General features: G+C 40.5%; 4 protein-coding genes across 4 annotated transcripts in view; all 4 read right to left on the bottom strand.

Annotated features, from left to right (window-relative positions):
• The window catches only part of ro60 (Ro60, Y RNA binding protein), a 6398-nt gene extending 987 nt beyond the window's left edge, over positions 1-5411 (bottom strand). Inside the window, exons 1-8 of the mRNA XM_018753283.2 lie at positions 4993-5411; positions 2637-3235; positions 1861-2081; positions 1551-1697; positions 1304-1441; positions 887-1003; positions 212-328; positions 1-30 (exon numbers count right to left, since the gene is read on the bottom strand). The exon at positions 1-30 is cut by the window's left edge and continues 117 nt beyond it. Of these exons, the coding sequence (XP_018608799.1) occupies positions 1-30; positions 212-328; positions 887-1003; positions 1304-1441; positions 1551-1697; positions 1861-2081; positions 2637-3228 (1362 nt within the window). The 5' untranslated portion in view covers positions 3229-3235; positions 4993-5411. The remainder of the gene's footprint in view (positions 31-211; positions 329-886; positions 1004-1303; positions 1442-1550; positions 1698-1860; positions 2082-2636; positions 3236-4992) is intronic.
• A 12947-nt stretch (positions 5412-18358) lies between these two features.
• Positions 18359-20801, bottom strand: LOC108935043 (regulator of G-protein signaling 2-like). The gene is made up of 5 exons (XM_018753298.2): positions 20667-20801; positions 20146-20232; positions 19944-20005; positions 19630-19796; positions 18359-19380 (listed from the first exon to the last, which is right to left on the bottom strand). Exons 1-5 carry the CDS (start codon positions 20768-20770, stop codon positions 19204-19206), a joined length of 597 nt encoding a protein of 198 aa, XP_018608814.1. The 5' UTR covers positions 20771-20801; the 3' UTR covers positions 18359-19203.
• A 10816-nt stretch (positions 20802-31617) lies between these two features.
• LOC108935027 (regulator of G-protein signaling 21-like) lies at positions 31618-33854 on the bottom strand. Its single transcript, XM_018753276.2, has 5 exons — positions 33680-33854; positions 33362-33421; positions 33201-33262; positions 32890-33056; positions 31618-32743 (listed from the first exon to the last, which is right to left on the bottom strand). The coding sequence occupies exons 1-5, from the start codon at positions 33760-33762 to the stop codon at positions 32558-32560; spliced, it is 558 nt and encodes a 185-aa protein (XP_018608792.1). The 5' UTR covers positions 33763-33854; the 3' UTR covers positions 31618-32557.
• Positions 33855-52174: 18320 nt separating this feature from the next.
• rgs1 (regulator of G protein signaling 1) lies at positions 52175-54049 on the bottom strand. Its single transcript, XM_029250641.1, has 4 exons — positions 54039-54049; positions 53636-53715; positions 52757-52923; positions 52175-52351 (listed from the first exon to the last, which is right to left on the bottom strand). The coding sequence occupies exons 1-4, from the start codon at positions 54047-54049 to the stop codon at positions 52175-52177; spliced, it is 435 nt and encodes a 144-aa protein (XP_029106474.1).
• Positions 54050-64796: the final 10747 nt, after the last annotated feature.

Raw genomic sequence — 64796 nt, 5'->3', positions numbered from 1 at the left:
AAGGGCACAGTCAGTCTCCCCACCAGGCGTCTATGGATTTAAAAAATAGAAAAAAGCACAACACAATTGTGTAGGTACCGCCTCAACACATATGTATGTGTATGACATATCATATGTTCAACACAGTCAAATAAATCCTTATTTGAAATACCTCTTTGTAGGACCTTCAATGCAATCATCAAAACTATTAAAACTTATTTGCAAACCTTACCTTTATTAGTTCCGCTGTTACTTGAGCAAGAGACATATCAGCTGTAATCGCACAAGGAACCACAGCTCCTTCAGAGAAGGCTAAAATTTGAAAATCCATCTCTGTCCGTGCAATAACCTACAAACAATGTACACTGACACTGTAAATGCAGATATATATACAGTGGATATAGATATAACATGTTCTCACAAGATAACAACATGGAACAAAAAAGAAATCAGCAGTTACTAATGTTACATTTACATGTATTCATTTAGCTGACGCACTTCTCTAAAGCAGCTTAGAATGTTAAGCTATTTTACAACTATTTGCCAATTTATTCAGCTGGGTAATTTTACTGGAGCAATTTTAGGGTAAGTACTTTGCTCAAGGGTACTACAGCAGGAGCTGGAACTCAAACATGTGACCTTTGAATCCAAAGGCAGCAGCTCTAACCACTATGCAACCAGTGGTCACCAGATCTTTAAGAACTTTTAGAAGTTGCACAATAAGACCTCTTTACAGAAAACGTTACCAACATTCAAAGGTAATACAGAATGCATGTATATTTTATATATCATTTGGAGAACACCACCTTTTCACAAATTTTCAGTGTCAGCTCAGCAGCAAAGGTGTCACATTTGCTACCGTTTGCAGTTAATGCATTAACTCTACTGACAAAATATGTTCTCTTACCATACTCATTACTGCTGCTGTAGCAGTGGTGCTAACATAACTTCCCAGAACTGTGCTGCTCACGGCTGTGCTGACATCCACACCTAACACAAATCGCTTTCCTGTTGGCTCAACATTCTGGAGATGGAGAAAAGAGAAAAAAAAACACTTTCAAGACTGAAAAAGGGTTATATTTGCTTTCTATACGACAAAATATAACAAGATTGCTGAAAAATGTTCCTGTGGCTTCAAGATGCATGATAACAGCAAGACCCTGTAGTTACCAAGATTATTAAGACCTGTTGGATCCAGGCCATTGTCATAGATCACTAGGCAAAGATACCATCATACAGACTTGCTGGATCATTGTAAAAAAAATAAATAAAAGATAAATAACACAACCTGTCACAGGAAATGCTGGCTAATCCTCATACATACCACAAAACATTTGCTGAAAGCAATATCCAGTGCCTGGAGAATTGCATCATCTGTTTCCCATTTCACTTTGCCTCTGTTCCCTTGGCCTTTCTGATAGGTTTGAAGTGCCACCAAGATATGGAAGGGATGGACTTTAGCCTGAAGATGAAAACAGGCAACTTGAGGAAACCTTAATAGCAATGAGATATATCGCTGTTAAGGTCTGAGGATGACTAACACAACCTGAAAAATTGGAACACTCCCTCACCTTCTTCAGAGCAGATTCATTCTGGAGTGTCTCACAAACCAGCACACTATCTGAAGTCCCCGGCTGTAAAACTTTATCAGATGTCATCTTACCCAGGTTCCTCAATAACAAAGAGACTGGCATTTCTTTCAATAAAGTCTTGCGCACCTAAATGTGTAAAAGCATGAGTAAAGACTGCTCAAACTTGTATGATAACATAACTCCAGTAAAAATATTAAAAATGCTGACATATGAATTATTAAAAGGGCACTGCTAGAAGATAACAAAAAAAAAAAAAAAAAAAAAACTATCACAAGGAAGTCTTGCAAACCTCTTTGGACTTCAGGTGGTTGGTCAGCAACTGCTCTGGTTCCAATCCATGTTCTTCTATCAGATGGATCACCTCCATCTCATCAGGAGAATGCTTTGCTTTCTCTACAGCTTCCAAGTACTGTAGAACTTTGGCAATTTCATCTGAGTTTTCTTTGTTACTGTACATTGCCTGGACCTCCTTCCATCCCTTAGTGATATATTTATTTATCACTGCTATAGCTAAAAACACAGCAAATGGTTAAATAGCAAAAAGTGCTCACATTTCTTTATACAGTGACATTATGAACAAAATTAAAGTGCATCAGGTCCATGTTATATCTTGCTGTTATGAACTTGTTGCTTTTATCCAAAACAGTTTACATTAATTACTATTAATTCATTGAACTGATACTTTTCTCCTAAGCAAGTGACAGCAAATTACCAACTTATATAGCTGGGTCATTTTCACTATATCAGTTTAGGGTCAGTACCTGGCTCATTGGTATTACAAGAGGTGGGATTCAAATCTGGGCCCTTTGGGTCCAAGCTCTATCACTATGTTGCCCATATGCACCACATTTGACCGCTGGGTATTTTACTGGAGCAATTCAGGATAAGTACCTTGCTTGAAGGTTCTACAGCATTAGCAGGGAATATAAATCAAACCAACCACCTTCAGGTTACAAGGCCAGGCCTAACTGCTAGGTTACCTGCTGTCCCCAAGAATTTCCAGTTATGTAATACCTTTAAAACAAACCATAACAAAACCTGTTAAGAAGCAGTATGTAATCTCACCTTCATTTGCTGGTTTCATGTGTGAAAGTCGTAGCAGGTCCTTGTGAGACCAGCCAATCCTTTGTTTGTACTTGGTCACCGCAAGAGCGAGTGTCATCGCATCTTTTTCATTGTACCAGTCTGACACTGCTTTCCGCAATGCCCGGCCCCACATCCCACACTTCATGCCTTCCTTCAGGTCTTTTCTGAACTGCACAAAGGAGAACAGGTGTGTGGCCAGGTGGCACACCTCCTTCACAGCCTCGAAGGCAGCTTGCTTGGTTTTTGCATCTTTGTGCTGCGAGCAAACTGCCAGGGCAAAAATAGCTGGGTTCGTTTTGGCAGCCCTGCCTTCCTGGCTGAACTTCTTTATTTCCTCGACCACTTCACACCCTTGTCCATCCTCGATTAATCGTATCAGCACCAAGGCGTTGGCCATGCCCAGCTGCTGCTCCTTGACGCTATACGTGTTCCCTTCAGATCCAAAACATAGGAAGCGCCGCAATCGGGTCATGTCGGTCACCTCCAATGGATCCCCAACCTGGGGACACTGCACCTGTCCTTGGCTGCTTGAAGGAGATGTCTTAGTCACAGAGCAGTCTGTTGTCTCCATTGTTTTCCTGCAGGGACACACACAAAAAAAAAAAAAAAAAAAAAAAAAAAAAACCCATAGCAAGAAATGCATCTCCTCACTTTATCTTCAGAAAACAAACACTGTAGCATCCAAATAATAGTATATTACTTTAATTAACTGAGAAAATACATGTTTCTATTATTCAATATTTAAGAATACCATACAAAATACATAATTACAAATGTTGTGATGAGTTATACCTTAGTGTTATTTAATGCAAATTAATAAAAGAACTGAAGTGAAGGCTACAGAATCCAGACTTTCCCACACCCCCCCCCCCATTCGACTTTCTTCCTTTTTTGAGCATATGACAGAAACATTTACACATACCTTCAGATTTTTTCTGTCATTTTATATATTAAATATAGCAGTGTAATTTCATGCGAAACAATGAATGGCTAAAACTAAGACTGCAACATCAATATTATTATCCTACAACACTACTTCCTCACTGTGACATGCCAAAACAGATTTATCCCTCATAGTCGCTATTTTTAAGGGAAATGTTTCGTTTATGTCCTGATTTATCTTGTAAATGTGAATCCTAAATGAAACCGCGAAGGACTACAAACCATGTATGGTAGTACTGTCCTACAGTAAACTCCTTCCTCCTGAGGTAACCCAAATACAGCGTTCTGAAATGTTTGCGACCGAAATGTGCATATTAGTACAGTGTCTGAGTACACCGTGTGGAATTTCGTCCGTGTATTCTTGTGTACATGAGTGTTTTTTTTATTTATTTATTTATTTATTTCGCGTGAGTGGCAGGGGAAGAAGCGAGTGGCAGTCCAGCCTCGTGCTTTTCCATCATTCACTAACTGACTGTCGAGGTTCGCCATGACAGGGACCCTCCCAGCAATTTGGAGAGGCACACAAACTGTCTGTCCTCAGCCGGCTTCTTCCCGCCGCTGGCCGCCAACTACCGTCCAGCATCTCCCTTCCTTAGACAGCAGCAAAAGCGGCCCACCGCATCGGCTTCGAGCCGAGACGAGGCAAGGCGGTAAAAAGTAGCGGTTGTTGTTGTGCGCGCCCGTCCCCACAGCGCCGCGTCCGAAAAGTTGGACGTCTCGCACACACACCGTACAGCCTGGCATTTCCACCCCCCCCCCGACACGGTATAAACGCACAAAAAGTCTCCACGACCCGCACGTTTTCCACTTTTACGACTCGAAGAATTTGATGCAATGATCCCCGTGTAACTTAACCATAATACGGGGAAAGTGATTTTTTGAATGTATTAATTTAATGATTCCGTCCGATGATGTACGTTTAACGAAGGCAAGCTGGATATTTTAATTCATTGTTCGCCTGTATTTCGTTAAGGATTAATATATAACGACAGCGGCTATTCGACAGCTACGTTCTACGTTGCTTCAGACTTGGTCGGTGGAAGAATAGAACGGATGCTCGTTTATCTCTGTAAGTAAATGCTTTTATCTTCACACTGTGATTTTCTAGTTATCTCCGATAGATACGCAGGCACACGGATGGTGGTGGTGCAGCAGCAGGTATTGAGAACAGTGGTGACAGTATAGTTTTTAGTGGTTTTAACTAACAACGGCGACTGCAAATGGACATTGCATAGCGATGATGCTTTTCTTGGCGAAGGATGATTATTACATCAGGGAGCGCGCGCCCGCATCCACGTCCGCGCCGCCGCCGCCGCCGGCCGACACGACAGTACAAGACAGACACCGATCGCTCTCCACCGCCTGTTCCAGCGGCAGAAGCGCGTCGTCTCACCTGCGCCGCGTGCGCCAATCCGTCGTGACTGGACCGAGACCCGCGGGACACCGGTCGGACCTCCAGCGCCCCTCTCCTTCGCAGCCCTCGAAGGCCTCCGTGCGCGAGCGACGGACGGGACCTTGACAACGGGCGGCCGCGGTGGCTCATGGGAATGGGCGGCCATGAAGCGCTCAGCGCTCACTCGCTGTGCGCAGGGTGCGGTGATAAAGCAGCAGTTCTTATTTCTTCCCTTCCTGCATAATCATCATCATCATCATCATCATCATCACCACCACCACACTTTATTTAGCCGATTCCTCGTTGTCGATGACATTTTGGGTTAGCCAACTTTACAGTGATTTACTTAGATTATTATGCTACAGTTCTAAGCACATTGAAATGGCTAAAGAAATCCCTTTTCCAAATAGTTCTTTCTGTTTCCTCCACTGATAACTACTGGGTGGCATCTGCGTGTTTTTCATGTGTAGTGTGTAAGTAATGTCTTACAGTCGTACTGTGTTTTACAATTAATATCCTGTAAGAGCACATTATACCCAGTGGTATCCAAGGTTATTTGGACATATTTCATACATAATACTATTTAGTACTTGAACTTGCAACCTACCGGTAAGAGCTCAATCCTTTCCTCATACCTACATAAAGATATGAGCAGTTATATCCTTCATTTATCTGTTCAGCTGGTAACTTTGCTCAAGACAGCTTAAAAAACTAGATAATCAGTTTTACAGTGATTTGCCCATCTGTACCCAGGGTATTCTTATTATATACAGTCAGGTTAAGTACCCTCTAATTAAGGAGACGGCTTTAACCAAGTACGACACACACTTTCTTACAAATGACAGCTGCGAAATAAACATAAAAGTATTCATAATTTTTTTTTCTCAAATAAATGTTAAACAATTGTCGGATGCTCAAATACAGGTCATTTAAGTGGCCCGTTTGGCTGTAGGAAGGAGCAGATGGCGTACCCAACACAGATTTACAGATTTGTCTGTGCTGGATTATAAGTGACGGGTTTAGTCAACAGCAAAATCGGTTCAGGTGAAAGAGATAAAGTGTGGGCAAAGGCACCGGTATTCTTATGAAGACATTTCTCAGGATAATAACATAAAATAGCTCAACCTGTGCGCTGTGCCATCTTGAAGTGGATAAAAATAATGTCTTAACAGTATTTATTTCTTAGCATATAAATGGATTTTACAAGGGTCTTTTTCTATATTAGATTCCTTCTTCCCAGCCTGTGAAACAACGCTGTAAGTGAGCACTCAGTCCCAAACCACATGTGCTTCTTGTTCACAAGGCAGCCTTTAGGAACTCTCATAGATGGCTGCAAACAAATAGGTATGTCTTGTAGCTGCAGTGCAGAGCATGTATCCAAAGACAACTGGGAAAGTGAAATAACAGATTTTTTTGTCCAGTCATCCATTGTCAGTAGCTGTTTATCCAGTGGGGATCCAGATTTGTTTATAAAACATATAAGGTGTAAGGTAGGCAACTAGGCAGGTGGGAGACAGTTTGCTGCAGGACATTTGCATCGTGCACATGTGCATTCCCTCGATGAGCAGGCGGTTTATAGTCCGCAGTGCTCTTGATCAGCACATCTTTCTAAAGTGGGAAGTTAAAGCTGGTTTAGTAACCATGGTGGCCCAGCAGGTAGCACTGGTGCCTCACAGCTCCTGGGCTGTAGATTTGGACATTTTTTCAAATGTGGCTCGGGTCTGTTTGGAATTTTCATATTCTCGCGTTCACTCAGGTTTCTTCTCACAGTCCGAAGACCTGTGTTTCAGGCGAATCGGTGACTTTAAATTGCCCAAAGTGTGAGTGTGAATATGCTAAGATTATTGCTGTGTTTTGTGGATGGATAGGTACTTCCAAGCAGCTTAGTGTAGTCTGTCTGGCTATGATAATTATGATTCAGTAATAATATTATTACACCACCCAGTTTCACTAGTCTAATGAGACTGTCATGTGCCGTGTGTAAATGTACGGTATTGTTTGCTAAAGATTAGCTTGCCATATTTTCGTGGTAATCTTATGCTTTGCTGGGAAGGTTCTCTTGATTTCGAATGTCAGACTGTAACATTAATTTCCAAACTTTGATTAAAAAAGCTAACTAACCTGGTTTACATCATATTGGTTAATTTATGTATTTTGCTTTTCATTTGGTGGCCAGAAGAAAAGTCTCGGGGTCAGATCATTAAAGACTCATTACTGCATATTTTCTTTTTCATTCATTTGGTGGTCATGAAACGGTTGTTGAAACTTAAATTGCAGTGCAGCAAAATAGATTTGGTGAAAGGAAAAGAATAAAGGCAATACACAGAAATTCTCTGAACTCTTACCATTGTTCTATCTATGTACACAACTCATGAAATCATCAGGATGTTGCTGAACTTCTCAAACCCTATTGAGCAGTCCGGAGAGACACTGACAGAGTTCACTGCATTGTCAGTTTTACTGCAGATCAAAGTATTCTGGGTTTTTTATGTGCACAAACAGGTCTTTTAGATATTTACATTTATTTAGCAGACACTTTTCTCCAAAGCGACTTACAACGGATACTATGTAGTGTTACTAGCCCACACACCTTATTCATCAAGGTGACTACACTGCTAGATACACTACTTACAAGGGGTTACTCATCCATGCATCAGTGAAACACTCTCACTCCATGACACTCACACACACTATGGGGGAACCTGAAGATGTCTTTGGACTGTGGGAGGAAACCAGAGCACCCAGAAGAAACCCACATAGACACATGGAGAACATGCAAACTCCACACAGACCGAGCAGGGATCGAACCCACGTTCTCTCGCACCACCCAGGTGCTGTGAGAGAGTAGCACTACGCACTGTGCCACCAGTTTGTTATCTGATCAGATATCTCTGGTTCGACAAAGAATCCATTGCGTAATTTCCACATGGAGCTTATTACGTTAACTATTGTTTCCATAGCCTGCTGAGGTGTTTGTACAGGTCTCATGCTTTCTTTTTAGGGTAATCATTTGTTTGTGCAACTGATAAAATTGTGTACTTAATGGCAGTTCATATGTTGGTAAGATAGGTGTGAGGGTTACTAGAGACCATCTGAAGTATTTGTTTTAAGGGAGGTTCATCTATAAAGTGAATTAGAGTGAAGCAAATAATTTCAGCTGCCCTTTTTCCATAGTGTTTTTAGGATACTGCAGTCAATCTCTGAGACTTTATATGCGTTCAAGATCTTGACACCAAAATCATACTTAAACAGGGGATGGGCAGTTAAAAAACTGGATATTGACTGCACATTATTGACAGTGAAATAAGTGGACCATGCATTTGTAGCTGTTTTGAGTCTTAAATTAAATGTATCAGTTTTTGTTAATGTGAAAGCTGTACAAAATTAACATATCTTTCTATTTTTCATCATGTTGTAATTTCATATATACAGAACATACTGTTGGAACTTCAGGAATTAATTACTATGACACATTCACAGTGACTTTGACAGGTGCAGCGTAGGATATATCATCTTTTTTTAAAGTATATCGCAAAAAGTACAGAGAAAGAGACACACTTCTCAATATGATGGCAATGGTTTCAAAAAATGACGATTCAGAACTCCCAGACACACAAACTACTGTGCACATCCAACATGAGCGGCACTTAGGAAATACAAGATGTGCACATATTCGGAAAAACTGTCACACGTGAAGCGAGGGGTGTGGTGGTGCGTTGAGTTTGGCCAGGTCCTGCTCTCTCGCAGGTCTGGGGTTCGAGTCCTGCTTGGGGTGCCTTGCGGCAGACTAGCGTCCTGTCCATAGGCTCTGGCTTGCTGTGACCCCACTAGGGACAAGCAGTTATTGACACTGGTTGGTTATTACACACAAGAGATATTAGAATGTCCATCATTTACTGCTCTGTTATGTGTATCATTTGCTTATCAGGAGAAGCAAAGAAAGGTGGCTCAATATAGCAACTGCCAAGCTCCATTCACTTGGAAAGTCATAGGCTGAACAAATAAAATAGGAAAGAAACACAACTGCCCAGTGGTCACCATGGCATTGATCAGAAAAGGTACTAGCAGAGTATCAGCACTGAATGGCAGTTATACGGAATTTGTTACTTCGGTTTACGATTATGGACAGGCAGTGGTAATAATAAATGAGAAGCATGCATGTCTTGAAAATCGTGGAAAACAAATTTTAAGACATTTTCACGACAGTTGCATAAAGCATTTCTGTAACTTAAGACCCTTAATTATAGCTTGTGTATTCACTCCTGTCTCTTGTGTTAGTGGTCAGAGCTGCTCCCTTGGAATGCCATGGTTGCCAGGTCAAATCCCCCCTCCTGCTGTAGTACCCTTGAGCAAGGTACTTACCCTGAGTTGCTTCAGTAAAATTACCCAGCTGTATAAATGGGCAAGTGGCTGAACATTGCTAGTTGCTTTAGAGAAAAGCTTGAGCTGATACATTTAGATGGTTGTGCCGCCCATTATGTAATAGCACTATCCACCACTAGATGGTAGTGCAGCTCATTAAGTAATAATATAAACAACCACTAGATGGTAGTGCAGCTCATACGCAATAACACAATCGACCACTAGATGGTAGTGCAGTTCACACACACACACACACACACATTTTCAGAACCGCTTGTCCCTTACGGGGTCACGGGGAACCAGAGCCTACCCGGCAACACAGGGCGTAAGGCCAGAGGGGGAAAGGGACACACCCAGGATGGGACGCCAGTCCATCACAAGGCACCCCAAGCGGGACTCGAACCCCAGACCCACCGGAGAGTAGGACTGCAGTCCAACCCACTGCGCCACTGCGCCACCGCACCCCCCTAGTGCAGTTCATTATTATTGAAAACAGAATGGCCCCTTAGATAGTTGATTATGTAATAATACTATATGTACTCTTTGTACCTACAGTATTACAGTAGGCCAAATGTGTATCACAGCCTTGTCCACAGTAATATGAAAAAGTTATGACAAGTTATGCCAGTATATGTGGCTCTTATGTCCCCCACACACACACACATACTAGTGTGTGCCAATGCACTGGGAGAAGGGAGGGCTGTTTTACTAGCTAAATAATTCTTATATAGACTTAGGCGTGGCATCAACTCCAAATAAAACTAGTCTTTCCATAACACAGAGCAAAGTTATCTTTTATGACTCAGATTACTATTTCTTGAGTTTGGCATCCTGAGTACCGTGAGCATCTATTAAAGGGACAGAACACATTTTTAGTTTGACGTCACAGGTAAAATAGTAGGAGGTGCAGCGGGTTTGGCTGGGGCCTGCTGTGTGGTGGGTGTGGGGTTCAAGTCCTGCTTGGAGTGGCCTGCAGTGGACTAGCGTCCCATTCTAGGTGTGTCCCCTCCCTCTCCAACCTTGCACCCTGTGTTGGCGGGTTAGGTCCTGGTTTGCCCCAACCCTGCTCCGCACAAGCAGTTGTAGACACTGTGTGGGTGGTTAAATAGTTGTGTGAAATGAAAAGTGATTTTCAGTTTGCTGGAATGATATCATTTTGTAATTTTTTTTTTTTGTAGATGAAGCACCTAGAGATTATTACTGAACTTTTGATTAAACAAGATTTTTATTTCTGCTTAAAAGTATTTATTTATTACAGGGGGGTGTGGTAGCGCAGTGGGTTGAACCAGGTCCTGCTCTCCCATGGGTTTGGGGTTCGAGCCCCGCTTGGGTTGCCTTCTGGCGGACTGGCGTCCTGTCTTGAGTGTGTCCCCTCCCTCTCCAGCCTTATGCCCTGGGACAAGCAGTTCAGAAAATGTATGTGAAATGTTTCTTATTATTATTATTATTAGTGGTGGTACTACTAGTAGAATTTATTTATTTATTTAGCTATTTTTAACTGGTCCGGATCACAGGTAGCATAGTGATTGCAGCTGTTGAAGCTTTAAATCCCACCTCCCTCCAGTAATACTTTTAAGGAAAGTGCTCCAATAATAATTACTCTGTTATGTAAATGGGTAAAACGTTGTTAAGTTAGTTTGGAGAAAGCACCAGTTAAATGTAATAAGAAGAAATGATGAAGTTTTAAGAAGTGGGATTTGCAAACTTGAGGTAGTAGTTTGTAGCTGCTACAGGAAAATGTGCTTCACTCATGCTTATGTCATCGACGACTGTGCTGTTTCACATCAGTGACGCAGGACCACATGAATCAGCGAACAGTGGTTAGCTGACATATCACAGATAATCTGTACTGAATGCAAAGTATCTCCTGTCACATGCAGGTTGATGTCGATGCAGTTTTCTCTTTACATGTTGCAAACTGATTAGCATTACAGTGATGCAAACAGGAAAACACTCAGTTAAGACCATTTTTTTACATCAGCTGATTCTGCAGTTTAAGAAAAGCTCTGCGTTTCCTTTGTAATTTCCTTTAATTTGTTTGATGTTCATTTTTGCCCTTTTGGAAAGTACATCACTAAGCCGTTAAAGTCTGGAGTGAAGACCAGTTGGGCAACAGCATTTACTCGGCGGACTTATGGTCTATTGTGGGAATCTGCTAGATCTGAGACATGCAGTTGATGGGATAAAATATTTTTCTTCTTTTTACTTGAGGAACAAATAAAAGTAAGGCTTCTGCTATGTTTGAAAAAAATCCGGGGCTGTCCCACTGTCAGGTGACGATACTGTCTTGAGATTGGGGAGGAGGGCAATGTTGAGGGACAGTCCCTCAGGTTCCACCCTGAGACCCCAGCTGTGAACAGGGGCTTCCTCTCCCCCAGTAGGTTGGGTTGGGTTTCCTCTGTGAACTCACGAGACCATAACAAACAAACGATACTGTCCACCTGCACTGGAACAGATGCCTCATGTTGCCTCAAAATAGAGGCAAAACAATGGGAGGGTCACCCCAGGAAACACCAGAAGAAATGGGGCCTCCCCAGGAAACCCTTCATTACAAGGCAACCCCTGACTCACTAGTGGGAAAATGGACTTAAATTCACTGTGTGGACCTTTCTCCCACACTTCCTCTTCTTTTTGTAGCATGCTGTGCATTCTCCCTGATGCCATGTCTGTGTTACACACAGTAAGAACTGTCTAAACTGTCTCCAGCTGGCAAATGGGACAGTCCTCCTGCCCATAGTCCACCTCCTCACAAATCTCACATTTCAAACAACACCCATTCCAAAGCAGTGGTGCTGCTGCTCTGGTCACCAGAAGGAATCCCAATCCCACATACTGCAGAAGGTGGTGAAGTGCTTAGAGTCATCACTTTGCACTGACAGGACCCAGGTTCTATCCCACTTGCTCCAGTAGCACCTCTGATCATTTGTGTATCTTATAATATTTAATTAAAAAAAGTAAATAAAAAAAAAATGGAGTGGGTATCGGGATTTGTCTATCCTGTGTCTTATGCAGCTACTTGAACGATGAACCTCAGTGCAGCAAGTGGTAGGGAACAAACTAGGTTTGCTTGAGACTTTCGTGTCTGCAGCTATATCTCCTTCTCTCAATGTAATGCATAAATTGTACTTTTGCTGAGATGTATGTCACTTTGGACAAAAGCGTCTGCTAAATGAATAAATGTAAATGTAAATGATCAAGGTACTTACCCTAAGTTGCTCCAGTAAAAATTTTCAAGCTGTATAAATGAGTACCCTAGGGAAATCCCTGTAAGTTGTCACGTTCACGCCCACAACTCAGCTGACAACACCTGACTCTGACCAGCACCTGATTAACCGCTCACCCTTTAAAAGACCCTCCTCCCATACCTTTGCGGAATCTCATCAGGGACAACTGCCCTTCGTTATGACTCCTCGCTCATACGCATCTCCAGTTCTCAGTTCACGTTCTCCGGTTTTGACCCCTAGCTTTGTTTCTCGACCACATCCACGGATCTTCGTTTCAACTTTGATCTTCGTTTGACCGACTCTTCACTTCGTCTCCTGACCTCGCCCATGGATTCCCACTCTGACCCCGACCGCCGATCAACCGACCCTCCTCATGTTCCCGATAGCGAGAACTTGCCTGATCCTCTGACTCCAGACGAACGACTCTGCACTTGGGTCTTTCCGTCCCAGTTCTCTTGGCCTGACCTGACATAAGTAACTTAACATTGTTCCCAAGCCAAGCTGCTTGGGAGATAAGTGTCAGCTAAACACACACACACACACACACACACACACACACACACACATTTTCAGAACCGCTTGTCCCATACAGGGTCACGGGGAACCGGAGCCTATCCGGTAACACAGGGCGTAAGGCTGGAGGGGGAGGGGACACACCCAGGACAGGACGCCAGTCTGTCGCAAGGCACCCCAAGCGGGACTCAAACCCCAGACCCACCGGAGAGCGAGACTGTGGTCCAACCCACTGCGCCACCGCACCCCCGTCAGCTAAACATGTACATGTAAATGTTGAGTATTGTCGATCCCAATTTTTAACACCAGATGCAAAACACTGCATAAAATATCTTGTTTAGGAAATGGTATGAGACCAAACTTGGTGGACTTAAGAGGTTTATTCAAAATGTATCACAAAAATTATCCAAGGCCACATATCAAAAAAATCAAAGAAAGGAAAAGTGGAAGCCTGTAAAGGGTGGCTGGAAGTACAACACAATCTACACATAATCAAGCACACAGAAACCAAAAACCTCAAATGAAGGAAACACAATCACCAAACTCTCAATAAGCCAACTTTTTTCTGTTTCCCAAAGGTTTTTCTTCAAGAGTCTCTTAAGGGTTAAATGCCTGCATGATATATTCATTTCCTCTTCTAGAGCCTTCCCTGGGTGCAGTTATCAGTTCAGGTGTGGCCTAAGTCTGTCATTGTCATAGTTTGTAAATTGAGAAGCATATGCAGTTTCAGAATATATTGTACATGTATATGTATGTATATATATAATATATTATATATATATATATATTAAATATACATTTATTCATTTAGCTGATGCTTTTCTCCACAGCAACTTACAATAATTTACCCATTTTTACAGATGGGTAATCTTACTAGAGCAAGTACTTTGCTCAAGGGTACTACAGCTGGAGTGATAGTCAAACCTGCAAGCTATGGGTCCAAAGGCAGCAGTTCTAACTACTATGCCACAGCCTGTCCCAACCCAATTTGTCAACCAGGATATCTGCATAGAAGTTATGTATACATAGATGCTTCCCTATATACTGTCATGGAGTTCTCATCTCTTTTCTCCTGTCTTTTGTTCACTTCTAGAGGTTCTAACATTTACATTTACATTACTTTATTTAGCAGATGCTTTTCTCTAAAGCAACTTCCAATGAACTCTGTGTAAGATATACTGTATGGTTCTTCCCACGTACATGTTGAGAGAAGCCCACACAACTGATTCACAGTCTAAAGAAAGACAGAAATAAAACATGAAATATACATTTATAACTATTCATCATTAGTGGTAATTGAGAAAACTTCCCTACATACTATTGAAATAAACCGCTCTCATTTTACCTCCGTTAAAGAAACCCTCCCTGGATTCCAACTCGGTTCAAAACTACAGATCAGTGTCCCTCCTCTCCTTCCTCTCTAAAACTCTAGAGCGAGTGACCTGTGATCAACTGATTTCTTCACCCAGAACTATCTCCTCGATGGATATCAGTCTGGTTTCAAAGTTGGTCACTCCACGAAGACGGCGCTTCTGGCAGTGTCCGATGCTCCCCAGTCGACTAGAGCTGCCTCCCTCTTCTCGGTCCTCATCTTTCTTGATCCGTCTGCAGCATTCGACACTGTCAACCACCGGAATCTACTCTCCTCTATTAGTCAACTTGGGATCAAGGGAACAGTACTAAGATGGTTTGAGTCCCACCTATCTGACAAATTCTGTCAAGTGGTCTGGCGGAGCTCCTGTTCTTCTCCTCTGCCTCTCTCAAGCGGTGTCCCACACGCTCAGTACTGGGTCCTCTTCTCTTCTCGATCTACACCTCCTCCCTCAGCCCAGTCATAGCCTCCCATGGATTCAGATACTACTGCTATGCTGATGATACCCAGCTGTTCCTCTCCTTTCCACCGGGAGCATCAGACATTTCCGCTCACATCGCTGCCTGCCTATGGGACACCTCTGCATGGATGTTTGATCATCACCTACAACTCAACCTCTCAAAAACAGAGATTCTACACTTTCCAGCTGGCTTGTCCTCCTGTCACGATCTATTAATCAAACTGGACAAATCCAAATCATTCATTTTGCCTACCTCGTTGGCTAAGAGTCTCGGGGTGATGATTGACTCAAGTCTATCTTTCCTTTAACACATCGAAGCCACAACCCGGACCTGCAGATACATCCTGCATAATATCCGCAGGATCCGTCCTTACCTCACAACCAACTCTGCACAACTACTTGTCCACGCTATGGTGACATCCCATCTGGACTACTGTAACTCTCTCTTGTGTAGCCTTCCCGCTATTGCCATCAAACCTCTACAGATGATACAGAACGCTGCTACACGAGTTGTGTTTGATTTGCCAAAGCGTTCCCTTGTATCTCCTTTACTGGTTTCTCTGCACTGGCTTCCTATAGCTGCCTGAATCAAATTTAGACCCTGCTTATTACCTACAAATGCATCAATAGAACTGCTCCCAGCTATTTACAAGACTTGATTTACTGCTACACCCCAGCCAAACCGCTTCGCTCGTCTACTTCTGCTTGCTTGGTGGTCCCAGGCACAAAAGGTAAAGCGTGGGGGTTCTCAGTTCTGGCTCCATTGTGGTGGAATGACCTTCCCCTCTCACTCAGAACTACTGAAACTCTGTCTACATTCAAGAAAGGTCTGAAAACGCACCTTTTCCAGATTCAGTAAATGTTCATGCACCATGACTTTATGATCATGCCCAGATAAGCCTTTACACAGCTGCTACTCCTCTATTGTATGTAAATGTATGTGTACCTTTAAAAAAATGTAGGAAGGTGATCAGAATTCGTCTATCCTGAGTTTTATGCACCTACTTGAGCGATGGACATCAGTGCATAAAGTAGAAAGAAACAAACTAGGTTTACTTAAGAATCACATGTGTGCAACTATGTCTCTTTCTCCTAATGTAGTGCACAAATTGTATTTTCACTGAGATGTACATCACTTTGGAGGAAAGCGTCTGCTAAATGAATAAATGTAAATGTATGTAAATATATACACACACAGATACACATATATAGATATATATATATATTTTTAAATTATTCTGTCAGTTATACCTTTTGTATCCATGTATTTGTAAAAATGGACACTTGACATATAGACCCTAACAGGATGATGGTGATAGCTACTCCACTGATAGCCAGTGTTATGGCTGTTAGACAAAATAATAATTGAAAACCCTTATCTTGAGTAAAAGTCTCTCATCTAAGTAGAATCCAAAATGGGAGTATTTCTGGTTAAATTTTTTCTGTTCTTAGACTTTTTGGAATAGGGTGAGCTATGTTTGGGGTGGAAAAAATTGACAATAACAGAAAAAAAACGAGACCAGTAATATGTATTTCTTTAAAAACAATGATTTCTTTAAAGACAAAAAAAAAAAAATAATAATATTGCATAGTTTGTAGTAGTTACTACCCAAAAATAGCATTGTTGTGCATGCTATAGCATTGTGCATTGCTTCTGATCGCAACTTTCAGAAAATAGTTTTGTTTCTAATTGTTTCCAACAGATATCCAATAGAAAATACCATTGTTTGTAACTGTGTCTAACTGAAATCCAACAGAAGGTAATATCGTTTCCAGTAGTTTCTAACAAAAAAGTTAGAAAATAGACTTTCACAGTTATAGAAAATAACACTATTCCTAACACAAGTCGTTGTCAAGTCAGCTAAACTTGAGCAGTGTGTTGGGATATATGACGCATACCCACTTTTCAATGGAAGGTGAGGTCTGTTGAGGAACAGAAACTTGATACTCTATTCAGGTCACTGCACAGCGTCATTGCTCTCACTGGCCGCATCCTAGGAAACAAATGGGCGCATGATACAGGGACAGCATTAAAACAGCCTCTCTTGCTACAGCACAGGTCCCGTCTTCCCTGCTTGCCCCCTCCCTTACTTGATGTAGTCATAAAACACCTAGCTATAGAATTTCCATAGTCTTATCCTTTTCCTCTTTCTGTAACAAAGCACACTTTATGGGAACAATATGAATCTTTCAGCATAAGAGAAGCTTAATTCTTGGGATTCTGGAAGTGAGCTAAAACTGGTCTGTATAGAAACACAATCTTCTCTGAGATGAATGTGAAAAATTCAATGAATCCAGTGACCATTCTGACATCATACAGAGAAGAAACTTGAATCTCCTGTTAGAGAAATTGTAATATGCAAATGAAAATGATAGTTGTTGCAAAAGACCTTACTGTGAGCTTTAACAAAGGCTAAGCACATAACTTGTTCAAACTGGTGTGCTGCGTGATGTTAGCTTAAAATTTAGGAACAAAAATGCAGTCTGTGGAACAGACAGGACCTAAAAAAATTTAAGCAGCATGCCACAAATTGACAAAAAAATTAAGGAAGAACAAATGATATCTTATTGAAAGAGTGTGTGTGCAAATTGGTGTTGATTTGTTATCAGTATAGATTTCACAGTGTGGGGGAGCATGGATGGAAATATAAATAAATGGAACATCTGCAATGTTCCTGTGCAGCCTGAACACACAGGCGGCAGTCATAAACGTCACACATTAGCCCAGCTTATCCTGCAAATGTACATGGAAGCAGTGGAATACCTACCTTCTGCCTGCACAGCAAGAAACACAAGCAGAACAAGAATGTTTTTTTTTTTTTTTTTTTTTTTCTGGCATGTTTCCTCAACTCAGACAGTAGCTTGACAGAGTGTGGAAAGATATTTTTTTCCTGAAAAGTTGTGATAAGTCAGACTTAGAGTTTAAGGGACACCTTCCTTTTCATGTTTCAAACTGCTTCTGACCAGTTAGAATTGGTTTGTTGGTTTAGCGTGATGCACACTATAAATGTATTCGTTTCTGTCAGGGCTGCTGTGCTATTTGTCACCCATCACATATATATTGTTGCCTATCTTTGCGATAGAGCTGCATGTACTTCTGTCAATGAAAGAATGCTTTGACACCACACTGTGTGGTTGGTAACATTGTGAACATTAGAAGCTATAGTCATATAGGAAGTGCAAAGATGACTATGAAATATAGTGTAATGCAAATTTACATACAGTATAGATTTTTCCAGTACCAGTCTTTTTTTTTTTACCTTTCATGTAATTTTTCTAATTTTTCAGTAAAAAATTTGAGCCAAAGGTTGGTAATTCAGAAGAACTCTGTGCAATGTCTGTTTCATGTGAAATGTAAACAAACAGCAATAAATGGAAGTTATTACCGGGTGATAAAGAGCGAAAATAGCAGAAACAAGTTTCCAAAACAATGTATTGTGCTTAAATATTTCCCATTTATTCACATATTTACATTTTTATTGATCTAGGTTCAAGTATTTTCAGGTACATTGTCAACAAATCGTGTATTTAGTCCCCAGACGTGACATAAAATAATGTGGTTAATAAAAATAAGCACGTACACAGTTTCACAATGTAAAAATGATTTTTAAACATAGACACAAGGTTCCTCTTTCTTCCTCATACTTGTGCAGCTGCAGTCACCTTCAATGAAGTGTGCTTGTCTTAGTTGGTGACTGTTACTCACAACACGATTTAGTCAGGAGGGCTAAACTGGACTGCCAGCCGAAATGGGGTTTAACGTTGGTGTCCCCTTGTCCAGCACCTGGGTCTGGAACTCAGTGTCACATGCACCACCTATGAGCCTTATTATAAAATAAATACAAATAAACTGCAGTCCAGCTGCAGATCATTCACACACAATTAAGTAAATTGGATTATTTTTAAAAAAAAAAAATGTTAAGAAAAGGTTTCACATTCATTATAGGCATACTACCTCTGGTAAGATTCACTCTTGTATTTACTACAAGTAGTTTTACACCACTGAATTTTTGCAGTTTTTTTTTCATTGCCTAACTTCTGATTTTTTATCCACTTGCAAAACCACTCGTTTTCTTTAAAAGAAAGCATCACATGTGGTTTATTCTAACCGTTGTGTTCCTTTTAACTTAATTTACTATTCATTTATAGTTTGTAGGAATTTGATGGCTAAATACATTACATTTCTGTCATTGCCTGTAGTAAACCCTTGAGAAATTACACTATTTGTAGGTGAAGCCTTGTTGGATGCAATGTAAAGTGCTTTGGCCAGAGCTTGGTGTTCAGCTACTTCTTGCTCTTGCACACAACTCCTTGTAGAGGTCTGATTCAATAAACCGGGGATAGGAGCTGTTTTCCATCAGTAAGTATATTATTTTCTGTGCTTTGGCAAAACAAGACACAGCTGGCCACTGGAGACTCTGTGCAATAGTTTCTTTGGTATGAGAATCCAAGTTCACCTGCAATTACAGAGAAAAATCTATGATTATCCAAAGTAATATCTGTTATTATAGTAATATTCAATTTAGTGATGTATCAAGAGTGATGATTTCTTTGCATTTATTCCTTTAATGAGATAGCATTTTGCTTTCTGTTTTTCTTATGGTACATCTGATGGTGCATTTAATCAGATTTTAAGATGACATACGTACATTTAAGCAAAGTTTGCATACTTTAAAAGCTGTCAATAGCTAATAAAGCAAATGTACCTCTTTTGGGGATTTGCTCTTGATAAATTCCTTATAAATGCTCCTGGCTCTGGTACGGAGCTGTGATTGAGACTTTATCTTTGTGAACTTCTCACAAGCCAGCCAGAACTCCATGTTTTCCTCACAGAACTCTGACTTCAAGAAAATTCGGAATGCCACTCGTCCGTCTGTAAAAATGATATAAATACTCTTTATTAATACTGAACACTGCACCTATCTTACTATAAATTATAAAAGTAAATTTTAGCACAACTTTTTGGAGCTGTTTGTACAGAGACATGTGTACGCAAAATATTAAATACACCCAAACTTACATTTGTGGGAAAGCAGGTACTCAAAAGATTTTGCCCACTGATTCAGTTCATCAATAGTCGGTCTGTCATGAAGCAAACAAAAAAAATACAGTATTTACACAGTTTCACACAAAGTAACAATGCCCAACATTGAAATGACATGCAGTAAACTTTTGTTTATTTTGGGTCTATTTTTTTTAAGAATATGTAATATTTTATATACCTCTGGGATATTTTTCTTGATGACGAGTCCTGTGGCGAGGAGGGATTTTGCAAGAAGTAGCGTAATCTGGAAGTCCATGTTTTCTGTCTGTGTAATTCAAAGGGTGAGGGGTCAGAATAGGGTAGCCATGTTTGCTTTCCAGTTATAATGATACACACGATAACACACACACACACACACACACACATTTTCAGAACCGCTTGTCCCATACGGGGTCACGGGGAACCGGAGCCTACCCGGCAACACAGGGCGTAAGGCCGGAGGGGGAAGGGGACGCACCCAGGACGGGACGCCAGTCCGTCACAAGGCACCCCAAGCAGGACTCGAACCCCAGACCCACCGGGGAGCAGGACTGTGGTCCAACCCACTGCGCCACCGCACCCCCACACACGATAACATTTCGATTTATTTCACGTGCTGCTCACACATGTCTAAAGCACAGTATCATGCTGTGGGAAAAAAAAAAAAAATCAGCTCTCACAATCAGTTATTTGTCACCTACATACAACATATGAACTTACTTGTTCTCGCTGGGATGTCCTGACTCAAATGGTTCACTGTCTGAACGCAGTGTATCCATTTCTGCTGATCTTTGTGACTGAGCCAAATAAAGAACGCTATTCATATTTATGCCAGCCTCTTGATTCGTGCCCGGATTTCTGTTCTCAGCTGTCAGCTGGTTTATGTACTGTGTTGTGGCTGTAAACCGTGGGGGCGGAGCAAGCCACGTTTCTGCGATTTGATTGGTTCAAGGTGTGACAGCATTTCTAGTGATCAATAAGAGTATGTGTGACTCAGGACTGAGCAAGGTCCTGCCTGGAGGCAGGGCAGGGTCAGAACGGCTGCTTACGCCGTGGAGAGAGAAAATAGCACAAAGGACTTCCTTTACGAGCTAAATATAGCAGCAATTCTTGAACCAGTGTTTGCTTTGTTTGCTCCCTTTATTGGCTTAAGCTCCAGTCCCCTCAGAGATACAATTAGAAGACATGAGCACTTTCTGCGTCAGAGCTCACATTCTGCAAATCAAGCCACTATTGCAAAAGACAAGCTGAAACAGTGAATTTGTACATATATGTCCTCTGATGCTCGGTTTTTCCACTTGCATTGATCGTATTTTTACATCCGCTTTCAAACGATCGGAAGTTTTTAAAAACATGCTTTCATTATGGGTTTTGTGTCAAATGGAATGGAGCCTCCGTCATGTAGTTCTTCAACTCCAAATTGTATATACAGTATAGAATCACATGCTGTGTATCTATTTATGCTCATATGATCACTGGGGGATGCGGTGGGGCGGCGGGCTGGATGGGCTGGGATGGACTCGGCTGGGATGAGCTAGGCCAGGGCCTGCTGTGTGGTGGGTCCGGGGTTTGAGCCCTGCTTGGGGTGCCTTGCGGCAGACTGGCATCCCATTCAACGTATGTCCCCTCCCCCTCCAGCCTTGGGCCCTGTGTTGCTGAGTTAGGCTCCAGTTTGCCATGACCCTGCTCTGGATAAGCAGTTGTAGACATTGTGTGTGTGTGTGTGTGTGTGTGTGTGTGTGTGTGTGTGTGTGTGTGTGTGTGTGTGTGTTCAGTAGGAAAACAAGATAAATCTAATCAGGAAATGAATGTGCTGCATGTCATTCATAGTGTTCTTCTGACAAGGAAAGCTTTATAAAAAGAAGAAGAGGAAAAAACATATGTTGATATGAAAGATATATTGGCATGAAATGATAGGAATTAATTCCATATGTTATAAAACACAATTACAGCAGCAGTAGTGTCACTAGAGTTGGTGTCACACAGTGTGGTAACTCATGCTGTCACCCCCCCACCATAGACCTCCTCCTGTACCAGACCATACAGAATCCTAAGTAATGTTTTTTGTACTAATGTTACATGTAAATCGTAATTCCCATATATCACTGAGTGTAATAGCAATAGTAGTGACATAAACAACTAGCAAAATTAAAATTACACTTTTATTTACTTAATAGACACTTTTCTCCAAAGTGACTTCCAATGAACTCTGCATAGTGTTATGAGCCCACACACCTTATTGACCAAGGTGACTTACACTGCTAGATACACTACTTACACTGGGTCACTCATCCATACATCAGTGGAACACACTCTCTCTGTGTCACTCACACACTATGAGGGAACAGAATATCTTTGGACTGTGAGAGGAAACCAGAGCACCCAGAGGAAACCCATGCAGGCAAGGGGAGAACATGCAAACTCCACACAGACTGACTGGGGATCAAACCCACATCCCCTGCACGACCCACACGCTGTGAGACAGCAACACAACTCACTGTGCCACCACATCACCTATGTTTGATTGTAATATCATACTCACAGCAGTCTAAATGTGTTTTAATTTAAATAGTTTCATGTGGTTAAAGTGAAAATTCGGTAAGAAAACAATAGAATTTGAATTTAAAACGTTTAAGAACAACATCAGAATTAAGTTTATTTTAATGTTTTTGACATAGGTTCACAAGGGGCTTGGCCAGGGCTTGTTCTACGATGGGTCTGGGGTTCAAGTCCTGCTTGGCCTCCTGTCCCCCTCCAGTCCCGCACCCTGTGTTGCCTGTTAGGCTCCAGTTTGCTGTGACTCTGCTGGGGACAAGCAGTTGTAGACATTGTGTATGTACGTGTGTGTGTTTAACTTTACTGGATGAGACCTAGTTTGATACACTCTAGCAAACACATAAAAAATACAGCTCCAATAAAATAACTAGTTGCTATAGAAGGCATTGTATGAGTAATTAAATTAAAATTAATTTAAACATAAGCTCACACTCATTACCATATCACAGTACTGTATACTGCTTTCCGACTTGGTGAGTAAGCATAAGACAACTGCCCATCCTAACACTGCAGGCTAAATGTATTCGTTGCTGTTTTCTTGACATACTTTTCAGCTGCACTAAAGCATCTCTGTGCGTGGGTAATGACAATAAAAAGCATTTTAAATCACATATGCCTCACAAACTGCTATAAACACCTCTGCAATAAAAATTTCAGACTGTGACAAGTCCACTGTACATTGTTCTGACCTAGACAGCCCATGTCGAACATGGAAATGTTGGAAACAGCATCCTCTGATGGCAGTCATCCCCACTGGCTCTGAATGCAAATGTACCCAGCCAGTAGCTCTCCATCCTAGGCCAGAGAGGCCAGATTGCTTGTAAGTTTTATGTCCCTTTTAAAGTGCTAATAGGTTCAGTACTTGAGAGGGAGGGCTACATTTGTGTTATAATTAGTTAAACCGGGTGCTTATACCTCTGGCAAACCATATAAATGCAGAAGGTGTTCCAAGGCCAGGGCTAAGAACCAATGACAAAGTGAAAATAAACAACGGCACAATGCTTTTGAGTGCAGTCCAGTGCTGACATCACAGAAAAAGTGAGAAAGCACTCCTCATTCAGCATTCTTTGCCCATGCCGCTCCCAGTAAGTGTGCTGTAGTTGTGCCAGATCAAGCTGCTTGCTTTCTAGTTATTGCCAGATGGGCCACAGGCACTAAATGTACAGTACGAGCTAAAGAATTTTACCCCCACCCCCTCCTTCAACAGGGTAAAGCAATCATCCCATGACTTTGAGATGAGGGAAGTTGTTCCTGAAATGTAGCTGGGAGCTGGTTCTCTTTTAATATCACCATGACAAAGCTGTGTTGTGTCACCCAACACAATGCCACCAGATCATCTTTGTAGATAAAAATAGTGTAACACAATACGGATATCATGTTACATCACACTTATCCTGTACACATTTTTGCAGGTATACTTTTCAAGGGAGTGGCAGCTCAGTGGCAAACGGTGCTTGGAAACATCACGTAACATCAGGTAGTACTGTATCAAGTAGATAAACGGTACTTGATGTTAGGAAGAACATCAACACACAAAGCTTGAACAGCATATGTACTGCCTTTATAAAATATTCAGACCTCTGCACCATTCCTACAATCGCTGTTATAGGCTTGCTTCATAGGGATGGCATTCACCAGGTGTTGAATAGTACCTGGTTTTAGCCAGCCACAGCATTTGACATTCAAGCCAAGGAGTTCAATTTTTGTGTTATCAAAGCAGATTTTTTTCCCCTTATAATTTAAGAGTCCTTTAAGTGCCATTGGACAAATTCTAGATTGGCTGTGACATGATCTCTCCAATCAGAAATTCCATATGTCTTGTAGACAACAGCATAACTTCTACTACAATCCCAATTCCAGAAAAGTTGGGACAGTAAATAAATTGCCAATAAGGACAAAAAGTAGTGATTTGCTCGCTTGGTGGTCCCATGCACAAAAGGAACAGCTCGGAGGTTCTCGGTTCTGGGTCCGTTGTGGTGGAATGACCTTCCCCTGTCACTCAGAACTGCGGAAACTCTGTCTGTTTTCAAGAAGGGTCTGAAAACCCACCTTTTCCAGATCCACTTTGCCCAAGATCTCTTCAGCTCATTTATGGTGTAACTGTTCGCACATCGTAACTCCATAAGCATCCCCAGATACAACCTTTATTCAGCCACTACTCTGGCATTGTACTTGCTTATTTGTGTATCTTATAATACACACACACACACATTTTCAGAACCGCTCGTCCCATACGGGGTCGCGGGGAACCGGAGCCTACCCAAAAAAAAAAAAAAATTGTGGGAGTGTATCCGCATTTGTCTATCCTGTGTCTTATGCACCTACTCGAACGATGAACCTTGGTGCAGCAAGTGGTAGGGAACAAATTAGGTTTGCTTGAGACTTTCATGGATGCAGCTATGTCTCCTTCTCTTAGTGTAATGCACAAATTGTACTTTTGCTGAGAGCATCACTTTGGACAAAAGCGTCTGCTAAATAAATAAATGTAAATGTAAATTTGTAAATTTACTTTGACTTGTGTTCAAGGAAGAACAGCATAAAGGAATTTCATGTTCTACTGAGTCAACAGCATTTTTTTTTTAATATGTATTTGTTCTGAAATTGATGTCTTCAACACCTTCTAAAAAAGTTGGGACGGGGTGGTTTAGGACTAATAATGATATGACAAATTGATACAGCGGAGTGATGTGAAACAGGTGATGTTAAACTGCTGAGACAATTGTGTCACAGTATATAAGGACCCTCCAAAAAAGGCCAAGTCCTTCAAGAGCAAGAATGGGTCAAGGTTCGCCAATTTGTCAACAGATGTGTCAGCGAGTAATCCAGCACTCTGGGAACAATTTAACTCAAAGACAAATCGTTAGGATTTTGGGCATTTCACCACAGCACACAATATAACGAAAAGATTCAAGAAATCCAGTCAAATCTTGGTGCGTAAAAGGCAAGGCTGAAACTACTGCTGAATAAGCATGATCTCTGATCCCCCCCAAATGTCACTGTTTCAAGAACTGTCATGTGTCTGTAATGGATATCATGACATGGGCTCGGGAATACTGCGGTAATCCTTTGTCCGTCAACACCATTTGCCACTGAATCCACAGATGCAAGTTAAGGCTTTACTTTGCCATACGGCTTCTGCGTCAACATGGTCCAGAAGCGCCACCGCCTTCTCTGGGCCCGGTCTCATATGAGATGGACAGATGGATAGCAGCACAGTGGAATCGTGTTTTGTGGTCCGACAAGTCAACATTTCAAATGGTTTTTGGAAAAAACAGCTGCTGGGTTCTCCGAGCCAAAGAGGAAAAGGACCATCCAAGCTGTAATCGGCGTCAGTTCCAAAAGACAGTGTCTGTCACGGTATTGGGGTGCATCAGTGCCCATGACATGGGTGACTCCTACTTCTGTGAGGGCACCATTAATGCAGAAAGATATTTGCAAATTTTGGAGCAACATATGCTGCAATCCAGATGCCATCTTTTCCAGGGACGTCCCTGCATTTTCCAGCAGGATGACGCTAAACCACTTTCTGCCTGGGTTACAAGCTGCGTAAGCAGAGGGCGTGTGTTCTAGATTGACCTGCCTGCAGTCCTGGCCTGTCTCCAGTTGAGAATGTGTGGCACATTATGAAGTACAAAGGCAACAAAGGCCCTGTACAATTGCACAACTGAAGAGCTTCATAATGAATGAACGGGAGAAAATTTTGCTTGCTGAATTTAATTTGTGTCTCCAGTATCCAAATGCTTAAGTGTTATTAAAAGACATGGTGATGTTACACAGTGGTGAGCACTCGACTGTCCCGAATTTTTTGGAATGTATTGTAAGGATCAATTTCAGACTTAATGTATTTCTTTATAAAAGAATACAGCTAATTCGGTAAAACATGAAATACCTTGTCTTTATAGTGTTTTTGTTTGCATAGAAGTCAAAGTAAATTTACAAATCACTCCTTTCTGTTTTTATTAGCATTGTCCATACCGTCCCAACTTTTTGGAATTGGGGTTGTACAATTTCTCACTGCTCTACGCCACTCATTTTGAATTCCAGCCCATGACAAATGAGCATCCCCACAACATAATACTGACACCACCATAGTCCATGGAATTAAAGTAATCCCTGAATTGTATGCAAACAACATACCATTAACTTAGAAATGAGGCCAAAAATGCTGTTACCAGACTACAGAATTTTTCCCACGTCTTCAATGCATGATGTATTTTTAATAGTAAAGCTTTTTTCCAACAGTAAGTTTGTAAATTTTTTGTGAAGGTCAGAACTGTGAAGGCCCTGGCCAGTTGTACGTGAATGAATCACAGACGACGAGACATTCTTCCCCTTAAGAATTCATTTCTGTTTTTCTGCATGTGATGATTTAGATGAGTAAGCCAAGCCTAGAGGTGAGCTTAAAGGCTGCAACAGAAGCCGACACGTGAGGACTAAATTCACATGGTATTGGTGTGCATAATTTTTCTTGCTAATGCAAATGCACTAAAAGAGGTTTGCATTTCTGCACACTAAAGGTATCATGCAAATTTATGTTACTTTGAATTACATGTATCCTGCTTGTTTAACAGTATCATTCAAAGTTTAGGCAAAGCTTCATGGAACTGGAATAGAAAATGTTTCCATTTACATCATCTTTTGCACACATCAACTTCTGTGCCATGCAGAATGACTTTGACAGAAAGCTATTGAATCTGTGAAAAACATAAGATTACATATCTTATTCTGCTTGCTACAGGGCTGAAAGCTAGAGAATAGTGACTTCCTGTCTAAATAACAAAATGTAATGATACAATAATGGGATGTGGTATAATGAAAATGCAACGTTACAGGGGATTTCTGTTGGTAATGCCTGCAGAGTCTGTTGGTTTTCATCTTAACCAACTCATCATTTTGATTATTTAGACAGGAAATAATATAAACTAGTTTACCAAGGAAAAAATAGTCATTACTAAAGAAGCTGCTTTAAACATGAAATATGATGTTTTATAGAATTAAAAATGTGTTAATGTGACAATAAATAATTTCATTTGAAATGTTATGTTGTTAGATTCGATGGTCCATGAATACACTGGAAAGTCCCTGTATTGTATACTTTTCTGATCTTCTGATCAATTTATGAAACATATTCAACATCCACATTATGCGGCGTACTTTCACAGTATTTTACATTAAAAGGTAATTTTAATGAATATTGTGCCATTAACTATACCTATATGTAACTTTTTTAGAGGTAACAACCATGCTGCTCCCTTACTAAAATATGTTCATTCTAATTTATTTAATGTCAGTATGTATCACACACACATCATTAATTGATACTTTTATATTAATCTTGCAAATGCTTCCTCGTAGACTAATATGAACAGATGAGAATAATAAACGCCATTTTTGACACCGTTAATGAAATTTACCAATGCCTTTCACACATTAAAAAGGATTTTGTATATTTATAGATACCACCATTGCATATCTGTTGGGCCAGACATATAACCAGTGCAACATCTGAGTTAAAAGGAAAACAAAAGTCAGTGTTCTCTGGTGGCCCACTTAAAAGATGGATTACAGGTCATCTTAGAATGACTGACAGGAGCTGAAAATTATTAATCATCACCAACTTAATATTAATTTACATTAATCAGGTACTGAAGGGGGTGCGGTGGCGCAGTGGGTTGGACCAGGTCCTGCTCTCTGGTGGGTCTGGGGTTTGAGTCCCACTTTGGGTGCCTTGCGAGGGACTGGCGTCCCATCCTGGGTGTGTCCCCTCCCCCTCCAGCCTTATGCCCTGTGTTGCCGGGTTCGGCTCAAGTTCCCCGCGACCCTGCATTGGCCAAGCGGTTCAGAAAGTGTGTGTGTAATCAGGTACTGCTAATGTCTTTGTTCCATTTACACAGAGCATATGTAGGGGGGCATCTCTAGGCAAATATAACCCGGTGGTGCTCCCTGTGAGCTATGGCTGTTATCATAGGGCCCCGAAACATGTGATGCAAATGTGGTTAATTTATCAAAGATGTTTTTCACTGCCTTAAATAAGGGGGGCATGCTGGCGCAGTGGGTTTGGCTGGGCCCCGCTCTCTGGTGGGTCTGGGGTTGGAGTCCTGCTTGGGGTGCCTTCCGATGGACTGGCATCCCATCCTGCGTGTGTCCCTTGCGTCCTGTGTTGCTGGTTCGCCCTAACCCTGCTTGGGACAAGCGGTTTCAGACAGTGTGTGTGTTGTCTTAAATATTCCTTAAGGTGCCTGAAATTAACTTAATCACAGCAATTGTTTCAAACTGAAAATGTATAGCAGGTTCTTCCATAATCTATAAGCAGGAGCTCTAAAGGTATTGTAGAGTGGTCATTGTGTATCTCGGTGATCCTTTACTGCATGCCATTTTCCTATTGATAACTGTACTAATAAAGCTAATTTCTGCAAAATGAAATAACCAGATGTACCAACCTGTTGTGCCCTGACATTTTTTATAACTTTCCATCAGCAGGAAAATAGTGACCAGTGAATGAAAAACATTCTTTATCGAGAACTAAATGACATTTTGAAGTCTAACCATGACAATATTGTAATAATCTCTGACAGCTGTAAGTGCTGGATGCTTATTATTATAAGCAACATGCTGTGTTACCATCATTACAATGGCAGCTATAATGATGTAATGAGGTTGTACATTTTTATCACATATGCATTCCATGATTTCTCGTTATGTAGATTAGTGTCAGTTTTTAATATTAAAGTTTATCGATGCATTTTCAATAACCACTTGTTTTGATCAGGATTGTGGTGGTCCAGAGCCTATCCCAGAATCAAGGGGTGCAAGGTTGAGGGATGCAGATCCCCAGTCCATTGCCTTTGACACACACACACACACACACACACACACACACACAGAGAGAGTCATTAACCCATTCATGAACAACAGGTAATTTAGCATTTACAATTCACCTGAACTGTGGGAGGAAATCAGAGCACCTGGAGGAAACCTCCACAGACATGGGGAGAACATGCCCACTCCATGCAGACTGAGCCAGACTTGAACTGATGCCTGAACAGCCCAGGCACAGTGATACATCAGCACAACTGTGCTGTACCACAATTTGATTTATAAGCTTTTTTTTCCATCATAACCACTACCAATTAATTTTAAAAAAGAAAGTATTAACCTTCACTTTCAATTGAATTTCATTTATACTGCCAACCAATGCTATATGGCGTATAGAAGCTATGGGAAACTCGTCTTTTACCATAATTGTGAATTGTATGAGAAACTGAAACTCCAAGCTTCCTGTTTCTCAGTTGTACATCCTGTAAAAAGCCCCAGAGATTCTTTGCAAGAGAGCATGAGTCTTTCTCAGACAAAACATGTACATTATTTTGAATCACAGCACAGCTCACACATGTCATTTCTCTGAAACACCATGTCTTCAGGAACTGTCTACCAAATGCACTAAACAGCTTTTCTCAAATCCATCTTGTTCTGCTGCAGACTTTGTTGTTTAGTGATCATTTAAAAAGTATATTATCTTTCATTTATTTGTGTCACCTACAATGTATTGGAAATAGATACACACACACACACACACACACACACACACACACACAGAAAGAGTGAAACTGCTTGTCCCGAGCAGGGTCGCCAGTCCGTTGCAAGGCACCCCAAGAGGGACTTGAACCCAAGACCTACCAGAGAGCAGGCACAGGCCAACCCTGCTGCACCACCATGCCCCCCTTGTACTGAAAATAATATTTTGAAATTTAGAAACTATTTGGAAATGGCCAGAAATGGTGTATTGAATTTTCAGGTTTCCCAAGCTAACATCAGGTTCTGAAGTAAGTATTGAGAGCAGAATCCAATAAAAAATAATAAAAGTTGAAATTTTTTTAAAAAAATTCAAGGACATGGCAACTTTATCTGTTTGTGAATGCATCCTATCATTAATTTTGTCACATAAAAACAAATTGTTATTAAAAATGTGTAGGTTTAACACACACACACACACTGGCTGAAGCCACTTGTCCCGAGTGGGGTCGCAGCGAGCCGGAGGCTAACCCAGCAACACAGGGAGTAAGGCTATCGGGGGAAGGGACACACCCAGGAAGGGATGCCAGTCCGGCACAAGGCACCCCAAGCAGGACTCAAACCCCAGACCCGCCACAGAGCAGGATCCGGCCAAGCCCGCTGCACCACCACTCCTCCGTGTAGGTTTAATTTCTGTGTAATTATTTCAATGATGATTTAATCATTGAAGCTGCATTTAGAAAACAGCGGTGGATTTGGGCCTCATTATCTTTATGTATGTACTGTGAGCACAACAAAAAGTACAAATTGTACATTTTGTAATGCATTCATCCTGTTACAGATGAACATCATTATTTCAGAATATTTCAGAATATTTGTAATATGTCATGATGTTGCAGTGGAATTGTGGAACTGCTAGAACAGAGCACATTGTAACACATGGCACAATGAAGGGTTAACCCTCTTGCCCTAGCAATTAAACGATCCCTGGTTCAGATACACACTCCTGCTATAATTCTCTTGAGCAAAACACTTACCCTGAATTTATACTATACTCCCTTATTGTTTAAATGGATAAATCATTGTTGATTATCTAGCATATTAAGTCACTGAACAAGTGCATCAATTAATCAATCTTTTGGTAACTTTGTTTTGAATAAGGAGATCCACCAGAGAAGTTTGCTTTTTGGAAAATGATTAAAAATAGTTTCTGTATGCTCCATATCCATGAGTCACTTTTACATTATTATTATGCAGCATTTGCAGGATATCCATGCATCAGTTGCATGAATTGAGACTAATTTGACTTAGATAACTGATATGAATCTGGTTACCAAGGAGAGGTAGCATGGAAATAGGGAAATAACTACTGAAACTTGCTCTGTGTACAGTGAGGTGGTTTCACTATTTCAGTCACTAAGCCAAAAGACCACTGATCACATACTCTGAACTTCACTTAGAGCCACAGGCTGAAGTGACCAAAGTCAATCGCGTCATAGTCTTAAACAGTGCTTGTGCCTTCATCTATAGTCATCCATAAATAGTAAACAAGCAGAATTTTGATCTTATACATTAAATTAAAATTTTTATTTTTGTCTGTATTCACAGATTGTTTGTGGCTAACAAATTATTCCTGCTCATTCATTTTACACATCCGTGTAACCGAACTGGTATTGGATTGTCTTCAGTAAGCAATATTCATAGATATTAGAATAATTCAGTTATTTTTATTATTTAACATTACATATTAAGGTTCATGTCTAGCATCCAGAGTGCTGAGAAATAAATACAGTCGTACAAAATAGTTATTTTACATCAAAATACAAATTTGTACAAGTTCTGCAAAAAGCATTGCTCCATTTTCTTATCACTCTTTCTCCTGCTGTTATTTTTGCTTGATTTTATCAGGTGGATGTTGCGCATTGACATTACAATGATTATAAATGAATGAATTCAGAGAGAAGGGCTCATCTCAGAAAGATTGGTGCTCAACAAGATTACTAAACAGTTTTCATCTTCACTCAGCTCTACATTCATTGCAAATACATTCATTGTAAAAGAGCACTGATGGCTCATGGATAATTAGAAAACAAGTCATTGTAATATCCCATCCATGGCTTTATCCGTAACATCAGATCTGTCTTTCAAGAAAGTGGTTGTGAAAATGGCTTCAGGGAACCCCCCCAGGAGGCATATTAATCTTTGTCATCAGGCACATATTGTATATTTCATTCTTCTTGTAATCTGGCATATGTTGTCATTGACAGGGGAATGTTTTGTGGAACCACAGTTACGTGCAGCTCTAAACACCTCATTAATTACATTGTGAAAACGGATCATCCACTGGCTTCGTAATTCCTATGGTGGTGTGGCCATCTTCTGGTCTGCATATGCCTCTCGAAGAAGCCCATCTTGTGTTACTCCATGTGACCTGAGGGTTTACCACTTCTCCATTATCTCCGCACTTGGATTGCATTCCATAGCCCTTTCATCGGAGCCATTCCATCTATCCAAGTTCAAGTCCTCCACAGAGTCCCAACATCTCAGCCCTTGACAGATTCATTAGCAGATTCCAGCAAAGTTTTGTAGACATCTGATCTAAGGAACCTGGGATAGGAGTCTCTCTCCATCAGTCCATACACAATCTTTTGAGCTTCATCAAAGCAGAAAGTTGTTGGTGACTTCACATTCCGTTTGATTAGCTCTCTGGTCTGATGGTCAATGTTTATCTGAATGAAGGAGAGAAAGTACAAAGCTATAAAGGTTTTGCTTCAGTTTTCAATTGTGCAAGTGCCATAAATACCGAAAAACAGCCATTTTCAAGGATTAGCTAAAAACAATTCTGTGTGCCAGAATACTATTTGTGTAAACATACCTCTTTTGGGGCTTCAGCCTGGATGTACTGCTCATATATTTTCTTTGCCTTGGAGTTCATTTTGAAGGAAGACTTGATCTTCTTGTAGTCTTCACATGTCAGCCAAAACTCAATGTTCTCATCACTGAATTCTGACTTTAGGAATGCATGAAATGTTGCCATTCCATCTACAAAGAAACACAACCATTCAGTACTTCAATTTGTAGCGACTGTGATCATCCAGGTCTATAGCATACTTCATTGTGAACGTTTGTTGCATATTATTTTGTTTGTAATCATTGAAAACTAAATGAATAATGCTTTTAGCTTACATTTTGACTCAAGGAGCTTGTCCAGTGATTGAGACCACAGTTGTGTTTCTTCTGGGTTTGCTCTGTGAAAAGCATAAAGAATCATCCATTACAGGAGTGGACAAATATTTAATTTTAGCACAAAAGTAAAGTTCAAAAGAGCTTAAATGTATTGTACCTACTTTTCAGGGATGTTTTTGTGGAAGAGCATGCATTGCAGATGACATACGATGTTCTTCCCTCTGAGAGAAAGTCAGATATTTATTAGCTTTCAAATAAAAAGCATCACATCAGTTACAGTCAGTCAAAAATGCATGCTTACACAAAAGAGTTTAACCAAATCAAAGTAGCTCACGTTATAGCCAATGAGTCTTTAAATGCCTTCGTTCAAATGTGAAGGAAAGTTGCTATTTAAACTAGTTACAGAGTATTAGACCATGAAATGTCAAATACGTTAACTTAAAGGTGGCTTTGAATGGGGCATCTTGGCTATTACTTACAGAGATGTGGATTTCTTTTGGTCCTCCGCTTTCATGTTGTTCGGCTCAAGATCTTTTAATGGTGAAGAGAAGAAACTGAACATATGAGACAAAGAGTGTTTTTTACTCCAGAGCGACTGCTCTCTCTGCTGCAAGTAGGGCCACTCTCTACGATTGTATAGGAAGAGCTCTCATCGGCTTCCTTTTATACCTCACAGCTGCTGGGTCTGCTGACAGAAACAGCCCAGCCTCATATGTGTCACAAAGCCACAGAGAAAAGAGGAAGTCCGTTTTTTTAATACATTTATTTGAGTCTATGACGCTCTGGCTGTTAGCACTGGCGTAACGATAGTTCTCAGGGCCCAGCCTACTGGTACGCTTGTTCAGATCAGACTGCAACAGATGCAAATATGGCTTTGGAAACCACACAACAGACACGCAAATGCTAACCTTTTCCTGCTCAGCATTTGGCCACAGAGATAGATTTCTGGAATGTATTTTCACCTTTCAGGGTTTAAGGTTATTTACATTTACATTTGCTTTTATTAATTTGGCAGACGCTTTTCTCCAAAACGATCTACATCTTAGCAAAAATACAATTTGTGTATTACAATAAACTAGTTTGTTACTTTCCACTTGATGCATCGATTTTTATCACACGAGTAGGTGCATAAAACGCAGGATAGATGAATCCTGATAACCTTCTTACAAAAAAAAATGTTTATTTAAGTATTTCTGTTGGCAGTATGAACTTTTTGCTCATCCCAGCACACAAGATTTGGTTTAAATAATAATTTTTTTTTGTGCATGAGAAGTCACAAGCTTTCCTCCTATACTGAATTAGTGTTTCTTGGGAGTGCCAGTGCAAAATGCATACTGTCATCAACAATATCAAAAAATATTCATATTTTCTGCACAGAAAATGTATTGTTTTTCTGCATGTTCAGCACTGCTACTAATCCCCATGTCCCTGCATTTCCCAAAGACACAAGTTATGCCAGCATAGCGTGCCTATGCATGACTATTTTTGAGTTTTCACATTGGTTTCTTTTCGATTCTCCCTTGCACGTATATGGTGTGAGTTCACTTCCTTTTTGCTGCCATGGTGATAGACTTGGAAAACAATAACTGATGGAGCGATAAGATACTGTGTTATGCTCAGCACAGCTATGAATATAGTGGAGACCTGAAAAATCTGCCTTTGGCCAGGAGCATGTTTTATCTCTTCAAGAGGATGGAGGAAGAAGCAGACTGTTGCCTATCAATTATTGTTCCACAGTATTTGATCATAGAGAGCCCCCAATTCTGACTCTGCTCTTCAGAGTTTATTTTAGGGCATTTGTATGGGACATAGCAGCATGTTATGCATAGCATTGGGCTTCAATGTAATGGGGACAAAATTTCTCAAGCTGCATTAATGGGTGAAAACATTTACTGAAGAGATGAATAATGAAATGGAAAGCAAATACATATAATATACTGATGACGGTCATCGTGTTCCATATCGTTCCAGTTCACATTCGGCACTTTACAAATGGATGGCGTAGCAAGTGGTGTGGCAAGTAGTACTGGTGCGTCACAAACTTGAATTGTGAGTTTGGGTTTGCATGTTCAGTGGGTTTGTGTGGATTTCCTCAGATGATTTATAGATGCGGTCTGAAGGAAGCAGTTACTCTAACTTTCCTCTGTGGTATAAGTGCCTTCTGATGGACTGTGTACTGTGCTTAAACATTTTGGCTTTAGATTCCTGAGACGTCTATGGGGAAAGTGGTTTGTGAGAGCTGTTGTTTTTTTAACAACTCATCTCTGATGCATGAATATGTCAATAATTCATTAAATGCACATTTGGAATTATGTAGTATTAAAAAGAAAGCATCAACATAGCTTCCTCATAAATATCAGATCCTTTAATTGATATACAGCGTGGGCATTGCAAGATTCAGACGTCAGCTTCAGCAAGATTCTTTTTAGGTATTTTAAAATAGAATCTCTGATGGAGCTTAATTGGCCACATCTGATGCTCATTGACCCAAAAAAGATCTCTTCTGGTGTGGCCATCAGTCTCAGCTATGACGTACATGAAAATACTATTTATGTATCTTTTATAACAAATTTGTCCATTTTTGCTGTTCCTGTGACATTTGTGAGGTAATTTGTTTTGTTACCATTAAGTTTTAGAACATGCATTGCCAATTAGGTATTCATAAAGTTCTGGCGCAGTCATGGTATGGCTCCAGATTCCTGTTAACTTTGCAAGCATCTTTGCTACCACTATTGCAAATGGAAACTTGATTTTCCATGCTTAATAAAGCATATTCACTTTAATGACAAGTTGCTGCTTAAAATTCCAGGAATATACCCAACTTAACCCTCCCAGAAAGCTACAGAAAGACTTGTGACCCACAATTAGAACATTGTTCCTAACAAGCAGACACATTCAGATTGATTTGCCTTGGATTAGATGCCTGGTGACACAGATTATGTGGAAAATGTTTCATAGTTGAAGTATTTTTAACACATCACATCATTTCACTTTTTAAGGGTCCATATTCAAGAACGAACCATCTGTTGTATATGGTCGTGGATGATTGTGATTTTTTCCCCTTTCATTTACTTAGATGTATCAGGTTAACCCTTAAGAATTCATATTAAAAAATTAACCATCTGCAGGGCAAATTCACACGTAAAGTGTATGTGTTATGAGGCCTTAAACATTTTTGATCAGTCAGAATAAGATCAAATGAAAACCAAACTTGTAAAGCAGAAAAACATAAACAGACTCTTTTTTTTTTCAATATTTTCAACCTAACTTTTCTTAATTACAGGATGTCTTATGATGAAGAATAAAACTTAAATTAATGACGAACACTACAGCTTGTCGTCTATATCTATAGACATTTTTCTAATGAAGTGATTGACATATTTTTGAGAACTCCTGTTATTGTCATTGTACATTTGTGCTGCTTGGTATCGACCTCAAAACGGAAAGGAAATTAAGACATGAGCAGAACATTAATGTACAGGGTGAAATGCATGAAATAATAGATGCTGTTTTTCATAGTTCACTTTATAGTTTGACTTGCTTTATCTGCCCCAGCTCAACACACTTGAAGAAAGAGAGCAGAGGTCATGAACTAACTCTGTGTTGCACTGTACTTAAAATACAAGCCAATTTCCTTACTTATGATGATTTTTTTAATTTCAACTATTTATCTTAGGCTGGAGAGTCCATGATTTGGCTCAAACATTATTATTCAAGTCTAACATTTGACTCGTGTTCCACTAAGGTTTGCTAACTTTTTGTTCAAGACAAGCTTGACTGATTAACTTTGAGAAAAAGGAAATGAATCAGATCGCATGTGAGGCTACCCTAACGGAAACCAGCTGATATCTGAATGTAGGAGGGTAGGGGGTCTCCGTGTCACACTGTGGAATGTTTACAACTTTCCACCATCGTTGCTAAGAGGTGAGATCGGCCACCGAGCACTCTTTTTCCCACGATGCTTTCTGAGGACAAGGTGGCATCTGCAACAATGATGTGAGTGTGAAGTAACAGATGTTTTCTTTGTGAAAACTGCTGTCTTGGCATTTGTATGGAAGGGTGGTACCTCCACTGCTTGAATGCTCTTCCCTGCAGCCCATGTACTAAGCTCTTACCTAAACTTTTGTTGCAAGATTGAAATGCATACATTGGTCATGGGATTTTCTCGAGTCAGCATTCAAGAATACATAAATACAGACAAAATATTGTAAAAAATCACTTTTGTATGTAATGTAGTTAATGAGAAGTAGGGCTAGCCTATGCTTTTAAAGCAGCTACATGAGTACCAGTGCCATTATTACCAGCCAACAGTGTGAGTCTACCTGGAAAACCTTTGGAATACTTGCATGGGGTGTATTGGACAGAAAGGAGAAAGAAAACTAACCCATGAGTGTCTGAAATCTGAGAATTGCTGCAGAAGAGCTGGGAGAACACGTCAGCTCATTTTCTGCTCAATCTTGTTGGTCTAATGCCTTATGAAAAAACTAGTTTCCAGTAAGTGTCAAACTTTTTTACAGGTAGAGTAGTTGTTGCTAAACTGTGTACAGAGAGATATTAAATCATTCTTGTATTTTGATAGTCACCAACTCTCTAAGTAGAAACTGACTCCACAGTAGTTTACCTTCACTGCTGAGGGTAAACCACTGTGGAGTCAGTTTCTACTTAGAGAGTTGGTGACTATCAAAGTGACGTACATCTCAGAGAAAATACAATTTGTGCATTACATCAGGAGAAAGACAGACATAGTTGCAGGCAATGTAATTCTTAAGTAAACCTAGTTTGTTACTTTCCACTTTATACACTGATGTTCATCGCATGAGTAGATGCACAAAACTCAGGATAGACTAATCCTGATCACCTTCTTGTAATTTTTTTTAAAGGTACACCAACATTTACATGTAATACAGGAGTAGTGGTTGTGTAAAGGCCAAAAGTAATTAAACACCCACAGACATACAGGGTCCAGACTATGCTCCTCATGAAGTTGCCATTGTAGAGAGGAAGTAAAAAAAGACAATGTGAAATGGATACTTCAGCTCAGCTGCTGTAGTGAATTTATTTTGTAATCACAGGGTACTGTAAAATTACCATATTTCATTTATCTGTCATTTAGCCTGGTTCATGATCACATGGACCCTGAAACAGATGGTGGTACAATGCTTGGTTATCAAGTCTGAAGGTAACCAATATAAGGCCTTGTATCATGGCATAACTTTGATATTAAATTTGCACTGGTGGAAACTTAACTGCTGCAAAGTATTGAGCATGTGTAGCCTAGAAACAATTCATTTTCCCAAGAATAGTTCTCATGGGGATTAGTGTCACACTTTGAAGAATATAGTGATAAGGACCGTATTGAATTCTTTTAATTAACAGAAACAATGGAAATTGATTGAAAAACATTGCAAATGAAGAACATTTGCAGTTACAATGAATCTTTGATAGTTGAGTAATTGATTCCCTGTATTTGTGGTTTACTGCATTTCATCTGCAGTATAGTTTTACTTAAGTGATTAAGGCTGTACAGAAACTGACCTAAAACTGTCAAGTGTGTGTTCATTTTTCAATGTAATTTTATTTGGTTTAATAATCTGTGTGCAACTTTTGTATACTTAGCTTTTTATTATTATTTATACAGCAGGGTAGTTTTTACTGTATGAATTTAGACTAAGGCCCCTTGCTCATGGATAATACAACAGGAATTCGGATTGGAACTGTGACCTTAACTACTACACTACTTATAGTTTAGCATAGAGTATTGTCATTGCTTATACAACTGGGAGTGGCAAGTGACGTGTCTCAACACATACAAGTATTTGGCATATTTGGTTTCTTCGGAGGTTAGCTCATTATTCTACTAGCTGAAGTAGAAAATACAGGAAGGCTGGCAGTATGATGACCACACCCATATTTTTCAACAAAAAAAGCCTTCATAGATCAACAAGTTACATAAGTGAAGCGGTTATGAGTGCACCAAACTGGTTAGTTCGATTTTTCAATGGAAAGAATGTGCTTGCTCAGTTATGTCATCTCAGAACAACTTACATTGCTGTGATGCATTCTGCTCTCATACCTTATCTCCACCTTGTTCTATGCCAAAAATACTATTAATAGAAACCATAACATAGTTATAGAACACCTTTACCTCTCCGGTGGTGGGGGGGCATCGGGGGTGTCGTGGCACAGCCGGTATGGCCTTTGTCTGCTCTCTAGTGGGTCTGTGGTTTGAGTCCTGCTTGGGGTGCCTTGCAACCTGGTCAAACCCACCACGCCACCGCACCCCCAATATATCAAATGCTATGTTCAAAATATAACAATAAAAATAATTTAAGGTTCATTGGTATGTAATACAGGGGGCGCGGTGGCGCAGTGGGTTGGACCACAGTCCTGCTTTCCGGTGGGTCTGGGGTTCGAGTCCCGCTTGGGGTGCCTTGCGACGGACTGGCGTCCTGTCCTGGGTGTGTCCCCTCCCCCTCCGGCCTTACGCCCCGTGTTGCCGGGTAGGCTCCGGTTCCCCGTGACCCCGTATGGGACCAGCGGTTCTGAAAATGTGTGTGTGTGTGTGTGTGTGTGTGTGTGTGTGGTATGTAATACACTCTGGTTTAAATAAGAAAAAAAAATAGTGGAGAGAGTCCCCAGTTTCAAATTCTTGGGGGTGAACATTACAGAGGACTTCTCTTGGGCCACACACACCTCTACTGCCATCGGAAAGGCACAACAACGTGTCCATTTCTTGAGAAGACCGAGGAGCGTGAGACTGCCCCCAGGGTCTTCTTGTGAATTTCTATCGATGTACAGTGGAGGGTGTACTGACGTACTACATTACAGCATGGTACGCCAGGTCCACAAGAGAAAACCAGAAGGCTCTGGTCATCAGGATGCTCAAAACATCATCGGCACACAGCTACCGGCAGTTGAAGACATTTATCTGTCTAGATGTCAAAGAAGAGCCTTCAAAATGATTAGGGACTCCACTCACCCTGCACACCACCTCTTTAAACTGTCCCTCTCTGGCAGGCGATACAATTCACTCACACACCAGAAGGATGAAAAAGAGCTTCTTCCCTAGAGCTGTGAAACAGCTGAACGCTGCCTGATTTTAACCCCCCGAATGCACACATAATACATGCAACTACACATGCACTTTATTGCCTGTCTGTTATTTATTTGTCTTTATTGTCTGTCCTACTTTCTTACTGGTCTACTGTATTATCTTGTTTAAATTGTTCAGTTTTCTATTTTTATACTTAAATGTTTGTGTTTTACATCGTTGTTTTATGTGGCTGTGTAAGGAACTCAGGGAATACTTCTATAATTTTATTGTATTACTCTGCAGTACAACAACAACCACACACAGTGTCTGAAACCGCTTGTCTTGAGGCAAACTGGAGCTTAAGCGAGCAACACAGAGTGTAAGGCTGGAGGGGGAGGGGACACACCCAGGATTGGACACCAGTCCATCACAAGGCACCCCAAACGGAACTCAAACCCCAGACCTGCCAGAGAGCAGGACCCGCTTAAACTCAATGCACCACCGCACCCCCCTACAATGACATAAGTCTTCAATTCAATTCAAATAGTAATTTTGTAACATCATCTTATTTTCCAGCTGAAGACTCAGATTTTAAGTTTGAATGTTTGTGTACTATTGCTTGGAAAATGAACGGCGGCTTGAACTCTGCAAACCATGGTGCAAGTAAACAAAGTCACAGAGGAAGAAGAATTTGCCATCTAAGAGCAAGTTTTACAAAATGATCTATGACATGCAGAATAAATTCTGCCCTTGGACAACCTGTATTGGAACATTTTGTACAAAACAAACTATTTAAACGTACACCACGCACAAAATAAAATCTATACAAATAATATATTGTCTATCAGTGCTTGTGTGCATGAATGTGGTCTGGAACCAGACATTGTATCAGAAGAGGAGGTCATCTTAATGTCAAATCAGATATACATGTAAATTTAACTGGCTCAGACTGCATTGTTAGCTCTCAGAACTACGACAGCTGTTTTATATAGCTGCCTGTTATTTTATCAGATTTTTCCATTGCAACATCTCACGGTAAGCTTTCTATGTCCTGTTCTCACCTGTGCAAAAGCAGTGCTCTAACTGCTCATTTTTATGTAAGGAAGTTTTGAAAAATGATGATTTCATTCTGAGCATGGGTGAATCTGACCCACCCACCCACTTTCAGAACCGCTCGTCCCATATGGGGTCACGGGGAACCGGAGCCTACCCAGCAACACAGGGCGTAAGGCCAGAGGGGGAGGGGACACACCCAGGACAGGACGCCAGTCCGCTGCAAGGCACCCCAAGTGGGACTCAAACCCCAGACCCACCGAAGAGCAGGACTGCGGTCCAACCCACTGCGCCACCGCACTGAATCTGACCCTGCTGAAAAAAAGATCCAGGCAAACAGCTTTGTCAACTCCTTTGGCATGTTCATGACAAGTTTCTTGTAGGTTGGCAGTGGTTTTGAAGTTTGAAAAGCAATAGTAAAAAAATAGATGTATTTGCAATCTCAGCTTAGGATCTGGATCCAGTCCCTTGAGTCATAGAGCGAAAGACAGGTAAGAAGTGGACGGAAAGTCTGTTCATTGCATGACATTTACACATCGGCAGTGGGGCCAAACCAGGAGAACAGGATCAAATTGAAACTCTCAGCTGTGGAACTGTGAAGTAACTGCCCCCCCCCCCCCACCAACTCCATGGTGAATTAAATTAATAAACAAATAACACTACAAATATAATAATATCTTTACGAAAAACTTACTCAATTCTACTGCTAAATTAAAAATGGGACTGAGTGTATCCCATGTTTTTTTTTACTCTTAACTCTTCATGTACCAGATTTTAAAGAACCCAGAAAGAGCAATAAATAAATTTCCTTTGGTTCAAAGATGCAAAGCGATGCAAGGAAACACCGAGGTGTTGAAAAATAACGGCTGTCACCTTTAAAGTGAAGAAGAAGACAATGTATTGCAAGTGACATGCCTCAAATAGAGCAGTAAGGAAAACTTTTAATGAAATCCTCATGTCTATAAATTGTTGGAAAGGTGACAGCTCTCTGTATCAGAATGCACTAATGAGATCTACGTGACATACGGTTGTCTTGGCTTTGTGGGTCTCATCATTTGCTTTCCACAGTTTGCGCATTGTTTCTGTGATATGCCATTGTGACATTTCCCAGTAGCAGGCTACATGTTTGAAATAGAAACATGTGCATCTGGCTAAACTCTTTAGGAAAAGTCCTCAGTCTTAGATTTTTTTCTTTTTTCTTTTCCTGTAAAGCAGATGGCATTTCCCATCGTTACTCATCATTTTGCAAATTATAGTTTGTGGTTTCATTGACTGCAACAACATCTCTTTGTTCATTTTCTCTGAACCTTCAACTTTCATGGAGAGCGAAGTGTAGGAACTTGAAACAGTGAGATGGAGAAGGGCAGGGCGTACAGTGTTGCAAACCGGAATATCTTCAAATATTTGAGCCAGTTCCTTTGCACTGGAAGCTTTTCAGTTTAGTCATTTTCTTTCTCAAGCTGTACACTGTCAGACTTCCAGCTGTAATTCTTCCACGTCCCAATAATGTAGAAACACAAAACAAACAAACAAACAAACAAGCACACACAAAAAGCTTCCTGAAGAACTTACAGGACATCATATAACATTTACAGTATATAACAGTTCTGTTTGCTGAGAGGTTTTACATCTCTAGATTTATCAGCTACAGTATAAGCTTGTACAAAAGAACAACGTGCAATTCACATGGAATTTTTTTTTCTTGCAAGATTGGATTAGTCATAAAACCAAAACAAAAAAGACATTTTTGGTAAATTCCGTGCAGGCTTCACAAAGCAGTCTTGTTCATGCCATTGTTTAGAGACTACCGATGGGAAAACACTCATGACCTTTTCTTCATTGTAGGAACTAAAGTGTTAGCCTCAGCTGGACACAAACAGTTGATAAATGCACAATTACGTATAAAAAAGAGCATAATATATATTTTTTTTTTCGGTCAAATTTATCCGAGAGTGTGTGGAAACTTATTTCTCCAGAGGAATTAACTGAAATAAATTCATTTTAAGGAAGAGGGCAAGTTCCTTATAGTCCTTGCCTGCCTTGTTTAAACACATTGTAAACACTGGCAGAGCTGTGCAAAGTCTCCCAGTTTAAGCATAGATGTTCTTTTTGATAAAGTTCTTTTGCAATTCCTTTGAATAAGGTGTATATTCCAGCAGCTGCAGAAAAATTACTTGCCATTTTTGCAGAACTTGATAAAGAAGGTTCTATAAATGTGTTGAGTTTAGGTGATGTGTCACATGCCTGATAGGAGTTAAAATACAGGACCATATTCCAAGAATATCTGACACAGATACAAGTTTACTAGCTAACATTCTTTGAACTTACCATGAACCATCTGACAGCAGTATTCTTTTGTAATGATGTCAGTGTTTATGAAATTATACAGTTTGTCATGTACATCTACTCATTTAGCTGATGCTTTTCTCCAAAGTGTCTTACAGTAATGTGCTCATTTATGAAGCTGTGTAGTTTTAATTGTACCCATCCAGCATAAATACCTAGAATAGATATACACCTATCTGCATTCACTTTATTACTAATATGCAATGAACTAGTACTTTTCAAAGAGTAGATTTTGGTATAAAACAGAACTCCTTTAAATCTAGAACAGATTGTGTTCAATTGACCCTTTTTTGCCTGTTTTGATGCTCCTGCTGTTTTCTAACTTGCCTCTAATAGCAATATGTCTCCAAAACCACCAGAGGGTGGACTTGTCTTTTCAGCTGTTATGTGAACCATGAGAGTAATGACTAACCTGTCCACTATGTACAGTACAGGAAATGTACAGACAGATGTATTAGACGTTATCCAACATATGCACTTACACTGCAGCACTCAAAACCCACCCACATCAGCTTACTGCTTTTGACTGCCACCTCCATCTGGAAATAGCAACAATGTTGAGATGTAATTTTGTTCCTAGGAAATTGTGGGGTTTGCCAGTGAAACAAGGCAAACCTGGCAGAAATTAAAATTTCCTTTCCTGCCTTTTCAGGGACGGGGTGGTTTGTCTACGGCCTGTTCTCTGGTGGGTCTGGGGTTTGAGTCCCGCTTTGGGTGCCTTGTGATGGACTGGTGTCCCATCCTGTGTGTGTCCCCTCCCCCTCTAGCCCTACGCCCCGTGTTGCCAGGTTAGGCTCCAGCTCGCCGTGACCCCACTTGGGATAAGCAGTTTCAGTAAGTGTGTGTGTGTGTGTGCGCATTCTCTCTAGTGGGTCTGTTGTTCGAGTTCTGCATCGGGTGCCTTGTGGTGTCCTGGCATCCTATCTGGGGTGCATCCTCTCAGCATTGCTCCCTGTGTTGCCAGGTAGGCTCCGGTTTGCTGCAACCCTGCTTGGGACAAGTTTGTGTTTTCTGCCTTTTTGTTATTTTAAGTAATACAGGTCATATCTCTCTGTAGCACGCCGAGGCCGCCTGGGGAGGGGGCGGAGACGGGGGAAGCGCAGCCACAGCTCGGGCCGATTTCACTCCCTATTTCTTCCCCGGTGCCGAGCAGTAGGAAAAAGAGACGGAGGAGGAGAACGAGGCAAACCCGAACCCGATCCCTGAGACGATGCCCGCTTCCCGACCGACCCGACTCTTCCAGCCCCCCTGACCAGCACGAAATCTCTCCCTACCTCTTCCCTGGTCCCCCTTTCCCATCTCCTTCCTTCTCCCCTGTCTAAGGGCAAATAAAAGCCCACGGCAACGGGGAACTGCATCTCCTGTCTCCTGCCTCGTCTCTTACACCCTCATTCTAGATTGCTTACAGCTGCACTACTTGTAATTGTCATGGTGGACTGTAACATGAATTGAAAATAAGGTTTTGATCATAATAATAATAGAAAACTTGATGAAATAATGTGAGATGGTGATGTTTGAAGGATTTTTTTTCTTTTTTTCCTAAATTTGAACAGGGCTGGATATGAAAAAAGTCAGTCATCAAGGACTGAAAATAAAATGTTTGTAGGCATTTGTGCTGCTGACTCACATGGCTCTTCCTTGTCAATTTTTCAGTCACCTTGCTCATGTCATGTAAATTTGTAACCTGCCCACTGAAGCACCAGTAAATCATACTGGCTCACGCTCCACATGCTTTCTTAACGCCACTTCATCTTATAAGGTTCGTTCACTAATATAACCAATTTTGTTTTTTCAGTGGTTCACATTTACCTCTCTCGGTATTCGGTTATAGGGAGGGTTATGAAAAAAAATCAACCATGAGCATAAAATTGGCAGGTGTATCACATATTCTTTTGTATAAATCTGTTACCGGAAAATCTATTTTTAGACAGTAGTCAATAATGACGCACAGATGCTACAGTCTCTGGAAATATACAATCAGAGACTCAGATACTAAAAATAAACCAGAGGAGGGAAGGAAAACCTTTGTGACAAGAGACACAGAAGGGCCCAAGGAGGGACAGCAATGTGAGAGCTCTCAGGCCTTTGTTGCCATCTAGTGCCTAATGAAGAAAGGTGAAAGGACAGGGTGTCAACTCTCAGCTGACCTTTTACATTAAACATGTCCCAAACCACTGTTCCTCTAATCTGTTTTCAGGGATCCACTGTATATGCCAGCTATTGTTCCAGCGAGCTCAAGTGTTCATTGATACATATTTGCTAATAAAAATGAATATATATATACAGTGCTGTGAAAAAGTATTTGCCCTCTTCCTGATTTTTTTATTTTTCTGCATATTTGTCAGTTAAATGATTGAGATCATCAAACAAATTTTAATATTACACAAAGATAACCCGAGTAAATACAAAATGCAGTTTTTAAATGGTGATTTCCTTTATTAAGGGAAAAAAGCTGTCCAAACCTACCTGGCCCTATGTGAAAAGGTAATTGCCCCCTAAACCTAATAACTGGTTGTGCCACCCTTGGCGGCTACAGCTGCAATCAAGCGTTTGCGATAACTGGCAACGAGTCTTTCGCATCGCTGTGGAGGAATTTTGGCCCACTCTTCTTTGCAGAATTTGTTTCATTCAGCCACATTGGAGGGTTTTCGAGCATGAACGGCCTGCTTAAGGTCATGCCGCAGCATCTCAATCGGATTTAAGTCCGGACTTTGACTAGGCCACTCCAGCTTTTTTTCTTAGTAAATATGTAAATTTATGTAAATATATGTAAATTAGTAAATATTTTTATTAGTAAATATGTATCAATGAACACTTGAGCTCGCTGGAACAATAGCTGGCATATACAGTGGATCCCTGAAAACAGATTAGAGGAACAGTGGTTTGGGACATGTTTAATGTAAAAGGTCAGCTGAGAGTTGACACCCTGTCCTTTCGCCTTTCTTCATTAGGCACTAGATGGCAATAAAGGCCCGAGAGCTCTCACATTGCACTATGAACTATTGCATAATTATTTTAATTTATTGGGGCAATTTCACATTCTTGAATGTACACCATGACCAAATGTTAAATTTTTTTCGTGCATAAATGGATTCCTCACCTACATCCATATTTCAGAATATCTTGATCCAGCCACCCAAGAAGCTGCTGGAACCATAACCTATGTATCATGTTAGCTTTTAGGACAATTAATCAAACAGCAGTATTAATAAACACAGTAGCGCGGGCCATTACTATATATATATATTGTAATGGCCCGCGTTACTGTGTTTGAGCGGGAAATGTGTTTATTGTAATTGGTTGGATTTGGATGACGTACGGGAAATATAAAGGGGTGGTTGCGTCTGCCAGGGGGAGATGGAAAAGAAAGCCGGGGCGCTAAGCAGGCTGGGAAGGCTGACTTGAGGCGCAGGTCCTTGAGGAAACGAGGTCCTCGGACTGAGAGCATTACTTCCCTGTGTGCTGGTTTTCTAATAACATGTTCACAATAAACGCTGCCTGTGCGTCTTTCTTCGCCCACTTTTTTCTGGTATGGAGAATAAGATTGTACAGCTTGTCAGAAATTCTCTCAGAAACTAATGGAATGGAGGATATTCTTTTAGGCCATTGCTGTATGCATTATCGGAGTGCTAAGTCCTGCTCTGAGCCTTTGAAAACAAACAACTGTAATCTCCCATATAAGCCTGCAGTCAAGAACAGAGCACGGGCTCTGGCGCTAAGCTAAAACTCAGCTGCCTTATCTTTGAAAGTTCTACCTCCAAAGCATCTCCAAAGCCCAAAGAGAAGAGGCAAAGAATGATTCCCTCTGGGCTTGTTGGTGGGTTTACAACAACTCATTTACCACATCTTCTCCTGGCCATGCTGCTCACTCTCCCCAGACAGAAGGGGGAACCAAAGGTCAAATCCACCCATTGGCGGGACTTCTTTTTATTTATTTATGTTTTTATTTATTGAAATTACATAAGCAATTCTTGTTTTGCAGAGGAGTAACACACAGGTAAGAGCTCCCCAAAGCTGGCGCTGATACAACATTATAGCACAATATTGGAATGCATATCCTTTTTTAAGCAGGATTTGCATTTTCACAAGGTTTTTCATTGTAGATTGTTATGGCAATCGACTTCTGCATTTTGCTAGCAAGTGTGCTTTATTTTCCTGTTATCGCTGAACTCATGGCTGTGCAAACAACTTTAAAATGTAGCGTTCTTAAGTCTAATTCTCTTCTTTTTTTTTATTAATCAGAAACGCATTTTTCCTTCAAGAAAAGTTTAAAGTGACATGTTGACATAGGCCTATTTATTATGCTTCTAACTTCACTAAATATGCAGCATGCTAGAACCTCTTAGGAAATCATTTTGTTTCATCTGTGGCAGAATCTACCCACAGTGCAGTCTGCAAATATTTTCATGTTTAAAGTCTGCACAAATATTTTAGAGGTTTTTTCAGGTAATATTTTCATGTTTTCATTTTGATAGGACCACATGGCTTATTTCTTTAAATATTTTATTTTTATTTTTATTTCATTTAATTAAGTTTTTATGAGGGGGCAGCAGTGTCCATACCTCAGCACTTCATAATTTGTGTGACTTTAAGTGCATTTAGTACTCTATTTACATCTCAGTCCCACAAATGAACGTATGAACGTATTTATTACTTGCCACAGATATAAATGTGAAGGGAGCCACAGATGTATAATATGCCTTCAGTACTGTTTGTGAGACTGTATCTGTACAGGGCATTTTTAAATCCTGTTGATATTACTTCAAATCGCTTGATTCAAGTTTGACTCCAGATTCTGCAATTCATCATCACCAGAATATCGTATTCGCTGTTTTCCCACCTAGTTGGACAGGCAGTTTGCCGCCAGAAATATCCATATATTTACAGCAAAGTTATGCCGAGAGTATGTGTGCTCAGCTCTGTTTTTTATTGGAAAAAGAATCAAATTCAGGCTATTACACTTGGCTGTAAGTGACTTTCAATAGATGCTTCATCACATTCATCTGATGGCCTGAGACAATTAGCTTTTCATTGTAACACCAGGGACCTTTTAAATTGTACAAGTATTTCTTCACAAAAGCTGAAAGATCTTCTAAATTAAATTAGCGCATGCAGTGCACAACTTTAAAAGTTGTGCTCGCTTTCACCAGTCCACTTCTTGTCAAGTTCTGCCTACAGACGAAGTACAAGTAAAAATGAGTCACTGGGTTGCTTCAACTTGCACAGCCATCTGGTAGGACCAGGGTATTATGCAAGAATTGCAAGACTGTGTATGTATATTTAATTTGGTTTTTGACAGTCTAGGTATGACACATTATGCTATAGGAAGTACAAAATGTCACTGTCCTCCATTTTCTGTGCTGAGTCTGGTTTGTGAAGCCACAAAATAGCAGCAGTAAGAAATAGGTTTTCTCCATTCCTGTTTCGAACATTGTCAATATCCACCTAACACTGTTTTTAAAATTTTCTGATCGTACGGAAATTCTAGCTATTCACATATAGCTATAATATTGTTAACGCAACATAACTGAACTGTTTTTCAGGGCAGTAACATTTACAAAGTTGATGGACAGAAAGGAGAAAATTACTGTTAAGATGAATGAGAGACAGGTCATGTTCTTTGCTTGTAAATCAACAAACCACTTTCATATAAAACAAACGTTTACATATTGCATGTTAATTGTATGCATAATATTGTATTAATTGTTGCATGAAGTGCTAGTTTACATAATTTTCGGCATCTTTTTTGCTGTTGCATACTTGAAGCCTAAGGACCGTGTGGTACAATTTGCATCATTGAGAACCCATTCAGATTCATAACACCTGAAAAAAAAAGTGATTGCACTTTCCAGTGCCGGTAAGATGATCGTTACACTGCTGTTATATTGCTTTCCCAGTTGCAATAAAGCGAAAAAGCAACACATTCAGAGCTCTTTGTCCTGTGTTCATGCGAGTGAATGTCAATAAGCATTGTTTGTATGCTGTTGTTTCTGTCATAGTGTTGTATGCATGTCTGTCTTACACAGCAACAGCGTATGAATATGTATTCAGTTGTTATCTATTTCACACACTCATTTCTCAAACAGAACTCCCCTGGGTGCTTACATCCTACTTTATATAAGCCTTGGAAAGACTGCACTAATTGTGGGAAGTGCATTATCCTATAGCACACTTTCTGTAAGATGTGTTTATTTTTTTACATTTTTATTTCTCCTTCTATTTCCACTTTCTGTTTTGACACCTTCGCTGACTCTCACCACAGTCCTGCTGCTTTGCCTACACACCTGTGTTTGGCAATGCCTCCTTCATCCGTGGGTTCCGGACCTTCGCCCACTGTTGTTGTTGTTTTTATGGACTTTCCTCATTGGTTCAAACAGATTTGACTAGTGGCCCAGCAGGGGTACAAATGAGTCGTTGGGCAGCTTCACAAGATACGCAACCATCTGGTACAACCATAGGCCTTAAATCATCCAGGCTGTTCTTGGTGTGACTTTATTATCTACTCTAACTGCCTTTAGAGACTAGACACCATAAAGAAGATTTCCTGAATTCCCGCTTGCTATATTTCTTGCTAGTGGCATGGTGTCCCAGCTGCTCACAGTGCCTGAGATGTGGTTTTTGATATGATCTGTGCAAGGTTTGCATGTTCTCGCTGTGTTTACGTGGGTTTCCTCCCACAGTCTAAAAAACATGTGGGAAGTAATGGTAAACAATTTCCATACGCTCCCTTATGTTGGAAAACATGCAAGTAATTGCCATGAGTTAAATATTACTTTACCGCAATTACCGTACTGCTGCATTTCATACATCCATAGGTATGATTTAGAGGACACAATATGGGGATCCCGATTTGGCTTTTTCAGCAGATTTCACTGCCAGTGTCCTCACTCTTATTATTACATTTAAAAATGAAACTTCACAATTCACTTTCACCCACTGGCATTACGGACTTCTTTATTCTGAAGGTTACTGGCCATAATTCATGAAATGTTTTCCTTATTCTTGCAAAGTACTCTTGTGCAATAGCTTTACAGTCCTGATATGAGCAAACAAATTTCTGTACATTCCGTTGAACAATTCCCAGGCTGAGGACATAAAAAGACTGTCGGAGACACTCATGTTGGTAACAGCATGTTTCTGCGCAAAGCCCAGCCCTGGGGAGTGTTTTCAGGCTGTTAGTCGCCATCTCTCAGAGCACCTGTGCTATGCAGGTACAGCAGACAAGGGAGACGACTAAACAGCCTTGAGGAAACTGGGCTGCTGCCTCACACAGCTGTTTATTTCCATGTTTTGGTGAAAACAAAGCAACCATATCTTCATCTAAATACTTCCCAGACTCTACAAAATGTGAAAAACAACTCACAGAGTTTTGTCTGGAAAGAGTTTAACCTTTCATTCTAGAGGCCAACAGAGCTCACCATGATGGAAAGCATGACATGCACAGTTCTTGTCTACGTTTTTATTCTCCACACATTAAAGATGGCCTGAGTAGCACTATTTTATTTGGTACTGATTTGTCTTTGTTTACACAGAGCTTTAGAGTTTGGTTGGTGTCTGGCAACATATTCCCCCAAGGCTCCCTGTGAGGCCTGTTACTAAGGCATCCTTTCTCCCAAATCCAACACAGTAGATAAATTATATAATAATTAATAAGATAGGGGGGCGTGGTGGTACAGCGGGCTTGGCCGATTCCCGCTCTTCGCTGGGTCTGGGGGTCCAGTCCTACTTGGGGTGCCTTGCAACGGACTGGTGTCCTGTCCTGGGTGTGCCCCTTCCCTTTCCAACCTTGCGCCCTGTGTTGCTGCATTAGGCTCCGGTTCGCTGCGACCCTGCTTGGGACAAGCGTTTTTAGACAGTGTGTGTGTGATTAATAATATATATATATACTCGGAAGGGAAGGTTGACAAAGGGTCTTTTTCATTGACTTTGTGGTTTCAGGTACTACATTTTTTGGCAGTCATGACAATTTAACACAGCGCAATACAGATGATTTAAAATAGAAATTTCTAACTGTATCGATGTAGAACGAAAACAGAAAATCCCGTGTTACAGCTTTACAAATATATGTCAAGACAAAATGTAATACAACAATTCAATTAATAACAAATGAATAATTGCATTGCGCATACAAGATTTAACAACTGTCACAAAAAATTCTTAAGACAGGTGCAAGTTTATTCCAATTTAAGCAAATAAACTTCAAAATCAACCTCAAGATTAAATTGTAGTTGCCGTACTTCACAACAAGAACAAAATCTGTAGCCTATGGGCATAACAAATTTGTGCTTCAGTTAAAGTGTCTAATATACAACTTTCAGTCCCTAAATATGAAAGATTTATAATTATATCATTACCATTTCTGTTTCAGAAAAAGAGTTTCTTCTAGTTATATTTTGTTTAGACCATCACATCAATGAACCAAGACTAAAGACAGCTGTCATTAAATCGTAACAAGTCATTTCGCAAAGATGCAGAAGAGATGTAAATCCACAGATTGGTGACCTTTTACACATTCCCCCAAAGCACTATGCAGAAATAAAACTCATCTTTTCTTTGACCTTCTTAAATATGCCTGATAAATTTCGGATTTCAAGAATCGTGGGTAACAGTCCCTTGCCATCAGACCGTAGATTAACTTTTGCGCATTATCAAAGGAGTTGAGACTTGGCTGAGAAATGTTGTTTGTTATGCTTTCTCTTGTTCCGCAGTCAATGTTAATCTGTTAAAAAACAAATATTCGTTAGAGAGCATATTCATTTTCTAAAAATTAAACAGTTGATGATTTCATTAACCTTTTGCTAATAAAAGTGTCATAAAGTACCTCATACTGAAAGATATCTTGGAACCCTGATATTGATGGTAACAGCTGAGCTTTGAAAATACCACACAAACAATCTGATCATATTCTTGTGTTATGTGTTTGTGGTACAAACTGGAAAATTTCAGTTAGAAATCTATATTGAACCATCCCATTCTCATTAGTTATTTATTTATATTTTTTGCTTTGTTAACTGTACTCCCAATGTTTTCAAAAGTCATTCCCAGTCAACCTGTCTCTATCTTCTAGCTGTGAAACATAGCACAGCACACCTTCCTTCAAAATATTAAATAAAGGAATTTTTACCTGTCTTGGAGCCTCTGTTTGGACAAACTCACTGTAGATCCTGTTTGCAGTTGAAATCATCTCAGGGGCTGATTTGATTTTCTTATAATCCTCACAGGCCAACCAGAACAAGATGTTCTCCTCGCTGTACTCTGTCTTGAGGAACTCTCTGAAAGCCATCTGTCCAGCTGCAACAAAGGTTGACTTTGATGACTAAGACTGAATGAATGGAATTAAAATTAAATATATGTACATGCAGATTCAACAATGAGAATGAAATAACCATATTTGGGAAAAAATTGCTTGATTGGATTAAGTACCCTTTGAAGACAAACTTTTTTTAAATAGGTCCGTCAGTAAACAACCAACTCTTGGTTTGTTTGTAATTTGCATAACTAAATGTTCAGAGTTGACTATAAGGTTACTGACTGTTCTGTTTCTGTGTTTTAAAATATTTTATGCTTAAAACACAGCAGATATCTGAGTTTATACATTCATGAAAACATACAGGTTTTCAAAATATTGTTCTTTTTAACATTAATTGTGAATTTCCTGAATAAAGTGATGAGACCTGAATGCATTGAAACGTCGAAATGTCATACTTTATGTTTTTTGTTATGTATTCCAGATACGGAAAAGTGATTGAGATACAGTAGGTCAGGGTCAAATCATTTTATTGTTGTAAAATTTTATCAATACAGGTCAGTGTAGATTCACTTTACAGTTCCTGGTTTCTGAAAGGTTTATAAAATATTATCCATAATATGTCATGATATTTCCTGTGAAACAATGTTAGCCATTAGTCTGTTACATTTGCTCTGATGTGAGGCTGAACTTAAGAGGTGACCCAAAGGCAAATTGACAGAATGAAAGTGGTAGCAATTTCACAGGTATTCTTACATTTACAGCTCAGAAGTTTATCCACAGACTCGCTCCATATCGCCACGTCTTCAAAGGGGTCCCTAGAAATGCAACAAAATCTACCCTTGAAAATAGCATTGAGATCTTTTACAAGTGATGTCACCAGCAATATTGTGTATGACCTATTATCTAATTTAATTTGTTAAACCTATATTGAGCATGGCTTGCTGTTTTTTTTTTTTTTTCCTTTTAGTTGTTGAAGGCAGTGTATTCATTCCCACTGTAAAAAAGGAATGGATGAAGGTAAAAGGCACAAGACTTGAAGTACATACATAAAATATAATTTGTCATTCTGCTGGCAACATGGTTGTTATACTTGTTTAATAGTACGATTAGTGTGATGTAATTAATTTCTTAGTATGAAATTGAGGAAGAGACTCACTTTATTGCCATGCCCGTGTCCTTTGTCTTCTGCAGGAAGTCGGTCCTGTAAATCTAAAATTGAAATTGATTATGTGTTTCGAGAATCAAGAGCACTGACTGATCTACTCTTGTTTGCTTGGTCTAAAGGAACGCAGGGAAATTAGTATGCAAAATAACACAGAGTGGCTCTTCATCATAACCTTTTCTACCCTTCCCATTCTGGAAGACTTGGTAAACTTCAGAAAGCATATTTAGCTCTGATTCAATTTGCATTCATCACAAAGAGAGCAAAGAGATAATCTTCAAAGTCATCTGTATTTCAGCAATGATGATCATAATAAACAACATGATAGAGAGATAGTTAAAAAGAGAAATACATTTAATCAATAGTAACTGAATCATTACACACACATTTTATGTAATTTACTTATTAACTTAATTGCTGCTGTAATTTATGTCTGATGCAACTGATAGTAGGAGCTGAGGATAGAAGAAATACAGTTCAATGACCCTTTTGGCCTGTATGCGGTTTGGTTCATTTCTTCTTCAGGTAGTATTTCAGGTGTAATTTTATGTACTATTCATACTGGCAAAAGCAGAGAATTATTTTCTACTAGTAACTGGTTACTAGATTGTGGGGGAATGTTTTGTGGTATAACTGAAATAGCACAAAAAATGAAACAGAATAAAGCAAACAAAAGTACAATCAAAACAAAGTTTTTCGCCAATTTCATTGAATGTTTTATACAACTTTTTACAAAAGTGACAGAAGATGATTTGAAAATGTAATATGTAGTTATGTACTTTATAAGTGACCCACTGATATTCATAAAGCATTCCATGTAAAAAGAGAAAGATGAAAGAAAAAGGTTTAATTTCAGAGGTTATGATGTAGTATGGGGGTTACTTGTAATGCTGGTAGTGCAGTGGTGAGAGCTGTTGCCTTCGGACCCCAAGATCACAGGTTTAAACCTCATCTTTGGCACTGCTACCCTTAAGTAAGGTACTTACCCTAAATTGCTCCAGAAAATATTACCCAACTGTACAATTAAGTGAATAACCGAAGGTATCCTAGCATTGTAAGCTGCTTTGGTGAAAAGCAACCGCTAAATGAGCAGCTGTAATGTAATTCGTAACTGTGGAAAGGTCCACTGCGAGTATTAATATATACTACTATGACAGGTCTGTGGAGAGCAACTTAATGAATCTGAAGGACAACATTAAATGAACATCTGCCCAGAAAGAAATGGTGCTTGACATATTCCCAATTCCTAGAATTAAAGTACATTTGCACACTACATAATTAAAGAACTGTCTACAATCTCAAAATCATTGTGATACAGAACATGAATTTGTCTAAGTCCCTGATTTACTTTCTGACCAACCCTATCTCATACAAATCATTAGCTGCACATATTTATTGTGAAAGGTACATTTCATCTCTGTGTTTTAACATGGTTGAAACACAGACTCATGGCCATCTCATGCCTTTTGAGCTTTACATCTACATACAGTTCAGGTTAATGAACACTAGTTCCATGCAATATTTCTTTTTTACGATAAAGCATTTTTGAGTCATGGATTTCAGTTATATTACAGAAGTCACTGAAAACAGCCATGTTTATGAAATATTACCACAAACATAAAGTCAGATCAGTGATAGAAACATATATTAGCTGTATGTTGAATAAAACATCATTAATATTCCATATCTAGTAAGAAAACATTTTTCCAAAGTTCTGAACAGGACTCATGTTTCCATTTAAATGTGATTAAAATTTTCCATAAATGCAGAGGGAAACACCTGCGTTTTTATGGGAAGTGGTGAAATGCCTCTATGAAATAACTCCTTCCTACCAGGGGAATCCTGCAGCAGGGCCACCTGCCTTTGCCAATCTTACTGAGGTCAACCAACGCTTCCCCGAGTGGATGCATGCAGCCACACGCCAAAATGGAAAATGGAAATGACACCGGGCAATGTAAAACATGTCTATTTGCATCAGTGATGAAAAACAAGGCAAGAAATTTGATTTTCAAAAGGATTCTGTCATACATTTCAGTGGATCCTCCTTATTTATGACATTGTGTACCTCTTTGTGCACCTTTGTTTTGTTGCCGAACATCATCACTTCTACGCGTTCATTTTTACAGTCAATATTCCTTTCTTTTGGTCTTTCATAAGTGCTTTTGCTTCCTAGCGTGTTATTATGTTCAGTAGGAAAGGGGCCAACTTTTAAACAATGATGATGTCAAATTCTGTAATGCTTGCAAATTAATAAACCCAGTCAGTCTTTCAATCATACATGAGCTACTGACACTATTTATACACAAAACCCATTCATACAAATATAAATACGTAGTAACTTTTGTTTAGGTGATGCTTTGTTCAAGCTGATTTGCAATTTCAGCTAATACAGCTGGGTAATTCTTACTATATTGTTTCAGGAGAAGCACCTTGACCAAGGTTACTAAAACATGAGAGGGGACCTGAGACCTTCAGAGTACATACAGCCTCAGTGTATGTTCTAGTAAACACAGTGGTGGTGACTATGTCAAAGGACCAGGAAATACCCTGTTCAAAGCTAAATCAAATAAAGTATTTCATGTATGCTCATGTCTTAACCCCTTTTGTGAGATAGCAAAAATACTAGCAGGAATTTACTTACAAACAAGTGTGATTGCTGTGGGAATCAGAATGAGCTTTATTGCCAAGTATGTTCACACATACAAGGAGTTTGTCTTGGTGACAGAAACTTCCACAGCACACACAAAATGACAGTGTCAAGACACAGATGAGAGGATAGAATATGTGAATGAAAGATAAAAAAAAAATATAAAAATATAAAGTACACAATATACAAAAAATAGTCACTAGACATTATATGTATGTACAGGTATGTTCTATACAAATGCAAGGGAATGTGAGTAAGACATATGATGTGATAAATAGATATAATTATAAATATAAATAGCATCATTGTGTATTGCACTGGTTTACTCTCTAGGGGGGATTTAGCTGTTCAAGAGGTAGATGGCCTGAGGAAAGAAACCTTTCTTGTGCCTGGCTGTCCTGGTGCTTGGTGCTCTGTAGCGCCGGCCAGATGGCAAAGGTTCGAAGAGGAAGTGGCCTGGATGTGAGGGGTCTACAATGATTTTGCTAGCCCTTTTACTGACTCTGGACGAGTGCAGTTCTTTGAGATCTGGGGGGGGCGTGCTGATGATTCTTCCAGCAGTCCGAACTATCCGCTGTAATCTTCCGATGTCTGATTTCGTAGCTGAGCCGAACCAGACAGTTATAGAAGTGCAGAGGACAGACTGGATGACTGCGGAGTAGAATTGCATCAGTAGCTCCTGTGGCAGGTTGAACTTCCTCACCTGGCGAAGGAAGTACAACCTCTGCTGGGCCTTCTTCACAATGGAGTCTATGTGGGGCTCCCACTTCAGGTCCTGTGAGATGGTGGTGCCCAGGAACCTGAATGACTCCACTGTTGCCACAGTGCTGTTCATGATGGTGAGTGGGGATAATGCTGAGGTGTTTCTCCTGAAGTCTACGATCATCTCCACTGTTTTGAGCGTGTTCAGCTCCAGGTTGTTATAACTGCACCAGACAGCCAGCTCTTGGACCTCCTGTCTGTAAGCAGACTCGTCACCATCCCGGATGAGGCCGATGAGTGTGGTGTCATCTGCGAACTTCAGGAGTTTGACCGAGGGGTCTTTAGCGGTGCAGTCGTTGGTGTACAGGGAGAAGAGCAGTGGGGAGAGCACACATCCCTGGGGGGCGCCAGTACTGATCGTGCGAGTATTGGATGAAAATTTTCCCAGCCTCACTAGCTGCTGCCTGTCTGTCAGGAAGTTGGTGATCCACCGACAGATGGAGGCGGGCACAGAGAGTTGGATTAATTTGGACAAGAGGAGGTGTGAGATGATGGTGTTGAAGGCTGAGCTGAAGTCCACGAACAGGATCCTCACATAAGTCCCTGGTTTGTCCAGATGTTGCAGGATGTAGTGCGGTCCCATGTTGACTGCATCATCCACAGACCCGTTTGCTCGGTAAGCAAACTGCAGGGGGTCCAGCAAGGGGTCAGTGATGTCCTCCAGGTAGGCCAACACCAGTCTTTCAAATGCCTTCATGACCACAGACATTAGGGCAACAGGTCTGTAGTCGTTCAGTCCTGCGATTTTGGGTTTCTTTGGGATGGGGATGATGGTGGAGCGTTTGAAGCAGGAAGGAACGTCGCACAGCTCCAGTGATCTGTTGAAGATCTTTGTGAAGATAGGGGCCAGCTGGTCAGCACAAGTTTTTAGGCAGGCCGGTGAGACACCGTCTGGGCCTGGTGCTTTCCTTGTCTTCTGTTTGCGATAGACCCGACACACCTCCTCTTCACAGATCAAAGGTGCAGGAGGGAGGAAGGTGGGGGTTGCTGGAGGTGTTAATCGATGCGTGGAGAGAGGGTCAGAATGGGTGTGGGGTGTGAGACAGGGTTTTTCAAACCTGCAATAAACCTCATTCAAATCGTCGGCCAGTTGTTGAGTTGACACGGTGCTAGGGGATGGTGTCTTGTAATTGGTGATGTCTTATGCAGTAAGCAGGTATGACAATGGCACTGTTTTCTTGAAAGTACCAACACAAAAATATCATCAGTTCACACACACATACTGTCTGAACCGCTTGTCCCATACGGGGTCACGAGGAGCCGGAGCCTAACCCGGCAACACGGGGCGTAAGGCTGGAGGGGGAGGGGGAGGGGACACACCCAGGACAGGACGCCAGTTCGTCGCAAGGCACCCCAAGCGGGACTCAAACCCAAGACCCACTGGAGAGCAGGACCCGGTCCAACCCACTGCGCCACCGCACCCCCCTTACCTTCAGTTCTATCTTCTTAATCTATGATGATAAATTTAGATCTGTGCATAGTATTACTTATTCTGCCTGTTACCCAGTGTACATGTTCACGCACTACAAGATGTCACATATTGTAAATGAAATAAATATTACATTCAGTTAGCTTTACGTATTAATAAGTCATTAAAACAATGGTCCAGGGCTTTCCCCACTAAATTAGTTATTTGTTCTGTGGTACTCAAATGAGTCAAACATAGAGAACAGAGGAAGTAGGCAGAAAGAAAGGGCTTAAAAGTGGGGGTCTCTCATTCGGAGTAAAGCTATGAGCTACTTTTCAGTTCTCACACATGTCTCTGTTCATATTAACAGTGCAGCTAGAATTTTGTTATCCTTAATATGCTACAACAAATGTGTTTAAATAAAGTGTTTTAATGATAAGCTGTATAATCATGTTATGCACATATCAGTCAATTGAAGTAGGAATTATGTATTTAAAAAAAAAAGGTTCAGATCTGGAAAAATATTCAGAAAATTACGTACTCTTTAATGTGATTTGCATATACTTGACGAACATGGCTTAACAGAGCTCATATGGACATGAAAAATGAAATCATAATTCACTTGTGCTACAAGGTTCTGTATGTTAACAGCATAGTAAGTATGAAATAAGTGCAAATAGGGAACATTTTTGGGAAACAGATGTTTCATCATATGCAGCCTATCTTTAATCAGAGCTTAATAAACATAGTAAAGGACATACATTTAGTAGCAGTAACAGATGTGCCCTGCGTGCTGTCCACTCCACATAGGGCTTGCTCTTAAAATGTCATCTCTCCAGCTGACCAGGATGAGTGCTAGGGTTATGGCCATGTTAAATGTGGCAAGATTGCCAAAAAAAAAGGCAAAGCAGTAATTCAGTATAGACAGAAAGAGAGCCATATGTGAATGCATGAGTGATACAGTGATAGGATAGGATGATTGCTTCCTTAATCGACTTTCCTTTTGAGTGGAATGGTAAACAGGTTTCTAGACCTCATTTGCATTTTCAGTGCTTCAATAAGACACAGCAGAGATTTTGCATTTACATAATTCATTACGACCATTATTAACATGGTCAAATTCCATTACATTAGAGTTATAATGAATCCCCTCCCCAACACATTTTGTGAGGTTGATGTTTATTTTACCCTGAAGCCGGGCTTGCCGACGCTTCGGCTTCCTTAACACAGATAGAGAGAGGCACTCAAGTTTACGATGGGTCCTTGCAGTTCAGTTCTTGGCTCCGGCGCTCACCACTAGGAGGCGCTGTGTCTCTTTGCTGCACATCTGCAGCCCCCTCTCAGGGTCTACGGGGCTCAGGATGGTGTCGAATGTGATGCGGGGGAATGCAGGGACCCTCGTGCGCATCCACACTGCTTTTAACAGCACCATGTGTTTCTAAACTTTTGTTTCAGGGGGAACTTTTAAGCACAAATTCTTCAAGTCCAGTTATTTGGTTTGTGTTGGACATCGGTACTACATGCTGCCAAAAGACAAAAAACAATTCCGTGTAACAGCACCGAACCGTGGGATGGTGGGAAGAAGAATCAATTCTTTGCAGATCAGATGATCTTTCATCGCTCCGATTTGATAAGCAGGCACAGAAAATGACATTAGCTCCGCTAGGAAACACACAGATCGACATGTGTGCGGAAATGTGCCACATGGAAGTGGCCTCCCAGAGCAGCGGCGGTGGCTCTCGGCTGCGGCGATGACGCGATAACGACGAGGTTGGAGCGCTTTGTAAATCAGAAATGAACTGAAGCCACAATGACGGTTCATCTGAGCCAAACCGTTTGACACAAAAAGGCTCATGAAACATTCAAGAGAGATTGCAGGCTCACATTTTTTATACTAAAAATGACTCATGTGGGTGTGGGGCGGGGGGTTGAGGGAGAAGCTTACTGTATATTGTGTGTTTTCCCTCCTGATTTTCCCTGCTGTGCTCACCACTAACAAAGCTGAGAAGCTTGAGGCCTTTGGCTTTCACACACACTTGGATTTCTCTAATTGCTCCTCTCCCCACGGTAACCCAGTTTAATTCCATTCAGAGGGGTATTAATAAGAATGAAAGAAAAAAGATTATAGCTATCTTGGCTATCTTTAAGCACTCTTCAGTTCCTCCTTCCCAAACATCTTAAGGTGCCAAACATTTTTTCATGGTTGTGCAAAACACAGTTAGACAGCAGGGTTAACTAGAAATTCTGTGACATGCATCAAACCTTCAGCACCAAATGATTTTTATTATGATGATATAATTTTAGAAGAAAACATGTTTAGCAAGTGCCATCAATTAAGTTTCATTTAATTTCTTTAATGACTAAAAATCCTAATAACCTGTTCCAATGCTGCTTCCCAAGGCATCCCAGGTAATTATGTTCAAGTGAAAATTCTCAGGTTCTGCAAATTAAAGAGTTTCTCCGGTAACGTAGAGCAGCAGTGTAATGGATTACACCATGTGCCGACTGAGCTCTCATTTGAGCAGAGCAATGTGCTGTGGCACTCTGAAATGAGGTGGCTAAAAGAGGAGAAAGTTCTGCATTGATTTCTGCTTCCCTGTATCAGAAATACTTTCTGAAGAATTCCAGACCCCGAAAGTGCTGCTGCATAACCTTCTTTATTAGAGGCTGTTTGGGCTGGCCATTCCACAGGACATGCACAAAGGAACCTGGCAACTCGAAAGTAACTGCGCGGTGAAAACACATTGAGTGAAGGGCAAAGATGGATACTAGAGTTCTGATTACTGCAATTAGGGACAGGTACAAAACATGGTGTGAATAAGCCTTCTCATTTGGTGGTGCAAGCACTGCAGTACATCAAAATAAATTGATTTTAAAGTGTTATTTATTTACTTTGAGTTATACTGTATGCCGCTTTCAAGAAAAGCATCTGCTAAACGGATAAATGCAAGGTAAAGGTAAGCATTGCTGAAAAATAGGAAAATTATAGTATACTCCATGTGAATGAAATACACATACTCATACTCAAGTGCTTTGTTAGCATTTCCAGACTCGGTGAGTACAAGTTTTCTGACATCTAATGTCACTGAATTGCAGTTTGGGTCCATGCTGTTGAGCTGACTTTCAAATCCAAAAATACATTGTAAAGACATAAATGACATAAAAAGGCCCGAAATGCTGTATACATATGTAAAATACTTCACTTCTATTGTAGCCACACAGACACATTTCAGTATGTCTTAGCATATTAAATAGCATAGCACTAACTGTAAGATGCAGAATAGCAAGAGCTTGATGTCACTGGCTAGAAGACCTCAACAGGAAAACCTAGATGTGTTCTTGTGACAGAGAACAGCGCCTAAATTCCCAGTCATACCTCACAATACACTCTAATCCTCCTTGACTCAGCTTGTTAGTTATGTTCTGTCTCTTGCATCTTTCTTCCTCCTTAATTCAATATACTCTGTCTTGTAACACTGTTGTGAAACCATCCTTTGTCCTCTAAGTAGATTTTAAATATGCTTAAAACTGAAAGAACAGTGGCATGGAACTGTGAGAGATTATAACCTACATCTGCTTCAGAAACGTTAGTGCACAACTTTCCGTCATATTCCCGCACACTGTCTCCCTACGCAGCAAGATGACTCTAGCCGGAGGAGGAGATCTGAAGTACGTTTTTTTTTAAAAAAAGCTATGAGGACTGGAAAGGAAGCCAAGTTCCATGCTCTTTTCCACAAGTGCTGGCAATCTTTTATAATTAATAACTTTTGGTGCAGTGTGATTGCAATCACTAAGGTGGAAGCAGGGGGAGATGATTGTCTTCTGTTATGAAATGCAAGCCTCCAACCAAAACAAATCACCTTTAAATCTCAAAAGATTAATAATTATTATTAGCGTTGGCTGACAGGACCCAACAGCATCTCTAAATAAGAAACTTTTACCCCTGGAAAACAAAGTGATGTTAATTGGCGGCCACATTTCCTAACATTTTGTCGTTGTGGAGAAACTTCACGGCAGCTCATGTTCCACAGTATTGAGGGAAACCTGACTTTTTGAACTGTGCACATGCTTAACAAGGTACATATGGAAAGTACTGCAGGAGCCCACAGATCAATTTGCATGTTCCTAAAAGAAGATAGACCTCATACTGTGTGCGCTAGCCTCAAACACTTATTAGGAAGTAGCAATGTGACACCCCAGTGGAAACACAGGTGTTCCCTAATAGCAGACAAACAAAATATTGGCTACATTTCCATATGCACATTAAAAGTGTAAGCTGGAAAAAAAAAGAAAAAAAAAAGCTGTGCTAAAAGTAAGCGTGCATTCTAAAGGAAAGACTCATGATATGTCCATTGCAGACAAGAAACACACACATTGACTGAAACTGCTTGTTCCAAGTGGGGTTGTGGTGAGCCAGAGTCTAACCCGGCAACACAGGGCGTGAGGCTGGAGGGGACACATCCAGGACAGGACACCAGGTTGTCGCAAAGTACCCCGCGTGGGACTCGAACCCCAGACCCACCAGAGAGCAGGAACAGGCCGAACCGACTGCGTCACCACACCCCCCCCCCCCCAGACAAGAAACAAAACGAGCGAAATCTCATATGAGCTTGTACATCGCATGTAACTGGGATCGGATTCAAACCCGCAGACAGAGAGCTGTGAGGAAACAGTGCTCCATGCTGTGCCACACGCTGCTCAAAACTTGTTATTTAAATCTTAAATGACTTTATGTCCAGTGTATTTAACAATGGATGTTGTGGAACATAGATATCGAATTTTTGGTGAAACAATGGAGATATGCTCCAGTATCAGGTTTATTGTTCACACAGTAATACCACGGTGTAGGCTCTTTGTTTTCCTGCCAGCAATAGAAGACATTAACTATCTATCATCTATCTTAAGGGATACACTTATTATGGGTTCTGTTTCTGGGCTTGCACACAATTTGCTTCCATGAAGCTTGGATTGTTTGGCCAGACAGAAGTATTCCTCTGACACCAGACACTAGCTTGACTGTCCCCAGGGTTTAAGAGGACAAATTCGTCTAAAAGAGTGTTTCCGGAGTGAGGGATGTCTGTACTATAAAAGAACAGATATCTGTTATCTTGCTCAGACTTTCTTAAGTCAAGTATATGCCTTCAGCTCAACAAATCGTAATGTAAGTATACTAAAACTACATCATGCAGTGTAACTAGACATAACTTTGGCAAGGCAAACTAAAAGAAACGACAGTTAGTGATCTTTTCAGAAGACTCATGTGGACTGAACAAGTTTCTGATGATTCCATTTAGCATGCATGGGAGAGCCGTCATACTAGATGGCGAGGGACCAGTTATCCCTTTGTGCAAAAAGCACCCCGTAAGCCAAATTAATTTTTAAGGTCATGTTTAGCCCCATCTCAGAGCAACATATAAAACTACAAAGTGCTTTTCACGATGTACAGCAGGTGCGCCTGGTTGAATACCAAAAAGAACCAATTGTCAAAATTTAGGTCATTAAATGCTTTAATGCTGTCTTTGACTACTTTATGTGAAAGAGGAGGAAGGACAATTTTTTTTTTTTGGGAAATTTTGAAAACCTCTGTTGCAGACCCTGACCTTCACTTTAGTTACAACTGAAAACTTAGTTTTGTTGATTAAGTGGTATGTTGTTAGGACAATGCTATTGGTAGTGCTCCTGCAAGAGTGTGGCTGGGCTGTTTAGGCATAGGTTGGAATCCTGATCAGTTTATGTAGTCTTTGCATGTCCTCTCCATGTGTGCGTGGGTTTTCTGAGAACTCTGATTTACTCCCAAAGACATGCAGTTCAGTTGGATTTGTGACACTCAAGTGACCATTTTGTGTCTGGGGCATCTGGTAGCAAAGTGGTTAGAGCTGCTGCTCTTAGTCCCCAAGGTTTCAGGTTTGAATCCTATCTCCAGATGTAATACCCT

The sequence above is a fragment of the Scleropages formosus genome, chromosome 3 (assembly GCF_900964775.1).
Source record: "Scleropages formosus chromosome 3, fSclFor1.1, whole genome shotgun sequence".
Taxonomy (NCBI): domain Eukaryota; kingdom Metazoa; phylum Chordata; class Actinopteri; order Osteoglossiformes; family Osteoglossidae; genus Scleropages; species Scleropages formosus.
Note: the sequence above shows the minus strand (reverse complement) of the source record. Positions and strands in the feature narration are given on the sequence as shown.

Excerpts from the sequence above, each read along its gene's own strand:
- LOC108935043 (XM_018753298.2), bottom strand. The coding sequence starts at position 20,770 with ATGAATAGCGTTCTTTATTTGGCTCAGTCACAAAGATCAGCAGAAATG. Across the intron at positions 20,233-20,666 it reads GGACATCCCAGCGAGAACAA|ACAGAAAACATGGACTTCCA; the intron begins GTAAGTTCATAT and ends TGAATTACACAG. Across the intron at positions 20,006-20,145 it reads TCAAGAAAAATATCCCAGAG|ACCGACTATTGATGAACTGA; the intron begins GTATATAAAATA and ends GCTTCATGACAG.
- LOC108935027 (XM_018753276.2), bottom strand. The coding sequence starts at position 33,762 with ATGTTCAGTTTCTTCTCTTCACCATTAAAAGATCTTGAGCCGAACAAC. Across the intron at positions 33,422-33,679 it reads CAAAAGAAATCCACATCTCT|AGGGAAGAACATCGTATGTC; the intron begins GTAAGTAATAGC and ends ACTTTCTCTCAG. Across the intron at positions 33,057-33,200 it reads CAAGCTCCTTGAGTCAAAAT|ATGGAATGGCAACATTTCAT; the intron begins GTAAGCTAAAAG and ends GTTTCTTTGTAG.
- rgs1 (XM_029250641.1), bottom strand. Across the intron at positions 52,924-53,635 it reads TAAACTTCTGAGCTGTAAAT|CTGGACAGATGGCTTTCAGA; the intron begins GTAAGAATACCT and ends CCTTTGTTGCAG. Across the intron at positions 52,352-52,756 it reads AAACAGAGGCTCCAAGACAG|ATTAACATTGACTGCGGAAC; the intron begins GTAAAAATTCCT and ends GTTTTTTAACAG.